The sequence below is a fragment of the Anomaloglossus baeobatrachus genome, chromosome 5 (assembly GCF_048569485.1).
Source record: "Anomaloglossus baeobatrachus isolate aAnoBae1 chromosome 5, aAnoBae1.hap1, whole genome shotgun sequence".
In the NCBI taxonomy this organism is placed as follows: domain Eukaryota; kingdom Metazoa; phylum Chordata; class Amphibia; order Anura; family Aromobatidae; genus Anomaloglossus; species Anomaloglossus baeobatrachus.
The window spans coordinates 591,551,744-591,623,832 of record NC_134357.1 but is presented as its reverse complement, the minus strand read 5'-3'; the positions used below and the strand labels follow the sequence as shown (position 1 = coordinate 591,623,832).

Genomic DNA, 72,089 nt, shown 5'->3' with positions numbered 1-72,089 from the left:
TACTGCCCCTATATAGAAGAATATAACTACTATAATACTGCCCCTATGTACAGGAATATAACTACTATAATACTGCTCCTATATACAAGAATATAACTACTATAATACTGCTCCTATATACAAGAATATAACTACTATAATACTGCCCCTATGTACAAGAATATAACTACTATAATACTGCCCCTATGTACAAGTATATAACTACTATAATACTGCCCCTATGTACAAGAATATAACTACTATAATACTGCCCCTATATATAAGAATATAACTACTATAATACTGCTCCTATATACAAGAATATAACTACTATAATACTGCCCCTATATATAAGACTATAACTACTATAATACTGCTCCTATATACAAGAATATAACTACTATAATACTGCCCCTATTTACAGGAATATAACTACTATAATACTGCCCCTATATACAGGAATATAACTACTATAATACATCTGGACAGGGCTATAACCATATATATATATGCCTATGTTGAAGTTGTGGGTTTGGATGATAGTTGATGTCGGTTTTCTGTGTACGGAGAGCTCTACGCTTGGGTAACGGTTTTTGTGTATCGTGACTAGAATTTCGTTTACGGAGTATTTTATTTATGCTTATTACGTACTGTAGTTATGTGTTTCCACTTTTACATCGGCCTCTGATAGTCAACTGTGTCCAGTCCTACAAAAGACAATCTGTAGACGTAGGGGTATGAAGAGATCCCCTTGACGAATCATGATGGGGTCTGGACACATAGCTATCCATCTAGAGCCATCTTACTTATAGGCTTATCATCATTACGCCACAAGAGGTCATTGAAAACCACGGCTCGCCTCTTCTTTTGGCTTTTGGAGGAAGCTAGGACATGCTCAAATGAATTATTAATTTGGTGTCACTGACACCAAGGGTTTGACTGGTATTAATGACTCTGTAAGGTCATAGGAACAGCTGTGATATCCAAGTGTGGTCTTCAACAATGAGAAAAGTGGTGGAATCTTGTCCACGGCAAGGTTCTTCAGTGGGACCTCTCCGATTCTCAGATATTTTTGGTTCATATACTTCCTCAGAATGTGATCTTTCCATAGGAAAATGCATTTATGATTCGTCCTTCATGTCCTCAAGGAGGTGGCCCAAATAAGGGTTGCTGCCATCTTAGGTGCTGTAGGAGGCCCAGAATCTCGATCACGTAGAACACACACATGGACACGACACTCGCCAACGGAAAATAAACATTCAATATTTAGCCTTTATTTTTCACTTAGAGACAACCAGAGAATATTCTACTTTATCTCCTGAGATCATCCCAGACAGTGGTGGTTGTCCTAACACAAATCACGGCCCAGACATTGACCTGGCCGGTGAGGAGCGCGTTGGGTGGTAATCCTCTCTAAGCTCTTATCTCTCGAGGCTGGGGTGGGAGGTCGGCGTGTCCCTTCTTGTCTACACATCCTACTCTTTACTGGCAGAGACCGTTGTTTTGTCTGTAAGGCTTCTCGGAGAATGATTACTCCTAACCACAGAGATATCTGAATACTTAAAATTTAGTGAATGGAAATATAAAACTCAAAAACTCAACATGAGGCTCCTGGGCCCCAGTGGAAAATTTTGATTGAGTCCTCCACCTGCTATGGGTCTCCTTATGTAGAACAAGGAGCTTTTGACCACCTTAGGCCTCCATGGCTAAGATGTGACTGCCCCTCCGATAACTATACCTGATGGTGGTAAGAGAAGATGACTACATCCTGCGTCTTTCTGTTCTTAGTTCAAACCTGACCACAAGATGAAATCTCACTCCCAAAACCTTCCTTCACCAGTCACCCTGTCCTGGGCCAGCAAATATACCATGACTGAATCGAACATTCATGAATCCTCGATGATGGACGTTAGATTACGTAGATATATGGGAATTGTTGTCTTCTCCAGAGAAATGGAAGTGAGTCTTCTTCTCAGCACCACCCCTTACAGGAGACATGTCCTTGAGCCATGATATTGCCATTTTACACCAGTTCCAGCTTCTCAAACGTGCTATGAAGATGTGATGGTATCGGCAATGGCCTTTAAAATGGCAGGCTTTGGCCTTGTTGATATTGTGGGATAGGCAACCTCCCTGTAATGGTTCCACTGGTGAATTTCCACCATTACTTATGATGTTTGGGGAAAGTAAGTACTGCACAGTTTTTTGTACCAGCCCGAACTGAGGGACAATCATGAACTGAACGAGGACAAGTCCTTTAAGTTTGTCCCCTCATAGAGAGTCCTTCATCACTTTTCTTGTAAAGTTGTTCACGATAATCCTGCCATGTCTGTGTCTCTTAGTTGGCCATCATCAAGTTAGGAGCTAAGTTCTGACCTTCTTGGCTATGGTTTTTTGTCTTTCTTGCCTATGTGGCGCCCCAGGACCTGGTCGCCACAACAGCATTGCCCTCCCAAAGGGTTAATGCTGAGCCCCGAGGTAATTGGGAGATCTATTGGCCAGTAAGTTAACACCCAACACAGTTCTCCCTCCGGCCAGCAGAGGGAGCTCTGAACCTGGAACTTCAGGGAGCATTCCTTAAGTCTAGCTGGAGGGAGGAAGTGTAGGCAGTCTGTAGGGATAAGTGGAAGGAAGCAGACGCAGAGTGTGCTGTCCTGTAGAACTGGGGCCTAGAGCTGGGATAGCTTGGCCCAGTGAAGCAGGAGTAGCTGAGAGGCAGCGGAGAGACTCGGACATCGGAGTCTGTGGTTGCCAGGGTATAAAATCCGTCCCTGGTAGCCGAATCCGGAGGGCAGGAGAGCTGCAAGCCCCTGGCCCAGAAGCAACCTGAAGGAACAGCTGCAATCCAAGGGCCCGGTGTGGACTCCAGCAGAGAAGCCCCAGAGAGGGCCTGCGCAGTCTACCCCACAGAAAAAGGGGCGAACCACCGGTCCCAGCAGCAAGAGGGCAATTGCTAACCCAAAGTGCAGTGTCCTAAACAGCAAAGAAAGATTAAGGAGTAGGCCTCATACTCAACTGGCCAAAGATCACCCCAGGCACTTCCAGGCCGGCCTGATCATCTTTACCATCTGTGACGGTCTCCCTGGACTAAACTTCTGCTGAGTAAAAGAGGAGAAGGTAAAGAGACTACTGTTTGTGCCTGTTTCTTTCATTGCTCGTCGGCCCTGCACCGTGCTAGTCACACAACACCATAGACTTCCACAAGCACCAACTGTGTCCCGGGGCACCGCTCCACCTGTGGGGAGCAGTACCACCATCGCTGCCACTTCATCACCCCGGAGGCCTCACACAGCAGCGGCGGCTTAATAGCCGCATACCACAGGTGGCGTCACGAACACAAACTTAAAGTCATCAGCCACATATTCTACTGACACCCACCAGGGCCACGGAGCCGGGCCCAGCCACCACTGACTACCACCGGACTAGTCCGGCCCGGCACCGGGTGTCCCATAGCCCTGGGGTGGGCGAGTCAACTTTTGGCGTCACGAACAGGATTTCGTGCCCGGTCCCACCGGGTACTGTGCGCCTGCAGAAACTGTGCCTAAAAGACTGTGTTACTGGTTGTAAATTGCCGCCGCCATTAGCCGCGCCGAGCGCAGGAAGAAAGGGGGCGTGCCTGACAAAGAGCGCGAAGAGAGCGCGCCATCAGAGCAGAGCGCTGTTAACCCCGCGCGACCCAGAAGAAAATTTGAAAAGTGAACGGAGCCTGGTAAGGTTCACTAAGGGGGAGGAAGATGTCCGACTCAGAGGGAGAGCAGGTGGCTGCCGTCGCCCAAGGCGCCGCAGCACCGGCCGAAGCAATCCCAGTCGCCGTCGCCCCAGCCCCCACTGTAGCGCCGGTAATGCCGATCACCATGCCATACATACCGGGAGCAGAATGGCTGTCGCAGTACTCCGGGGAGTCCCATACCTTGAGCGACTTCAGAGAAAGCCTGCACAGCTTATTCCGGGTGTATCCGCTGACTGAGAGCCAGAAGGTGGGCATATTAATGGGACAGCTAGCCGGCGCAGCCCAGCGTGAAGCGAAGTCCTGGCCTGATACAGATAAAGGGACAGCAGCCCAGATACTGGCCAAGCTAAAGAGTACTTTTGACACCCGCACCGCAGCAGAGATAAAGATGAGATTCTTTGGGTGCAAGCAGCGGGCCACAGACAGCATAAGGGACTATGCCTTAAACTTGCAGGAGGCCCTGAAAGCAGTTAAACAGGTGGACCCAGAGAGTGTACGTGAAGAACACAAACTCCTAACTGAGCAGTTCATAGAGGGGCTCCTGTCAGATGCCCACAGGACCCAGCTGCGTATCATGGTCCTGCAGAACCCTGCTCTGGACTTTGCAAAGTTTAAGGACCAGGCCATCCGGGTACTGAGAGAATCTACACCGAATGACCCAGTACCCCTCCGGCCTCTTGCTATCACGTACCCCAGGGTGGTGCCTGCAACACGAGCCACTGCAGGGGCTGAGGCGCAGTCCCTGGATAAGGATCCCACTGCAGAGCTCAGACAGCAGGTCCAGGAGCTGACCAGGACTGTAGCTGCCCTTGCCAAGACCGTGCAGTCTCTACAAGTGACCCCATCACCTGCAAGAATCGAGTTGGCCTCCAGCCCAGATGACGTCCCATGCATGCGACAGAGGAGGATTCCGCCGACCCGAGGCAGAGACACAGACCGGTATGATTCAACAGGACAACCGATCTGCCGCCGCTGCAGTCAGGCGGGCCACATCGCACGACACTGTCCTTTAAATGGGCTGAGCCTGGGGCCAGGAGCCAACCCCCAGGTGTAAGGAAGCCCGGCTCAAACCCCAGCCGCAGCAAGTATGTGGGAGGACGACCGGTCCTTCCCATTGTGCTGGATGGGATCCCTTTGAATGCCCTCCTGGATACGGGGTCCCAGGTAACAACCATCCCCCACAAACTGTACAAAAGATATTGGGCTGATTCAGACATTGACCATGGCCCAGATGATGATTTAACAATTGTGGCCAGTAATGGTCAGCCCTTACCTCAAATTGGGTACAAAGAAGTAACCATTAAAGTGGGGCGGGTGGAATTGCCATGTCAGGGGATGATAATTGTAGATATTGATCGCAAAGAATCTGACCCACTGCTAACCATTGGTACAAATGTGATAGAAAATTGTATTGCCGAAGTGATAATTTTGTTGCAGCAGGCGTCTGAAACTGCCAGCTCCGGGCAGCAGCGTGCCCTACAGAGGGAGATCCGAGCCCTGATGAGGAGGCAGCAGGTAGAGCTGGCCGGAGGAGACATTGGCAGTGTGAGGGTAAGTGACCCCCTCCCCATTGCAATACCCCCAAGAAGTGAAATGTTGATATGGTGTCGGGCAGCAATAGGCCTCAAGGGTCAGGATTACCATGCCTTGGTAGAACCGGTGTATTCAGACAGTAGGCCTGGAGTCCTGGTAGCCAGAGGGGTAGCGGACGTCCGCAAGGGGAGAGTGCCCGTCCGTGTCTTGAATTGTGGGGAGGAGGAGGCCAAATTGCCCCGGTACGCCACTGTAGCAAAACTGTACACTGTCAGCAACAATACCATCAAAGCAGTGGAACCCTTGATCCCGTCCGACCAGGCGGAAGACAATGGCTCCAAGGGGCAGCTGGAAGACTGGTGCCAAAAATTACATGTAGGCACCGACTCCACCCCCTCGCACCAAAAGCATGGGGTTTACCGGGTGGTACAGGAGTACGAGCGGGTCTTCAGCAAACACCCCCTAGATTTTGGGCAGGTGAAAGGGGTTAAACATCAAATCCCCACGGGTGATCATCATCCCATTAAAGAGAGATACCGCCCTGTACCCCCCGCACAGTATCAGCGTGCCAAGGAAATGTTACGAGAAATGAAGGAGGCTGGGGTTATCAGAGATAGTTGTAGCCCCTGGGCAGCTCCACTAGTGCTTGTAAAGAAAAAAGATGGTACAATGAGAATGTGTGTAGATTACAGGCAAATTAACCGCATTACACATAAAGATGCTTATCCACTGCCCAGAATAGAGGAGTCACTAACAGCCTTAAAGTCAGCTAACTATTTCTCCACCTTGGATCTCACCAGTGGGTATTGGCAGGTTCCCGTGGCAGAGGCGGACAAGGAGAAGACTGCATTCACGACACCAATGGGCCTCTGTGAGTTCAATTGTATGCCATTCGGGCTCTGCAACGCCCCAGGGACATTCCAAAGGTTGATGGAGTGCTGCTTGGGCCACCACAACTTTGAAACCGTGCTGTTGTACCTGGATGACGTCATAGTCTACTCCAAGACTTATGAGGACCACCTGAAGCACTTAGCAGAAGTGTTTGAGTCCTTGTCGAAATATGGCCTGAAGATCAAGCCGTCCAAATGTCACCTCTTGAAGCCGAAGGTACAGTACCTGGGTCATGTGGTCAGCGCAGAAGGTGTGGCACCTGATCCGGAGAAAGTCACTGTAATCAAGGACTGGCCAAGACCCACCACAGTGAAGGAGGTGCGGCAGTTCCTTGGACTGGTGGGCTACTACCGAAGGTTCATTGATGGTTTCACCAAGATAGCAGCGCCCCTTCAAGATCTCCTGGTGGGCCAGCCAAAGCAGGCTAAGAAGCAGAGCCCTCCATTTGAATGGAGCAGCCAACTAGAAACATCCTTTGTCCGGCTGAAAGGGGCTCTCACGGGAGAAGAAATTCTGGCCTACCCTGACTACAGCCAACCGTTTGTACTGTATACAGACGCCAGCAACGTGGGACTGGGAGCAGTTCTGTCCCAGGTACAGGGAGGCAGAGAGAGGGTGATAGCGTACGCCAGTAGGAAGCTTCGGCCCACAGAAAGGAATCCAGAAAACTACAGTTCCTTCAAGCTGGAGTTCCTCGCTATTGTTTGGGCAGTGACTGAACGCTTCAAGCACTATCTGGCATCGGCCAAGTTCACCATCTTCACGGACAACAATCCGTTGACACACCTGGCAACAGCCAAGTTAGGTGCGATGGAACAGCGATGGGTGGCCCGGCTGTCTAACTTTGACTTTACCATCAAGTATCGGGCTGGCAAGAAGAATAACAATGCTGATGCGCTGTCCAGAATGCCTCACTTACCCAAGTCTGGAGAAGACCTGGATGAACTCGAAGAGATAGAGTTACCGGCTTTCCATCACCAAGGTGTTTCCCAGTGTGAGCATGCTGTGGGAGTGAAGCGCTCAAGCCAGCACGAGGTCTCAGTCAACCCATTACTCCACCATAATTGGGAAGAGACACAGAACGGTGACCCGGCCGTGCGATTGGTCAAAGAGAAGCTAGCGCAAGCTGAGACCCATCTTGGCCCAGACGCTCCAGAGGAAGCCCAGCAGCTGTGGAAGGAGAGGGGACGACTGTTCACCTACCAAGGCAAGCTCTGCAAGAGATATGTCAACTGGTGAACAAATGAACTTGTCTGGCAGATAGTGGTTCCGCAGAGGGATGCTCCAATGGTCCTAGCAGCGTATCATGATAACGCAGGACACTTCGGGTGGAAGAAGTTGGAGGCCCTACTCCGTGATCGGTTCTATTGGGTGCACATGAGAAAGATGATCGAGAAGTGGTGCCGAGACTGTGGCCCGTGTAACCTGAGGCGGAAGGATGATGCCAGCCAAAGGTCTCCCCTACAGCCAATTGTCACGAAGCAGCCCCTGGAGTTGGTGGCCCTGGACCACGTGAAGTTAACACCAAGCCGGTCAGGCTATGTGTACGCCCTCACCATTGTGGACCATTACTCTCGTTTCCTGGTAGTAGTGCCCGTGAAGGACCAGACAGCCAGAACAGCAGCTAGAGCGTTCCAGGCATCCTTTTGTCGACCTCACGGTTATCCGGAAAGGGTACTGACTGATCAAGGTCCTGCATTCGAGGCCGAAGTGTTCCAAGAGTTCTGTAACATGTACGGCTGTAAGAAAATCCGAACCACACCGTACCACCCCCAAACCAATGGACTGTGCGAGAAAATGAACCATGTGGTTATTGATATGCTGAAGACCCTACCGCTGGAAGAAAGGAACCAATGGCCAGAGAAGTTGCCAGATCTGGTAGACCTGTACAACCATATCCCAGTAAATTCGACCAACTGCAGCCCCGCTTACCTGATGCGAGCCAGACCTGGCAAGTTGCCTGTAGACTTTGAGATGGGGACTGTGTCGCCTGAGGCGGTTCAAGAAATAGAGGATTGGGATACAGAACGGCAGCAGCGGTACCGTAAGGTCCAGGAGTGCGTAGAGAGGAGCCTGTCTCAAGCAAGAACGAGACAAGAGCAGCATTACAATCAAACAGCCCCAGCAACTCCCTTAGCACCTGGAGAACAAGTCCTTAAGAAGAAGCGGAGGACGCATAAATTGGATGATCAGTGGGAAAACGAGCCCTACACCATTATCCCCTCCAACTTTGACAATAGTAAGGTATGCCTCATAAGCAAGGATGAAGGCAAGACCTATCAAGCAATTTCTCGAGACCGCCTGAAAGCGTGCCCTGAACGGTGCAGAATCCAAAGAGAAATGGAAGGAGTACAAGGAAGTCCCCAAAGTCAAGAGAAAGAAGGGGAGATGATTCAAACCATCCTTGGAAAATTCCCCAAAACTTGGACCCGAATAAACAATGCCATAGTGGTACCAGTTTTGACGTTTCCGCAGTTGGTCGAGCCAGAAACAGAAAAGGTTCCGGATCCACCTAAAGAACCGTCCGCTCCAACACGAGATGACACGCCAGCAGTGGAACAGGAGGATCAACCCCCTGTCAGTGGTGAACCTGTCATACCCTTGGCGACTCTTAGACCACATAGGCAACCATCACGCTTACCTATCGGGGTTAGGCCCACCTGTAGTGCTGAGGTAGAAGACGCACCACGTAGTCAGGGGCAAACACCAGAGCTACGCAGGTCCCAACGCAGCACTCGGGGACAACCCCCTCCAAGGTATAGAGAGTCAACTGTATAAGGGAAAAAGAAGGAGTATTTATTAGAATGTACATAGTTATGCAAAATGTCTGTAAGGTTGTGTACAAAATGTTTTTCTTTTTCTTTGATTGCGAAAATGGACAATTGGGCCACTGGACTATGGGTGGCCAACACCTAAATTGTTCATAGTTAGCACCAGTGTGCTCAACACCCCGGAAGAAAAACCCGTCCGGCGTGCATAGAATGGGGTCATCAATGCTCTGACGCACGCCCAGAGCCTACGTTGGGGGTTTGATCGCGGCGGGTCCCCCATGGAGCAGTGTAATGGACACCCGGCAGGGAGCCACACTGGACTCTCATAGTAATGTTTAAGTTTGTAACGTTAAAGTATTTGCGCCTCCCATAATGGGATGAAATGTTCTAACATGTCATGTTTGTTTCTACAGTCCGGGAGTACTGAATTTAACTAAGGGGGAGTGTGGCGCCCCAGGACCTGGTCGCCACAACAGCATTGCCCTCCCAAAGGGTTAATGCTGAGCCTGGAGGTAATTGGGAGATCTATTGTCCAGTAAGTTTAACACCCAACGCAGTTCTCCCTCCGGCCAGCAGGGGGAGCTCTAAACCTGGAACTTCAGGGAGCATTCCTTAAGTCTAGCTGGAGGGAGGAAGTGTAGGCAGTCTGTAGGGATAAGTGGAAGGAAGCAGACGCAGAGTGAGCTGTCCTGTAGAACTGGGGCCTGGAGCTGGAGTAGCTTGGCCCAGTGAAGCAGGAGTAGCTGAGAGGCAGCGGAGAGACTCGGACATCGGAGTCTGTGGTTGCCAGGGTATAAAATCCGTCCCTGGTAGCCGAATCCGGAGAGCAGGAGAGCTGCAAGCCCCTGGCCCAGAAGCAACCTGAAGGAACAGCTGCAATCCAAGGGCCCATGAGAAACACTCATGATGTGGTCGTTCAAGTAAAGGATGCATGGGGGTGGTTTCCGCCATGTAGACCCTCTTACCAGCACGTAGAGCGTCCGATGATGACTACGAATGTAGGTGACCCTTGCAGTACACATTGTGGATCCTCTGCCTTCTGTCGGGATGGGTTGACCTTGGTGGTGGCCCATGTGTGTCTTCTCCTCCGTCAGCCTTACGACGTGAGCTGAATCTGCAGTTTTCCTTCTAGAATATCCTAATGACGTGTCTGAGGATCCCATAAACAACATTGGCGTCCAGACCGCCTGGCAAGTCTATGGACTGTTTACCATTCTAGGGTGGGGGGCAAAAGTCCATGTCCTAAACGACTTGGCATGACAAGAAAGGAATCCATAAGTGAAGGCAATGAGCGGAACAGATGTTTAACCCCTAAGCGTGGCTACAACGGCGATTTACAGAAAGCACCGTCAGCAGACGCGGGGGAGGGGTGGCGCTCCCATACTGTATCCAGATACCGCCGCCTATAAGGCTGAAATACCGGTTCTATCTTTATCGTTGACGCTGTTTCGTAACGTAATTACGCTCTTAAGCTTCCCCTCCGTATACACATCGGCTTCTCAAAAAGTAAAATATTGGGAAAACTATACCACAAGGGTTTTTGCCCCTCGTTCAGGAACTTTGCTGTCATCTTGGTTTACATTAGTGCCCCCCACCTGGGATGGCTCTTCATTCAGACACCGAACCCTCACATGGGCAGCAGATGGCGCTCAAGTCATAATATTAAAAGTGTGATGGAGTGCGGCCCGGTCTGTGTCCTGGAAACTTCATGTTTCTACCATCGTCCATAGTTCTGAGTGAAATCCAGATTATTTTATACTGAGATGGGTCTTGGACAGATTGATCACCTACAAGCCACTGAAAACAGGTTAAAAACGTGTGTCGGGGGGTGTCACTTAAAGAGATGTGATATCACAGCCAATCAGAGGGCAGCTTACATTCCTTAATTTGCTCAGGTAAAATGAAAGCTGAGCTCCAATTGGTTGCTGTGGTAAAATGAAAGCTGAGCTCTTGATTGGTTGCTGTGGTAAAATGAAATATGAGCTCTGATTGGTTGCTGTGGTAAAATAAAAGCTGAGCTCTGATTGGTTGCTGTGGTAAAATGAAAGCTGAGCTCTGATTGGTTGCTGTGGTAAAATGAAAGCTGAGCTCCTGATTGATTGCTTTGGTAAAAAAAAAGCTGAGCTCCGATTGGTTGCTCTGTTAAAATGAAAGCTGCTCTGATTGGTTTCTGTGGTAAAATGAAAGCTGAGCTCTGACTGATTGTTGTGCTAAAATGAAAGCTGCTCTGATTGGTTGCTGTGGTAAAATGAAAGCTGAGCTCCGATTGGTTGCTGTGGTTACATAAAAGCAGAGCTACGATTGGTTGCTCTGTTAAAATGAGACCTGTTCTGACTGGTTTCTGTGCTAAAATGAAAGCTGCTCTGATTGGTTGCTGTGGTAAAATGAAAGCTGAGCTCTGATTGGTTGCTGTGGTTAAATGAAACCTAAACTCTGATTGGTTGCTGAGGTAAAATGAAAGCAAAGCTCTGATTGGTTGTTGTGGTCAAATGAATGCTGAGCTCTGATTGGTTGCTGAGGTAAAATGAAAGCTGAGCTCTGATTGGTTGTTGTGGTCAAATGAATGCTGAGCTCTGATTGGTTGCTGAGGTAAAATGAAAGCTGCTATGTAATTTGTTGCTATGGCCAACAAAGACAGTTTTTCATTCTTCAACATATGCATAATACAGGATAGGCCCTAAATACCGGCCGCCATGTCTCCCCTGAGTGGTTTGTACAGGATGTGGTTACATCAGGACTGCCTTACAATTCTCTTTGTTGTTCCTAGCGACCAATCAGAACTCAGCTTCCATTGCCCATAGCAACCAATGAGAGCACAGATTTCCTTCTACCCAATAAGAGCCCTGCTTTCACTTTACCTCAGCAGTGTCAGAGATGACGGTCGTCTCCTTCCTGTCAGTGATGAGAGGCCAGAGGAAATGGCTGAGAGGATGATCCCAGCAGACAGCATGGCACCGGTCAGAAGCGTGTAAAGACGGCAGCCATGTTTACTGTTACCATACATGTCTGGGGAAGTGCGGCTCTATATAATGGCGCACTTCCGGCCTCATCTGTCGGCTGCATATTTCCTGAGGAATCAGATAATTCGGCAGACATTGGCCACCAGGTGTTCAGACTAAATTCACCTTACAAATACTACTTTGCTGTCCGCACACTCAGTTCTGCTATGCCAAGGCGTTGGACAACACCGCTCTACTATTCCAGATGTCATCTGCACACTGGGCTCTGCTGTTCCTATGTGCCTGACTCCAAGCCATGGCGCTACTGTTCCAAGATGGTGTCCGCACACTCAGCTCTGCTATATCAAGGTACACAGCTCTACTGTTCCAAGATGGTGTCCGCACACTCAGCTCTGCTATATCAAGGTACACAGCTCTACTGTTCCAAGATGGTGTCCGCACACCCACCTCTGCTATATCAAGGTACACAGCTCTACTGTTCCAAGATGGTGTCCGCACACCCACCTCTGCTATATCAAGGTACACAGCTCTACTGTTCCAAGATGGTATCCAAACACCCACCTTTGCTATATCAATGTACACAGCTCTACTGTTCCAAGATGGTGTCCGCACACCCACCTCTGCTATATCAAGGTACACAGCTCTACTGTTCCAAGATGGTGTCCGCACACCCACCTCTGCTATATCAAGGTACACAGCTCTACTGTTCCAAGATGGTATCCAAACACCCACCTCTGCTATATCAATGTACACAGCTCCATTGTTCCAAGATGGTATCCAAACACCCACCTTTGCTATATCAATGTACACAGCTCTACTGTTCCAAGATGGTGTCCGCACACCCACCTCTGCTATATCAAGGTACACAGCTCTACTGTTCCAAGATGGTGTCCGTGTGACGCCCTGGGCAAGCCAGGGGTCACAGGTCACAGCACCACACGCACCCCACATTCCCTGCAGGTACACCGAAGTCAAAACTAAAATCCTTATTGCCTTCCTCCAGGGGCTGGTGTCCACACCAGGGGGTGGGCCAGGCGGTTGGCTCCACCCGCCGAGGAGTTCACAGCCCTGGAGGCGGGTAAACCAGGCAGTTAGCTCAGGGAGAGCTTGAGTGTGGAGCTAAGATAGAGTTGGAGTTTGAAGGAGAAGGAGGAAAGTGAGAGTAGTGACAGAGAAAGTGACAGCAAGAAGCCTGAAGTTGGTCCGGGTGTGTGCCCCGGACTGAGACAGCAAGGTTGGCAGACGGCGGTGACCGTCTGCAGGAGAGGCTGCTCGGAGGTTGCCGAAAGGACCGTGGACGGGTGGTGACCCGGCGGTACCGGAGCGGTTTACAAAGAACAGTCAGCACCAGGGCAGGGGCCTTTCGGATCCCGGCAAGGCTAGGAGTCGCCATAATTTGCCAAATCCGTCAGTGAAGGGGACGACTGTCTCCCAACAACCAAGTCCCGATTGAAGGCAACAGTCCGACCGTTAAGGGGAGACATCGCCACCACCAAGGCACCAGTTTCCCAGGGCCAGCGCCTGCGGGCAAGAGTGGGGCTCCTCCGGCTCATATCCAGGTCGGGGAGCGGGTTACCGGTGGGAATCCATCGCTACCAACAGACTACACATAGGTGCAGGGAAGAGACCGTCACCGTCAACTGCAGGGAACAACAGCACCGCAACCGTCTGAGGGACCCGTCCAACCAGCCGTTTGTTTACCGAGAACTGTGTCGTGTTTACTGGCTAAGTGAGTACCTCTGTGCCGTGCGGCACCGCGCTGCCCCTGCGCCCCTGCACCTCCACAGGCCCCATAATCTGCCTGTCCACCATCCCAACCCCATCACTGGGCCCCGGGACCACCAATCCCCTACCCACGGAGGGGCAAATCAACAACTGGCTGCTCCATACCATCACTCCCGGGATCCCCAGCCAGAGCAGCGGTGGTGTCCACATAATCACCACAACCGTGGGTGGCGTCACGGACAATAAACAATCCCCACAACCAAACCCCTTTCACTCACGGGCGAGGAGCGCCGTTAGAGTCCCCGGGATCCGGCCCATCGCTCGAGCCACCGAGCAGTAGCAGGCCGCGGCAGCAGCGGCAGCCGGACCCGAGCAGTGGGAGAGCGCGGCGTCCCCTCCTCCGCCCGCGACATCCGCACACCCACCTCTGCTATATCAAGGTACACAGCTCTACTGTTCCAAGATGGTGTCCGCACACCCACCTCTGCTATATCAAGGTACAGAGCTCTACTGTTCCAAGATGGTGTCCGCACACTTGGCTCTGCTATTCCAAAGTGTCTATCTACCAACATGGGTTTGCTATTCCAAGGTTATAACTGCACATTCAGCTCTTCTATTTCAAGGTACCTATACATACATATACATACACTCTGCCTGCACATCTGGCTCTAATGTACCAAGCTGCTTGACTACATACACAGCATTGCTGCTCCTAAGTGCACATGTTCTATTGTATTATGGTGCCTGTCTGCGTATCCATCTCTGCTGTTCCACGTGCTGTCCAGTATATCCAGCTCCACTGTTCCACACTACTATACGTGTCGACCTGCGAATCCGTCTCTGCTGTTCCACGTGCCATCCTGCTCCGAGCTGTCTTCCAGACCTACGGTTTACAAAATTCCCCACACCAGGTGAGCCATAACAATGCCTCCCTATGTGCCCCCAAACATTAATAGCATCCAGTTTTGGGTCCCACAAACAATAGTCGCATGAACCTTTGTGTCCCCCATACAGAAACAGCATCCTTCTATGTCCTCATATGATAATAATATCCACTTTGTGCCCCCAAACCATAGTAATGACCCTTTTGTGGTCACCATATAGTAGAAATTACCATTTTTATGGTCCAATGTAGCATTAAGATTCAACTTTGGCCCACATGGAATAGGAATCTCCAACTCTCGTGCTCCTACAAAATAGTAATGACCCCTATTGTGCCTCCATACAATAGTAATGTCCCCTTTTGTGCCCCATACAATAGTAATGAGCTCATTTTGTGCCCCCTCAGTAGTAGTGGCCCCTTTTTCTTCCACCACATAGTGATTGTAGTAATATTGCTCTCACACTGTATTCTCCTTCATTCCAATAATTAGTGTGTTCTTTAACCCAATACCAAAAAAAAAATCATAATCTCACTGCGGCGACCCCCGTCTCCCACAATTGGGGCCTTCAGTAGACCTGGTGCTTCTGTAGTTAGTGGTGGTGAAGGGAGCCATCAGCTCTCTGCTCCACCAAAGTGTTCTACTGGATCAATATCTAAAATGTGATCCTGCTACATCAGTACAAATCAGAACGATTTAACGAGGGGGCATCACGGGAGACATATCTAGGTTGTATATGGTAGCGCTCCCTTCCCCCAGGCTCAGATATTACAAGCAGTCGTGAAGGAGACACACAGCACACAGGAGATGTGAGATTGAGGGGTGAGTGGAGTAGACGACCAGAACCAGTGCCAGGGTTGAGATAGTTTTCTCCTGCTCTCCACTTGATGGTGATAGATTGAGTGTATATTCAATGGGTTCTTGTTGATGCCAAGATGAGTCAGTACCAGGGTCACAGCCTTTAGTAACTAGTGATTCACTGCTGTCTATGGAAACTGGGCCAGAAATTGTGCCATACATAATGTCAAGACGTGGTCAGTGACCTCCGAGGCCTGGGCGCGACTGGAGGCATTAAGAAGAGCACCAGAGAGGGAAGCGATGGCGGGAATATTGATAAAAAGATAAATAACGCTCACCCGCTGCTATCTAGCCTTTTTTCAATCCTCTTCTTTCTGCCGTTGAGCACCGTAACACCGACCTCTTCACCATAGGCCAAGCCTTCCAGCCCGCATATAGACCTCAGAGGTTATCGACGCCATGACATGTGCCAAAACTTTATGACGCCCAGTGAGCTCCGAGGCCTGGACCAGGCTGGAAATACTAACCTATTGTGAGGAGGTCATAGATGCGACCTATGGCACCATTAAAAAGAGGACGGATGGCGGGCAGTGAGCAGCATGGAGGCTGGAGAGGTGACGGGCTATAGCAGAAAGAAGAGCATCGGATTGCGGACAGCGAGCAGCAGGGAGGCCGGAGAGGTGACGGGCTACAGCAGAAAGAAGAGGAGCGGATGGCGGGCAGTGAATAGCGGGTAGGCCTGAGAGGTAACAGGCTACAGCAGAAAGAAGAGGAGGTCAGAGATGCAACGTACGGTGGGGAGTGAGCAGCTGGGAGACCGGAGAGGTGACAGGCTACAACAGAAAGAAGAGGAGCGGATAGCGGCAGCGAGCAGCTGGGAGGCCGGAGAGGTGACGGGCTACAGCAGAAAGAAGAGGATCGGATGGCGGACAGCGAGCAGCTGGGAGGCTGGAGAGGTGACGAGCTACAACAGATAGAAGAGGAGCGGATGACAGGCAGGGAGAAGCAGGGAGGCCGGAGAGGTGACGGGCTACAACAGATAGAAGAGGAGCGGATGGCGGGCAGGGAGAAGCAGGGAGGCTGGAGAGGTGACGGGCTACAACAGATAGAAGAGGAGCGGATGGCGGGCAGGGAGAAGCAGGGAGGCCGGAGAGGTGACGAGCTACAGCAGAAAGAAGAGGAGCGGATGGCGGACAGGGAGAAGCAGGAAGGCTGGAGAGGTGACGGGCTACAGCAGAAAGAAGAGGAGCAGATGGCGGGCAGGGAGAAGCAGGGAGGCTGGAGAGGTGACGAGCTACAACAGATAGAAGAGGAGCAGATGGCGGGCAGGGAGAAGCAGGGAGGCTGGAGAGGTAACAGGCTACAGCACAAAGAAGAGGAGCGGATGGCGGGCAGGGAGAAGCAGGGAGGCCGGAGAGGTGACGAGCTACAGCAGAAAGAAGAGGAGCGGATGGCGGGCAGGGAGAAGCAGGAAGGCCGGAGAGGTGATGGGCTACAGCAGAAAGAAGAGGAGCAGATGGCGGGCAGTGAGCAGCATGGAGGCCGGAGAGGTGACGGGCTATAGCAGAAAAAAGAGGAGTGAATGGCGGGCAGGGAGAAGCAGTGAGGCCGGAGAGGTGACGGCCTCAGCAGAAAAAAGAGGAGCGGATGGCGGGCAGGGAGAAGCAGGGAGGCCAGAGAGGTGACGGGCTACAGCAGAAAGAAGAGGAGCGGATGGCGGGCAGGGAGAAGCAGGGAGGCCAGAGAGGTGACGGGCTACAGCAGAAAGAAGAGGAGCAGATGGCGGGCAGGGAGAAGCAGGGAGGCTAGAGAGGTAACAGGCTACAGCACAAAGAAGAGGAGCGGATGGCGGGCAGGGAGAAGCAGGGAGGCCGGAGAGGTGACGAGCTACAACAGATAGAAGAGGAGCAGATGGCGGGCAGGGAGAAGCAGGGAGGCCGGAGAGGTGACGAGCTACAACAGATAGAAGAGGAGCGGATGGCGGGCAGGGAGAAGCAGGGAGGCCAGAGAGGTAACAGGCTACAGCACAAAGAAGAGGAGCGGATGGCGGGCAGGGAGAAGTAGGGAGGCCGGAGAGGTGACGAGCTACAACAGATAGAAGGGAGCAGATGGCGGGCAGGGAGAAGCAGGGAGGCCGGAGAGGTGACGAGCTACAGCAGAAAGAAGAGGAGCGGATGGCGGACAGGGAGAAGCAGGAAGGCTGGAGAGGTGACGGGCTACAGCAGAAAGAAGAGGAGCAGATGGCGGGCAGGGAGAAGCAGGGAGGCTGGAGAGGTGACGAGCTACAACAGATAGAAGAGGAGCAGATGGCGGGCAGGGAGAAGCAGGGAGGCTGGAGAGGTAACAGGCTACAGCACAAAGAAGAGGAGCGGATGGCGGGCAGGGAGAAGCAGGGAGGCCGGAGAGGTGACGAGCTACAGCAGAAAGAAGAGGAGCGGATGGCGGGCAGGGAGAAGCAGGAAGGCCGGAGAGGTGATGGGCTACAGCAGAAAGAAGAGGAGCAGATGGCGGGCAGTGAGCAGCATGGAGGCCGGAGAGGTGACGGGCTATAGCAGAAAAAAGAGGAGTGAATGGCGGGCAGGGAGAAGCAGTGAGGCCGGAGAGGTGACGGCCTCAGCAGAAAAAAGAGGAGCGGATGGCGGGCAGGGAGAAGCAGGGAAGCCAGAGAGGTGACGGGCTACAGCAGAAAGAAGAGGAGCGGATGGCGGGCAGGGAGAAGCAGGGAGGCCAGAGAGGTGACGGGCTACAGCAGAAAGAAGAGGAGCAGATGGCGGGCAGGGAGAAGAAGGGAGGCCAGAGAGGTAACAGGCTACAGCACAAAGAAGAGGAGCGGATGGCGGGCAGGGAGAAGCAGGGAGGCCGGAGAGGTGACGAGCTACAACAGATAGAAGAGGAGCAGATGGCGGGCAGGGAGAAGCAGGGAGGCCGGAGAGGTGACGAGCTACAACAGATAGAAGAGGAGCGGATGGCGGGCAGGGAGAAGCAGGGAGGCCAGAGAGGTAACAGGCTACAGCACAAAGAAGAGGAGCGGATGGCGGGCAGGGAAAAGTAGGGAGGCCGGAGAGGTGACGAGCTACAACAGATAGAAGGGAGCAGATGGCGGGCAGGGAGAAGCAGGGAGGCCGGAGAGGTGACGAGCTACAACAGATAGAAGAGGAGCGGATGGCGGGCAGGGAGAAGCAGGGAGGCCAGAGAGGTAACAGGCTACAGCACAAAGAAGAGGAGCGGATGGCGGGCAGGGAGAAGTAGGGAGGCCGGAGAGGTGACGAGCTACAACAGATAGAAGAGGAGCAGATGGCGGGCAGGGAGAAGCAGGGAGGCTGGAGAGGTAACAGGCTACAGCACAAAGAAGAGGAGCGGATGGCGGGCAGGGAGAAGCAGGGAGGCCGGAGAGGTGACGAGCTACAGCAGAAAGAAGAGGAGCGGATGGCGGGCAGGGAGAAGCAGGGAGGCCGGAGAGGTGACGAGCTACAACAGATAGAAGAGGAGCAGATGGCGGGCAGGGAGAAGCAGGGAGGCCGGAGAGGTAACAGGCTACAGCAGAAAGAAGAGGAGGTCAGAGATGCAACGTACGGTGGGCAGTGAGCAGCAGGGAGACCGGAGAAGTGACAGGCTACAACAGAAAGAAGAGAAGAGGATGGCGGGCAGCGAGCAGCTGGGAGGCCGGAGAGGTAACGGGCTACAGCAGAAAGAAGAGGAGCGGATGGCGGGCAGGGAGAAGCAGGGAGGCCAGAGAGGTAACAGGCTACAGCACAAAGAAGAGGAGCGGATGGCGGGCAGGGAGAAGTAGGGAGGCCGGAGAGGTGACGAGCTACAACAGATAGAAGAGGAGCAGATGGCGGGCAGGGAGAAGCAGGGAGGCTGGAGAGGTAACAGGCTACAGCACAAAGAAGAGGAGCGGATGGCGGGCAGGGAGAAGCAGGGAGGCCGGAGAGGTGACGAGCTACAGCAGAAAGAAGAGGAGCGGATGGCGGGCAGGGAGAAGCAGGGAGGCCGGAGAGGTGACGAGCTACAACAGATAGAAGAGGAGCAGATGGCGGGCAGGGAGAAGCAGGGAGGCCGGAGAGGTAACAGGCTACAGCAGAAAGAAGAGGAGGTCAGAGATGCAACGTACGGTGGGCAGTGAGCAGCAGGGAGACCGGAGAAGTGACAGGCTACAACAGAAAGAAGAGAAGAGGATGGCGGGCAGCGAGCAGCTGGGAGGCCGGAGAGGTAACGGGCTACAGCAGAAAGAAGAGGATCGGATAGTGGACAGCGGGCAGCTGGGAGGCTGGAGAGGTAACGGGCTACAGCAGAAAGAAGAGGATGGTGGGCAGGGAGAAGCAGGGAGGCCGGAGAGGTTAGTGACCAGGTGAATATTAGGGTGTTACATCTTACATACAAATTTGGGTTGTAAACAAGTCTACAGAGCCTCGTAACCCGGGGACGGTCTGTCTTTAATACTTGCATACAATGTCTACATTAATGCTGACATATAGTATCCCAATAATACTGCAATATATTACCCACACAATACAAACATTCAATGCCCAAATAATTTCTCTGTACTATCCCCCATACAGTATCTAAAAAAATCTAATAATGTAATGTCCAACTAATACTGCCATACATTGCCCAAGGATTAATACTGCACAATACATAATAAATACTCCCATACTATGTCCATGGCTCAGACATTTTTGTGATGTTCCTGAGATAATTCCCTCGTATAACGCTGCCAGCACTAAGGGATAAAATGGGAATGCTAGGTCATTACCACCGTCCAGGACGATGCCTGTACCCCTATACACGTGCGTGTGTGTGTGTGTGTGTGTGCGTGTGTGTGTGTGTGTGGTCTCCTGTGTGATACGTGTAACGTCCCATAATATGACACATAATAAAGTAGGAAAAAGAAAACACAAAACGACTGTTATAAAAGCTGCAATCTGCACAACACCCTTCACTGCTTAAACAAAACACAGAAAGCTGAAGAAGTGCAGGCGGCGGGCATTACATACAGCAGAGTGCTGCCACCCGGTGACAGTTATGTGAGCACCTTTATATACTGTATACACAAAGATGTCCAGCATCTACAACCCGTCTGCCCAAGACAGCGAAACTACTACTAATGACCACATTCACAATAATAAACTGCTCCTATACCACTGCCCCTATGTACAAGAATATAACTACTATAATACTGCCCCCTATGTACAAGAATATAACTACTATAATACTGCCCCCTATATACAAGAATATAACTACTATAATACTGCCCCTATATACACGAATATAACTACTATAATACTGCTCCTATATACAAGAATATAACTACTATAATACTGCCCCTATATACAAGAATATAACTACTATAATACTGCCCCTATGTACAAGAATATAACTACTATAATACTGCCCCCTATGTACAAGAATATAACTACTATAATACTGCCCCTATGTACAAGAATATAACTACTATAATACTGCCCTCTATATACAAGAATATAACTACTATAATACTGCCCCTATGTACAAGAATATAACTACTATAATACTGCCCCCTATGTACAAGAATATAACTACTATAATACTGCTCCTATGTACAAGAATATAACTACTATAATACTGCCCCCTATGTACAAGAATATAACTACTATAATACTGCCCCCTATATACAAGAATATAACTATTATAATACTGCCCCCTATATACAAGAATATAACTACTATAATACTGCTTCTATATACAAGAATATAAAGAATATAACTACTATAATACTGCCCCTATGTACAAGAATATAACTACTATAATACTGCTCCTATGTACAAGAATATAACTACTATAATACTGCTCCTATGTACAAGAATATAACTACTATAATACTGCCCCCTATGTACAAGAATATAACTACTATAATACTGCCCCCTATATACAAGAATATAACTATTATAATACTGCCCCCTATATACAAGAATATAACTACTATAATACTGCTTCTATATACAAGAATATAAAGAATATAACTACTATAATACTGCCCCTATGTACAAGAATATAACTACTATAATACTGCTCCTATGTACAAGAATATAACTACTATAATACTGCCTCTATGTACAAGAATATAACTACTATAATACTGCCCCCTATATACAAGAATATAACTACTATAATACTGCTCCTATATACAAGAATATAACTACTATAATACTGCCCCTATGTACAAGAATATAACTACTATAATACTGCCCCTATGTACAAGAATATAACTACTATAATACTGCCCCCTATGTACAAGAATATAACTACTATAATACTGCCCCTATGTACAAGAATATAACTACTATAATACTGCTTCTATGTACAAGAATATAACTACTATAATACTGCCCCTATATACAAGAATATAACTACTATAATACTGCCCTCTATGTACAAGAATATAACTACTATAATACGGCCCCTATGTACAAGAATATAACTACTATAATACTGCCCTCTATGTACAAGAATATAACTACTATAATACTGCCCCTATATACAAGAATATAACTACTATAATACTGCCCCTATATACAAGAATATAACTACTATAATACTGCCCTCTATGTACAAGAATATAACTACTATAATACTGCCCCTATATACAAGAATATAACTACTATAATACTGCCCTCTATGTACAAGAATATAACTACTATAATACTGCCCTCTATGTACAAGAATATAACTACTATAATACTGCCCCTATATACAAGAATATAACTACTATAATACTGCCCTCTATGTACAAGAATATAACTACTATAATACTGCCCCTATATACAAGAATATAACTACTATAATACTGCCCTCTATGTACAAGAATATAACTACTATAATACTGCCCCTATATACAAGAATATAACTACTATAATACTGCCCTCTATGTACAAGAATATAACTACTATAATACTACCCCTATGTACAAGAATATAACTACTATAATACTGCACTATATACAAGAATATAACTACTATAATACTGCCCCTATGTACAAGAATATAACTACTATAATACTGCTTCTATGTACAAGAATATAACTACTATAATACTGCCCCTATATACAAGAATATAACTACTATAATACTGCCCTCTATGTACAAGAATATAACTACTATAATACGGCCCCTATGTACAAGAATATAACTACTATAATACTGCCACTATATACAAGAATATAACTACTATAATACTGCCCCCTATATACAAGAATATAACTACTATAATACTGCCCCTATATACAAGAATATAACTACTATAATACTGCTCCTATGTACAAGAATATAACTACTATAATACTGCCCCTATGCACAAGAATATAACTACTATAATACTGCCCCTATGTACAAGAATATAACTACTATAATACTGCACTATATACAAGAATATAACTACTATAATACTGCCCCTATATACAAGAATATAACTGCTATAATACTGCGCCCTATGTACAGGAATATAACTACTATAATACTGCCCCCTATATACAAGAATATAACTACTATAATACTGCCCCTATGTACAAGAATATAACTACTATAATACTGCCCCCTATGTTCAAGAATATAACTACTATAATACTGCCCCTATGTACAGGAATAAAACTACTATAATACTGCTCCTATGTACAAGAATATATCTACTATAATACTGCTCAGATGTACAAGAATATAACTACTATAATACTGCCCCTATGTACAAGAATATATCTACTATAATACTGCTCAGATGTACAAGAATATATCTACTATAATAGTGCCCCTATGTACAAGAATATATCTATTATAATACTGCCTTTATGTACAAGCATACTGTATAACTACTATAATACAAGAATAGAACTGCTGTAATGCTGCCTGCTATGTAACATTATACGCAGAAGTATTGTGTATAGATAATATACAGTGATCACCAGTGACATTATACACAGGAGCTCTGTATATAGTATATAGTGTAAAGGTAATACAGTTGATTACGGATTACATTCTACACTGGAGCTCTGTGTTTAGTATATAGTATATTGTGTATACATAATACAGTGATATAATACACAGCAGCTCTGTAGATAATTCATAGTGTATGGTTTAAGTGGTCATCATAGTAGATAGGACTGTGTGGGAACATCACAATATATTTTGGCTATGGCGGTCCATCATACTATACGGGGCCTGTGAGGGAACATTATACTATATGGGGCCTGTGAGGGAACATTATACGACATAGGGCTGTGGGGGACCATCATGCTATATGGGTGCTGTGGGGGAACTTCATATTATATGGGTCTGTGTGGGAACATCATAATATATATGTGCTCTGGGGAAACATCATTCTAAATAGGGGCTGTGGGGGAAAATAATACTATATAGTATCTGTGGGGCAACGTTATACTATATGCAGAAACATCATACTATATGGGGGCTATGGGAGCCCATCATACTATATGGGGGTCTGTGGGGGGATCATCATGGTGGCACGGTGGCTCAGTGGTTAGTGTGACGCCCTGGACTAGCCAGGTAGTCACCGGTAGGCCCTTGCACAAACACCCGTCCCCTAACAAGGTAAAAGCAGCCAACCTAAAATCCCAGAGTCTCCCCTCTCAGGTCTTGACGTTCACACCAGGGGGCGGAGCCAGGCAGTTGGCCACGCCCACCGATGAGTTCGGATAGCCTGAGGCGGAAAAAACACAAAAAGTTCAGTCTTGGAGGTAAAGTGTAAACGTCTGTCAGGGATCTGGGTTGTAGCCCGGATACCCTGTGACCAGGAGGCAGATGGTGGTTGTCGCCTGCAGGAGCTGGGAAGATGGCTGCTGGAACCGTAAGGGACCGGGACAGGGTAGTGGCCCTCCGGTACCGAACCGGGGAACCAACTGGAAACCGGAGCACCAGAAAGGGTACTCATACCCAGAACGAGGTCCAGAAGCCACTGGACCACATCGAATTTACTAATTGAGGTCTGGACCTTAGGTCCTTTCCTGTCCCAAGACCCGAAAGACGGCAACAGCCAACCGAGGGGGATAGAAAGCCACCGCACACAGGCAGACAGATCCCACGGGCCAGCGCACATAGAGGCGGGGAGCGGAGTACCGTTGCTGAAGCATAGGCAGTCAAGTTCTATAAAAAGAGGTGCAGGAGAAAGGCGGGAACCACCGAACCGGGTGGGAGACCAAGCGCAGCCGGCTGCGGGCACCGACCACCATCCTTTTGGTTTACCAGAGACTCCGGTGTACCTGTCATAGTGAGTACAACAGTGCCCTCGGGCCACGCACCGCACCAACACACCCGCACCTCCCAACCACCGGGCCCCGGGACCATCACCCCCTGCCCACGGAGGGTTAACACCAGGCTGCACAACACCGTCCCCGGGAGCCTAGTTAACGGCAGCGGTGGTGTCCACACTCACCACAACCCGTGGGTGGCGTCACAAACTTACCGCCCTAAAATACCACGGCCTCGGCCGTGAACCTCCCCACCGAAATCCCCTCACGTAGCACCACTCTCCTTTTAGAGCGACGTTGCTCCCTGGGTCCGGAGGCGCTCGAGCCACCCACCAAACGAGCCCGGATCCGAGCGGCTCGGCTGCGGCCGAGTGCGGGGTGGTGCAGTTAGCACTGCAGCCTTGCAGCGCTGGGTTCAAATCCCACCATGGACAACATCTGCAAGGAGTTTGTATATTCTCCCCATGTTTGCGTGGGTTTCCTCCCACACTCTAAAAATATACTGATAGGGACCTTAGATTGTGAGCCCCAATGGGGACAGTGTTGCCAATGTATGTAAAGCGCTGTGGAATTAATGGCGCTACATAAATTAATAAATATTATTATTATTATACTGAATTGTGGCTGTGGGGGATCATCATGCTATATGAAGAAGGACTGTCGTGGGACCATCATATTGTACAGGGATCATCATACGGTATTGGGGTCTGTGGGTGGACCATCATATTATATGAAGGAGGACTGTGACGCCCTGGACTTTGCCAGGTAGTCACAGACACAACACCACACACACCCCTTCCCCGGACAGATGACAACAGTCACACAGAAACCTTTGTTGTCACCCTCCAGGGTCTGATGTCCACACCAGGTGGAGCGGAGCCAGGCGGTTGACTCCGCCCACCGAGGAGTTCACAGGCCTGGAGGCGGGAAAACAGAGCAGTTCAGTTCAGTCAGTGAGTGGAGAGAGTTGAGGAGGAGAGAGACACACACCGGCGGACCTGAGTCCAGGCCCGCCAGTGGAACTGCAAGTGTCTGGGTTGGAGCCCAGACACCTCCAGCAAGGTCGGCAGATGGTGGTGGCCGTCTGCAGGAGTTGGTGTACGGTCGGTGGAACCGTAGGACCGGGGTCGGGCGGTGGCCCGCCGGTACCGAACCGGGGAGCCGATTGGAGCCAAGCACCAGGCAGGGTACTCAGACCCTGACTAGGCTAGAAGCCGCCCTAATAGTCAAATTTGCTGATTGCGGTCTGGACCTCAGGGATTCATTCCCACCCAAGTCCCGATTGACGGCAACAGCCCAACCAGCCAGGATAAGTGCCATCGTCAAAGGCAAGAGAGCCAAAGGACCAGCGCCTGCGGGCAAATGGGCTCCCCCGACACACGCTGGGGAGCGGACTACCAGTGTCCAGGCACAGGAGTCAAAAGCTACATAACATAGGTGCAGGGAAACGACAGCCATCATCAACCTGTCCAGGGAGAACACCGCAGCCGGCTGTGGGCCCCGTCCATCCTGTCGTTTGGTTTGCCAGAAAAGTTATCTTGTGTCAGAGTGAGTACACCAGTGCCGTCAGGCACCGCACCGCGCTGCACCGCAACACTGCGCCCTGCACCCCGGCCCTCACCTTCCCGCGGGCCCCCGGGACCATCACCCCTGCCCACGGAGGGGTTAACACCAAGCTGCATAACACCGTCCCCGGGAGGCCTAGTCAACGGCAGCGGTGGTGTCCACCATACAATCACCACAACCCATGGGTGGCGTCACGAACTTTATCAGTTCCACCAAACAATCACCCAAACCCCTGTGTGCACCGCCACTACTCCTTTCAGAGCGACGTGACCCCCGGGTCCGTGAGAGGCTCGAGCCACCACCCGCAGTACACAAGCACGGATCCAAGCGGCTCGGCGGCCGCAGCCGAGGCCGCGGGGTGGTACAGGACTGTATTGTGACCATCTTTCTATGTGGAGGGCTGTGGTGGGACCATCATACTGTTTTGTGGTTGTTGGTGACCATCATACTATGTTGGGGCTGTGGGCGAGCATCCTACTGTGCGGGGGACTATCATATTGTATTGGAGATGTGGGGGATCATCTTATTATATGGAGGGCTGTGGAGGGAATATGATATTGTTTGGGGGGGACCAACATACTGTATTGGGACTGTATGAAGCCATCACATGATGTGGGGGACCATCATACTATATGGGGTGCTTTGGTGAGGCCATCATACTGAGTGGGGTGCCATCTTGCTGTATTGATGACTGTGGTGAAACTATCATACTGTGTAGGAGACCATTGATAATATAAAAAAAAGTCCATCTCACCCTGGAGACCGATCTAGTTGTCGGCAATTGGAAGCTGCCGCTTTAGTGCCATGCACAGGGGAACTAAAATAATGATCCAGCTTCCATGGACCATCATAGTATAATGGAGCTGTGGAGAACTATCATAATATATGGAGGAGGACTGTGGTGGAACCATCATACAGTGTTGTGGGACCATCATATATGTGGGTCTATGGGGGAATCATCATACTGTATTGGGGCTGTGGGGACGATTATACTATGTGAGGGAACCATCGTACTGTGTGGTAGATACTGGTGGCCATAATACTATATTGAGGCGGTTGTGGGGGACCACCATACTGTATTGGGGCAGTCGTGCAGGACAATCCTTCTGTGCAAGGGAACTATACTGTGTGAGGGACACTGGTGACCATCATATTGCATTGGGGCGGTTGTGGGGGACCATAATACTGCATTGAGGTAGTTGTGAGGGACCATCATACTGTGTGAGGGACACTGATGACCATCATACTGTATTGGGCTGTGGGGGATGATCATAAAATATGGAGGAGGGCTGTGGTAGGACCACCATACTCTGTGAGGGTACCATCGTACTGTGTGGAAGACACTGGTGACCATAATTCTATATTGAGGCGGTTGTGGGGGACCATCATACCATAATGGGGCACTCGTGGGGGACCATCCTTCTGTGCGAGGGAACTATTATACTGTGTGAGGGACACTGGTGACCATCATACTGTATTGGAGCGGTTGTGGGGGTCCATCATACTGTGCAAGGGAACTATTATACTGTGTGAGGGACACTGGTGACCATCATACTGTATTGGAGCGGTTGTGGGGGTCCATCATACTGTATTGGGGCAGTTGTGGCAGACCATCATACTGAGCAAGGGAACTATTATACTGTGTGAGGGACACTGGTGACAATTTTACTGTATTGGGGCTTTGGGAGATGATCATAATATCTGGATGAGGGCTGTGGCAGGACCATCATACGGTGTTGTGGGGCCAGCATATATGGGGGTCTGTGGAGGGATTATACTGTATTCGGGATGTGGGGACCATGATACTGTGCGAGAGTATCCTCATACTGTGTGGAAGACACTGGTGACCATCATACTGTATTGGGGCGGTTGTGGAGGACAATCATGCTGTGCGAGGGAACCATCATGTTGTGTCAGGGACACTGGTTACCATCATACTGTATTGGGGGGGTGGCAGACCATAAAACTGTGTGGGGAGCTGTGGTATCCATCATACGGTGTGGGAGGCAGTGGGATTTGTGGGATCACCTTTAAAAATAAATATAATAGAACCAGATAATATGTTCATCATGTGGATGCAAAACATGGACAATAAAGAAAAAAGACAGAAGGGATCAACAAGCCGCGACTTGCCTAATTTGGACACATCAAACGAAGAGGGCGATCACCTGAGAAGGACATCATGGTCGCAAAATAATAAGGAACTACACAAAGAGGAATACCAGCAACCTGATGTCACGATACTATCATGATAACGGCGGAGAAGACCCTGGTGGACCTTTCTACTGTAGGCTGTGCAAAATTGATCTTCCTACAGAGCGTTCACCCATCAAGAGAAAAAAAATGATGGTTTTGTGCTGCGAGAAACGAAATTAAAATCTTTGAACAATAATATTAAGGGGTAGTTTTTCCTCACAACAATATATTTCCATGCCGGATTTGAGTCTTTCTCAAGTTTCAAAATCAACACTGTGTAAGTGCAGTTGGTTTTTACACTTGAGAAAGACGCTAGTCCAGTGTGGAAACCTGTTGCACCCAGGAGCTCTACAGATAGTATATAGGTAATACAGTAATCACTAGTGACATTATGCACAGGAGCTCTGTAGGTAGTATATAGCACAAGTGTAATTGTACAGGGTATAAACTGATTACCATTGACCAGGGGCATAACTAAAGTGAAGGGGTTGCACTTGCACGAAGGCCCTGAATGTTAGGGGGGCCCAACATTCTATGATAACCATTATAATACTGATCTTATGTACCAGAATATAACTGCTAGAACACTGCTCCTGTGGATAATATAGAAGTGAATGAGAATTTCTTCTTTCCAGCAGAGTCAATGTAGTGCCCCTGACTACATCAGGGTGCTACAGGGAACTGCATCCTGTCCCCCAGGGTGCAGGGCCTACCCCCCGTGGTTCCAGGTTCCAATCAACAGTGTCACTAACACCCGCATTACAAATCCCAACCACACTTCACACCAGAACTGTACAGACACACCAGTAGGAGGTCAGGTTGGAGCTCACCTAGGGGTCAGGCAGACTGGTGGGAGGGACTGAGGCAGAACAGTGTTAGCCCTCAAAGAGTGAGGAGCTAGGGAGTTGGAGCTCCCAGGGAGGCGACAGGTTGGGTCGCAGACTGTGGTCGTTGACCACTGGAGTTGGAGACCCGGTCGCAGGGTTTTGGAGGAGGTGTAACAGACTTAGTTTTGGAGAACGGTCGGCACCAGAAGTCCAGTAACCGGACGGGTACCGAGCACGGCGGGGTACAGGACCCTAGATCAGGGAGTAGCTTCACGCAACCTGATAATTCACCTGTGGAGGATTGTCTTTTTATGAACTTTCCCCAAGAGCTCAGAGATTGAAGGCGTCAGCACAACGCTGGGGATAGGGTTTTCCAAACTACCACAACCCACTGAAATCCCAAGTGCCAGCCATCAAGAGCACAGCTGCCATACACACGGGTAGCGGAGCCCTGAAAGCTTCAAGCCGAGGGGCCACAACGGTCAATCAATTTATGCACAGAGGCAGGGCTCCGGACTTACGAAGTGACACTGGTGGGAGCGGGACCTGGACGGGCTCCCCCCGTAGAGACTGTGGTGCGTAGAGACTTTGCTTTACCATCTGTGTGAGTGTCTGCTTATTTCACCTGATTCAGCACCACGACTACCGCAGTGAGTAACCTGACCCTGCATCCTACTTCCCAAGGCCAAGCCACCCATTCACCAAATCCCCACTATCCGGGGCCTTCCCTACCTGCGGAGGGACTGACATCTGGCTGCCCCACACCATCTGCCCCAGTACTCCCATCGGCAGCACTCCCCTTTACCGCAACCCGCAGGTGGCATCACGAACATTCATCCCCTGTAAATACCTCCTTTTATATTCGAGTGGCCGCAAGCCCCTGGGTCTGGAGACCCTCGAGCCACAGCAACCCCGGATCCGAGCAGTTCTGCTGCAGCAGGGGCGGCACATCAAGGCACATAGACGTAACGGACATGGCTGAGATAGTGAGAGATTCAGTGAAGGGTTAATGAGTATGGGTTGGGTTTACCTGGAAAGGTGGAGGGCGGAGCAGCAAGGGTCATATAAAGAAAGGGTCCCATGTAGAGGGGTTTCTCTTTGTTGCTGGACTTCAGGACTGGACTGAGTGAATTTTGAAGGCACAACTCCTGTGAAAGCTGAATAACAGTTGCTGCATTTCCATGGCTGGGGAACAAACTCCACCAGGATGCTGGAAGGAAAAAAAATTCCTGGTTTTGGGCTGTGAGAAAATAAATTAATCTAATAATATTAAGGGGCATTTTTTATTCACAACTTGTTTCCACGCCAGATTGGAGTATTTCTCAAGTTTCAAAATCTACACTGTGTAAATACAGTTGGTTTTTACACTTGACAAAGATGCTAGTCTAGCGTGGAAACATGTTGCACACAGGAGCTCTACAGATAGTGTATAGGTAATAGTGATCACTAGTCACATTATGCACAGGAGCTCTGTAGGTGGTATACACTGTAAGTGAAATTGTACAGTTTGGGGGGCAGGAAAAATTCTATGCTAACTACTATAATACTGCTCCTATGTACAAGAATATAACTACTATAATACTGCTCCTAAGTACAAGAATATACAGTTAGGTCCAGAAATATTTGGACAGTGACACAGTTTTGTTATTTTAGCTGTTTACAATAACATGTTCAGAAATACAATTATATATATAATATGGGCTGAAAGTGCACACTCCCAGCTGCAATATGAGAGTTTTCACATCCAAATTGGAGAAAGGGTTTAGGAATCATAGCTCTGTAATGCATAGCCTCCTCTTTTTAAAGGGACCAAAAGTAATTGGACAAGGGACTCTAAGGGCTGCAATTAACTCTGAAGGCGTCTCCATCGTTAACCTGTAATCAATGAAGTAGTTAAAAGGTCTGGGGTTGATTACAGGTGTGTGGTTTTGCATTTGGAAGCTGTTGCTGTGACCAGACAACATGTGGTCTAAGGAACTCTCAATTGAGGTGAAGCAGAACATCCTGAGGCTGAAAAAAAAGAAAAAATCCATCAGAGAGATAGCAGACATGCTTGGAGTAGCAAAATCAACAGTCGGGTACATTCTGAGAAACAAGGAATTGACTGGTGAGCTTGGGAACTCAAAAAGGCCTGGGCGTCCACGGATGACAACAGTGGTGGATGATCGCCACATACTTTCTTTGGTGAAGAAGAACCCGTTCACAACATCAACTGAAGTCCAGAACACTCTCAGTGAAGTAGGTGTATCTGTCTCTAAGTCAACAGTAAAGAGAAGACTCCATGAAAGTAAATACAAAGGGTTCACATCTAGATGCAAACCATTCATCAATTCCAAAAATAGACAGGCCAGAGTTACATTTGCTGAAAAACACCTCATGAAGCCAGCTCAGTTCTGGAAAAGTATTCTATGGACAGATGAGACCAAGATCAACCTGTACCAGAATGATGGGAAGAAAAAAGTTTGGAGAAGAAAGGGAACGGCACATGATCCAAGGCACACCACATCCTCTGTAAAACATGGTGGAGGCAACGTGATGGCATGGGCATGCATGGCTTTCAATGGCACTGGGTCACTTGTGTTTATTGATGACATAACAGCAGACAAGAGTAGCCGGATGAATTCTGAAGTGTACCGGGATATACTTTCAGCCCAGATTCAGCCAAATGCCGCAAAGTTAATCGGACGGCGCTTCATAGTACAGATGGACAATGACCCCAAGCATACAGCCAAAGCTACCCAGGAGTTCATGAGTGCAAAAAAGTGGAACATTCTGCAATGGCCAAGTCAATCACCAGATCTTAACCCAATTGAGCACGCATTTCACTTGCTCAAATCCAGACTTAAGACGGAAAGACCCACAAACAAGCAAGACCTGAAGGCTGCGGCTGTAAAGGCCTGGCAAAGCATTAAGAAGGAGGAAACCCAGCGTTTGGTGATGCCCATGGGTTCCAGACTTAAGGCAGTGATTGCCTCCAAAGGATTCGCAACAAAATATTGAAAATAAAAATATTTTGTTTGGGTTTGGTTTATTTGTCCAATTACTTTTGACCTCCTAAAATGTGGAGTGTTTGTAAAGAAATGTGACAATTCCTACAATTTCTATCAGATATTTTTGTTCAAACCTTCAAATTAAACGTTACAATCTGCACTTGAATTCTGTTGTAGAGGTTTCATTTCACATCCAATGTGGCGGCATGCAGAGCCCAACTCGCCAAAATTGTGTCACTGTCCAAATATTTCTGGACCTAACTGTAACTGCTATAATATCGCTCTTGTGGACGATATGGAAGTGAATGAGAATTTCTTCTTCCCTGTCAGGTTGTTACTTTGCAGAGCAGTTTCCACATTTGTGACTCACATGTATAATTAGGATGTTGCAGATGACGAGTCGCAGGCTTCGGACGCTCTCGCTCTTCTGGGTACGTAGATTTTCCTCGCACTCTGCCAGGTGATGCCAGGCTGCAGTCATTTGTTATGTCATGATGTGTACACACAGTCACACAATATAATCACACTGATAATAGCCATGCCCGGCCGTCCGCAAAAATGGAAGGGCCTGTTTTCGTTGTTAGTAACAATCGCGCCAGGTTTTTTTTCTTCTCTTTAATACGTCAATGCGGTATATAAATTCCCAGAAAAATATTTAAAAAATGTTTACAGTATTTATTGGAGGTTTTATATGTTTTACTTACGCTTAAGATTCCATGTAAGATCAACATACACTCAGGGTGTTCTGGTTCGAAAAAGTTGTCCCCACGCGGATTTTCGGCCAATGATTTCGTCCCTTTTTTTACCAATAATTTAACATAGACATAAAATGTGTGAGAAAAGCCTTAAATTCTGTTTTTGACTTGTTTTAATTAGTCAGAAGGAAAGTCTAAAACTTATCCTTCATTCACATTTTTCCTTTTTTTTTTCCAAATCATGCTCACCAAAAATAAAAATAGTCAAATCATTTTTTTTTCTTTAATTATTAATTTTATTCCAAAACAAAATTGCAGATTTATTTTTTTTTTTTGCACAAAAAGGGCATAATATATTTTACAAAATATTTGGAAAAATAAACAAAGATTTTTTTAATATTTTATTAGAAAGTTACATAAAATATTTTTTTTCTTTACAAAATAAAGTATGAATTAGGAAGATTCATATGAAAACGTTTCCTGAAGGTGACAGATATGATAATGTTAAGGCAACGATGGTTCACCTCATAAGGGTCTTGTAACACAAACGTAAATATTACGTTAGAAGGTTGAATAATTTTTTACATTAAAAATAATATAGAACTTAAATAAAAAACTGCAAAATTGATTAAAATTTATACATAGGATTTTTTTAAATATTTTTTAAGCTAATGTGTAAAAACATTTAAGATCAAATCATAATTAATTAATTTTTTTTAATGCGGAAAAAAATAAATAATTAAGGGTCGTAATTCCAGAAAAACTGGACAATGGGCAGAAATTAGTAAAAAAAAAAAAATAATTAAGGATCGTCTGAAAAACTGGACAATGGGCAGAAATTAGTAAAAAAAAAAAAAATAATTAATTAAGGATCGTCCGAAAAACTGGACAATGGGCAGAAACTAGTAAAAAAATAATAATTAATTAATTAGGGTCGTAAGCCTCAAAAAACTGGAGAATAGGCAGAAGTTAGTAAAAAATAATAATAATTAATGAATTAATTAATGAATAATTAATACAAAGGACCGGCACTCCAAATCTTCTGAAATATTTTTGTAGTTTATTCCATCATAATATACAGGCGTAATTATAGTTATATTATGATGGAATAAACTACAAAAATATTTCAGAAGATTTGGAGTGCCGGTCCTTTGTATTAATTATACTGTGGATGCCTTCCTTGGACACGTGCACCTTGAAGGATTGTGTGCCGCCTGGAACTTCTGTTTCTGAATTAATTAATGGTCATAATCAGAAATTAGTTAAAAAAACAAAAACAAATAATAATAATAAAAAAATAATTAATTAATTAAGGGTCGTAATCCCTGAAAAACTGGACAATGGTTAGAATTGAGTAAAACAAAACAAAAAAAATAATTAAGGGTCATAATCCCCAAAAAATTGGACAATTGTCAGAAATTAGTAAAAAATAATAATAATTAATAAAAGGTCATAATCCCCGTAAAGCGTGGACAATGATCAGAAATTAGTAAATAATAATAAGAATTAATTCATTAAGAGTTGTAATCACTGAAAAACATGAACAATGGGCAAAAATTTGTTAAAAAAAAAAATAATTAATTAGGGTCATAATCCCTGAAAAAATGGACAATGGGCAGAAATTAGTAAAAAAAAATAAAAAACAATTAATTGTTGTAATCCCCAAAAAAACTGGACAATAGACAGAAATTAGTAAAACAAATAAAAAAAAATATTAAATTAATTGTTGTAATCCCCGAAAAACTGGACAATGGGCACAAATTAGTAAAACAAAATAACTAATTAATTGTCGTAATCCACGAAAAACTGGACAATGGGCAGAAATTAGTCAAAACAAATAAAAAATAATAGTTTAATTAATTCATTAATTAATTAAGGGTCATAATCCCTGAAAAACTGGACAATGATTAGAAATGAGTAAAACAAAACAAAAAAAATAATTAAGGGTCATAATCCCCAAAAAATTGGACAATTGTCAGAAATTAGTAAAAAATAATAATAATAATTAATAAAAGGTCATAATCACCGTAAAGCGTGGACAATGATCAGTAATTAGTAAATAATAAGAATTAATTCATTAAGAGTTGTAATCACCGAAAAATCTGAACAATGGGCAAAAATTTGTTAAAAAAAAATAAAAATAAAATAATTAATTAGGGTCATAATCCCTGAAAAAATGGACAATGGGCAGAAATTAGTAAAAAAAATAAATAATTAATTTTAATCCCCCAAAAAACTGGACAATAGACAGAAATTAGTAAAAAAAAATAAAAAAAATATTAATTAATTAATTGTCGTAATCCCCGAAAAACTGGACAATGGGCAGAAATTAGTCAAAAAAATAAACAATAATAGTTTAATTAATTCATTAATTAATTAAGGGTCATAATCCCTGAAAAAATGGACAATGGGCAGAAATTAGTAAAAAAAAATAAAAAATAATAGTTTAATTAATTCATTAATTAATTAAGGGTCATAATCCCTGAAAAAATGGACAATGGGCAGAAATTATTAAAAAAAATAAAAAATTAATTAATTGTTGTACTCCCCAAAAAACTAGACAATAGACAGAAATTAGTAAAAAAAATAAAAAATAATAGTTTAATTAATTCATTAATTAATTAAGGGTCATAATCCCTGAAAAAAATGGACAATGGGCAGAAATTATTAAAAAAAATAAAAAATTAATTAATTGTTGTACTCCCCAAAAAACTAGACAATAGACAGAAATTAGTAAAAAAAAAAAATAAAAAAAAATTATTAATTAATTAATTGTCGTAATCCCCCAAAAACTGGATAATGGGCAGAAATTAGTAAAAAAAAATATTGTTAATATTTTAATAAATATTGCAGCTTTCACAACATGGGTTTATATAAAACCTGTGGTTCATCTTTAAAAAAAAATATAAAAAACGTAAAACATTTATAAAATAAATTAAAAATAGGGACATTTTTGGGACGTCTTCATCCTAAATCAAATCACACGTAAAAAACGAAATCCGGTGGGAAGCCCTAAAATCTGAATTTTGCCTAAAACCTCTCTTCCAAGAAGGACTTGGTCCCCTAAATGATAACATAACGCTCCTAGCATATATTCCAGTAACACCGATAGCTAGAATTTTTCTTTTTTTTTGTCCCCTTGGTGATTAAGATGATTTTTTTGGATTGACAATTACTGGATATGAATGGGTTTGTAACAAGTGATTTAGTCTATAGATAAGCATTGAACAAATTGCATATTGTAAGACACAGCAAACACATTAAATAAAAAATACAATTTTACATACATAGTGCTGGTGTAAAAAAATTGGAATTACATTTTTTTAATTAAAACCAAATTTGTGGTAATATTTAAGGACAGGATTAATAATTCAAATTTTTATTTTGAAATATTTTTATTCTAAAACTTGATTCAATTAAGAACTAAAGAACTAAAAAAAAAGTTGACAACCACAAGGATAGATACAAATTATGGCCGGCAAAATATGATTTTTTTATATATATATTTTTTTTTCTTTAGTAGAATAATAATAATATTCCTGATTTTCAATTGTATTAGAAAATACTTTGAATTCTTCAATTTGATCGATAGTTAAACACATTGGACTTACTTCGAACCAGCCGATATTGGCAAGCTTTGCCAACAGTCTCATATGAATGGGAGCCTACCGACTTCCCCCTATTATGTGATGTCGGAGGAGATAAGGATCTGGTTTGCTCAATTTTAGAATGTCGATCCTTTTGTTTTCCAACAGCTGCTCATTTGGCAGTGGGAGCGCTCCTGCATATAGTTGAGCTGGAGAGCTCGGCTGAATTGTCATTCAGGTGATGGCTATAATTTGTAGGGCCCCTTACTCTCCAGAATCCATGGCATAATAAACACGGGGTAAAAAAACAAAAAAGAAACCTCAGCTTATCTGTCCCTACCACATCAGCTCACCATCCGGTGCCTGGCACCTCCTGTCCAAGACCTCGGCATTGAGCAAGGATTTTAGAAGAAAATGCAAAAGCAGGGCTTCTTGAAAAAGACACTAGTTAAAGGTGTTGAACACTGGAGCTCTATAGATAGTACAGTATATATTGTCAGTGTACAAGTAATGCAGTGATCACTAGAGATGAGCGAACCTTTTGAAGTTCAGTTCTGATGGTACAGTCGAACTTTAGATAAGGTTTGATTTGTGGCCCAGACTTGACCCAAACCTCAATGGGAGTCCGTAATTGGGCAGTTTGTGTCTCCACCGACATACAGCTATCCATAAGAAGGACACTTCCAGGGGAGCATGGGCAGGGTTTTTCAAAAATTGTTTTTGGTATGTGTGCACACCACATCAGATTATGCTGATTTACCCCTGATGCGAGCCATTCAAACACTGCATTTGGCTTGCATAGAGCTGAACATCAATCATATCCAAGCACAGTGCTGTTCACTTGAGTGGTTTGCACAGGTAACCCACTCAAAACTTCGAACCCGAACTTTGTTTTTTTAGAAGTTGGTTGTCTGAACCTGAACCTCGAACCTCAGGTTTGCTCATCTCTAGTCCCTACCACCATAGTTCACCATCTGGTTCCTGGCACCTCCTTTCCGAGACCTTGGCGTTGAGTGCGAATTTTGGAAGAAGATGCAAAAGCAGGTCTTCTTGAAAAAGTCACTAATCCGGCATAGAAATGTGTTGTACACAAGAGCTCTATAGATAGTATATATTGTAAGTGTACAGGTAATGCAATGATTACTAGTGACATTATGCACAGGAGCTCTGCAGGTAGTAGTTGTACACAGGAGCTCTATGGATAGTATATATTGTAAGTGTACAGGTAATGCAATGATTACTAGTGACATTATGCACAGGAGCTCTGCAGGTAGTAGTTGTACACAGGAGCTCTATGGATAGTATATATTGTAAGTGTAAAGGTAATGGAGTGATCACTAGTGACATTATGCACAGGAACTCTGCAGGTAGTAATTGTACACAGGAGCTCTATAGATAGTATATATTGTAAGTATACAAGTAATGCAGTGATCACTAGTGACATTATGCACAGGAGTTCTGTAGGTAGTATATAGTGCAAGTGTACAGGTAATACAGCGTTCATTGGTAGACAGTATATAGTGTATATAAAAAAATAGCGTTCTGAAGAATTATGTAACGAATGTTACCAAAAATATATAATCTGGATTTGGAGGATTAAAATAGACCGAAAAATCAGCCAAAATCTAAATCTACTAGATAAAAATAGTAAAAAAAAAAAAAGTGAATTTTAATATTTAGACTTCAATTTGGAAAGAAATGATAAAAAAAATACTATGGTTTCTGGAAAATAATTTAAGGCCCATGAATTGAAATTAAATAGATAAGATCTGGCGCCGACACATTTTAGAAAAATAGTTGTCTGGTTTAATTCATTTGTTCAGAATCAATTTAGAAAATGGGATTTGCCTCTGTAAAGTGCAACTTCTCGATCAGTATGGAATGGCTTTTTAAGTAACTCTTTAAAAATAATAATGTTTGACACGATCAGTGTTCATCCTCTATAGTATCAGTGCTAAGTGAAGGTTTTTGTACAATAATCGAAAACGGTGTGTCCAAATTCAGCTACTTCTACCTATGTACAGCATGCAGCCACGTTTTTTTTCCTTTAAATCAGTGAAAATCACAACTTATATGGTATAAACTCGTTTTCCTGTAAGTTAAAAAAAAAATACAAAAACAGTCTCCTATATACAGTGGAACATGTTACAAGAATGTGCAGATTTTTTTACGTAAATTATACATTTTTGTTTGTTCTCTTTGCTCCTTTACAATATTGAAAAATCGGTCTGAACCATCAAGAAAAAAAAATTAGTGTGTTTTTAATTCTTTTTTTTTGTGTTAATCTTCCAGTAGCAAAATACGCGAGTTACAACAGCCTTTGAATTGTAACGGGGATGGTGTCTTTACTGTACCAGTCTTTGTGGGGTACTTTTTTGTTTTCTTGTATTTTATACAGTCCAGAAAACAAACCTTATGTACATAAACCATACCTTGCCGTGTATAGATACCTAAATATTTGTTAAACTTTACATGTACAGTTAGAGAATTTATTGGAAGTATTCTGTCTTTCGACCTTAATACATTACCAAAGTTAAATATTTTGAATGTTTATAGACATTTTGGAAAATTTTTCACGATACTGCTAATATTTCTATTCCATGGTATCACCATAATCCACGTTTTCGACCCTTACAATAGTGGTCCTCTCGAAACTGAAACAATAATGAGTGGATTGTTTGGTGGTCATGTAATATGGACCCTTGGCTACTTTATAAACTGAGTATAACCCTGGATTGGCCAAAGACACCAGATGTTAGTCGATGAATCCTACCAACCTTGGAATGATCGGCTAGAGATCTTACATCTATAGATGCTCCCTAGTAGATAGCCGATGTTTTTAGATGCATGAACTGCAGGTGGACCACAGTTGGTCCTCTCGAAACTGAAACAATTAGTGGATTGTTTAGTGGTCAGAAAAAATGGACCCATGGCTACTTAAAAAACTGGGTATAACCCTGGATTGGCCAAAGACACCAGATTTGTCGATGAATCCTACCAACCTTGAAATTATCGGCTAGAGATCTTAGATCTATAGACAATCCTCGAGAAACCGTCAATGTTTTTTAGATGCATGAACTGCAGGTGGACAACAATTGGTGCTCTTGAAACTGAAACAATATGAGTGGATTGTTTGGTGGTCATGAAGTATGGACCCATGGCTACTTTAAAAACTGGGTAGAACCCTGGATTGGCCAAAGACACCAGTTGATGAATCCTACCAACCTTGGAATGATCGGCTAGAGATCTTACATCTATAGACGCTCCCCGGTAGACCGCCGATGTTTAGATGCATGAACTGCAGGAGGACCATAGTTGTGTCAACATATGTCAAATATAACAGGTAGTGGTTCCAATTTCCTAAATATATACCGTATACAACCTGTGAGTTCCGTGGGTCTACCAGTTCTTTAAATTTTTGGTGGCAAGTTTTATCTTTCCCGAAGAAGTGTAGTACCACTTTTTACCACTGTAGTTCTTAAAGACGATAATGAAACAGTGCCCCCAACATAAATACAATTAAAAATGCAGTAAAACCTTAACATTTGAAAATTTCTCAAAGCTCAGTAACAGAAAAAAAAAGTTCTGGTACTTAACCACAGTCCAGAGAAGAAGTGGTACAACCCTTTATAATGTACACTGTCCAACAATGTCTGGAGACTAGCAATTCTTTCGAGTCTATGAAGCTTTCTCTTGGATACCTTGAACAGCATTGGGTGGGACTGAAGCTTTGGTGACTCGACCTTGGATTTTTGTCACCTGTTGTAGTCCTCAGATACAGTGAACTCTATAGTTACATACAGTGGGCTGAAGTTTGTCTTTGTTTGTCCAAGGCTAAACCAGAAAGAAGAAAGAGTTGTCTACTCCACTAAATTGAAGGAATTTCGTGGATGATTTGTAAAACCTGGAGGATAATTTTAGTTATTTATGGCAAAACGTAAAGCTCCATGTACTGAATATCCCCAAATTTTAAGGTCACTTCTTGAGAGTTTGCATTGTTTTATCAGACTGGACTTTACCATTGTTCTAAGTGCAGGTCCATTGCATTGTTTAAGTTGAGATCTGTTACATCAAGGAAATCAGTGTTGAAGATACTGGGACCAGTAGTGGTGAGCGACCCCAAACCTGTGGCTGAACTTGGTGGCGTTAAGTCCAACCATTCCATGGTCTCCCAAGGCGATTCAGTAAAACTCAGATGCTGAAGGCCATTGCTGTCTACAGATGATGGGGACAATTGGGTCTCCATGGGAGATAAAGAAGTTTCTAACATTTCCTCAGAACTTTTTCCAGGGAACCCATCAATCCCACGCTCAAAGTGCGGATCGTCATTTCCAATTTTAAGCAGTGGTATTTCATTAGGTCTTCCCATGGGGCTATGAGTGCTGAGTAAGACTTCAAGATGGCTGTCATTGTTCGAACAGTTTTCGTATGGAAGATGGGAGTTTGAGGTGGTTACGCTTGGGTTTCCAGTTGACACACTCAACTGATTGAGCTTTTGCCCACATGACCTTTCATCTTTGGCATTTGCTGGCATTTCTGTAGGAATATAAGAAACAAAAACACACTTAAAAACTTATGATCTTTAATAATATGCCGTGAGAGCCTTCATCAACAAAGAACTTTCATCTTGGGCAATATAAGGCACCCAAAAGCAAGATGTACGACATGTATTCCTCAGACTATTTTCGAATATTGACCATTCAACTTTAGATATGGTCATCCCAACTCAATGATGACCAGTTCAGGTTATACTGAACCATCAGGATGGAGATCTTGGTGCTAAAAGCCTCTACAAATATGGGAAGTCACTTAAAAATGTGTTTTAGTTCAGGTCTTACCTCCACTTTCGATCAAGACATCAAGAAGTTCGTCCATCTGTTGACTTCTTGTTATTTGCTGGTAAAAGAAAACATCGAGATGAGGAACAAGAATGATGAAATCCTACATAAAGGTTTCAGATATTCCATTGTCCACAAACAGGTCTTTGGCATCAAAGCCCAAAGTATAGGCAAGGTAAAAAACAAACAACCCCCCCAAAAAAACACAACCATGACACGTGGCATAAAAAGTACTACTGAGAATGAGCATTCTTGATGAACAGGTCATACTGTGGAAATGGTAATTTGGCTCAAGGTAAAAAAAAAATTCAATAATTGTGAATTTTATCATATTTTCTTAACTGTTAAATTGAAAAGACTCAAGCCAGACCATTATAGTTCCATAGGGAACTATCGAGAGATGACATCATTGGATTCCATGGTGACATTTTTGGACCAGTTGAATGGGTTTCCATGCCAAAAAAAATTTGACAAATGGATATCGTATATTATTATACTTAGTACAAATCTAAATATCCAACTTTTTCTGGAGGGAGGGGGTAAGGGAGGATCGGAAACGGTAAAAAAAATGTATGAAAAACTGGCCATTTAGCTTCTTATTACCTGTCTGACTGCATCCTCGTAGGAGGGAAGCTGCTTGGAAACTGACGAGGTTGCATTAGTGAAATTCGTGCCGGGGGTGGGAATCTTTTGACCTGCCTGGGGAGATGGCTGTAAAGCATTTATCTGCAAGTAAATAGATTATATAAAATGAGACATGGACCAAAAATCCCATTCCCAGCTAGAATAGAAAGTTCTCTGAAGCTACATGGATGTCAATGTTTCCATCCAATCCCATGCTAATGTAAAAAACTATCTATAATCTATCCATGCTGGGTGGAAGACACCACAACAGCCTGCTCGGATATCTGGATGAAGACCTCGGCCATGCAATCCTAGGATACCAATGATCAGAAGCTACCCAGGTTCATTTTTGGAAAGTTGGACATTTTATAACCAAATTTAAGTGAAAAAAAGGTCCAAGCCCTTGAATGATCACCATGGCAACATCCATCCGTCAAAGAACGCTCAACAGTTTTTGAAAAGTTATAGAATTTCTGATTACGAGGACAGTTATTATATTATGCCAGTATATAAATATTGAGTCTACATCATGCCAAGTACTTACCTTTCCTAACACTGAAGAACCTTTTGGTGGGACTCGATCTTTGATACTCTGCTTGTTTTCCGATTGATCAATGTAGGGCGGCTGTAGAGTGTTCTGGTTTGGAGAGTAGCAGACAGAAGTTGAAGTATTCTGCAATTGAAAGGGCAAAATATTTATGATAATTTGATACCCGACACAATTACGGAAAAAAGTGATACTTAGGAGAATGTTTCTTAGTAGTTGTATACCTGTTTTGTGTTAATCCGGTGGTTGACTTGTGGTGAAACACTACGGGTGTCTCCTTGTGAGCTCGGAGACACAGATAACAGGTAGTGATTATTAGGAGATGGGGGTAAACTAATGTGCTGTGGACTAGTTGTAGTTCCAATGGGAGAGTGTTGTGGAGAACACTGAGGACTTAGGAAAGTGGAAGACATGATGGAATTTGGGTTGGAAGCTTCCATACAATGGTTGTTCATCAGGCAAGGCATTGGTTGTGTTGTACATGATCCATGTTTTTCAGACACAATGTTTGCTTGGGGTTTTATGGACATTTGATTAGATGAAAAAGGACAGCTGGACACTTTTTCTTGCTTGATATGTACTCCAAAAAAGTGTTGAGATAGAAGCGACTTGTCAAGAGGTCCACAATTCCCTTTTCGCTTTTGCAGCTGCAATCTAAGTTCCTCAACTTGTCTTTGCTCTTGCTGAAGCTTCCAGGTCAACTCATTGATGACCTTCTGCTTCTCAACCAACATTTTATCTTTTTCAGCATCCATGCCTTCCAGTTCTACTTGGTAGCTACCACTGTTGATGCTGCTCATTAGACTTTCCTCAGCACTTAGGTGGATAGGTGAAGGGTGGAGACCAAACTGAGGAGAAGACATTGGTCCATCACTGAAGGTATCAGGTAAAGAACCATTGACAGAGAGGTCTGAAGAGGCTGGGGATATAGGAGGAGTGGAACTTGTGCTACCAAACTGATAAAATCCATTAGAAATTACTCCGCCAGATGGGTGCGATTGGAAGTTTGAGTTATTCGGAGTAACTGGAAAAGTTACAGTTGTGATTTCACTAAATGTTGGGACTGTATTGCTGCTGCACTCCTGAAAAGGCCGTAGTCGTTCCATCAGTGAGGTCTTTGTACCAGATACAGGCAAACCACGTATTCTTAGCTGTTGCCTCAACTCTGACACCTTCAAAATAAGAAGCCATTCTACATTAGAAATGGTGCAATAGAAACTTACGTTTATGAAACATTTGATGTACCATGCAGTGCTGAAATAACGTCAGAAGGTGTCTACAAAGTCAACCCATGCAGTTGCACAAAAGTAAAAAAATATAGGCCCCCAAATAGTCAACCAATTGTTCAGCAACCTAGAACTTACTTTCAAATCATCCAGATTAGAGGGCAGTAGACCTGGTTTCATAGAAGACATATTTCCTTGTCCAGAGAACGTGGTCTTCACTGGAGAAAGTGAAGGACTAGTAACCATAGTCGTGTTGGAGTTTCGAGTGATATGGTCATTTGGCTGCCTTAAAAACACAAAAGTATAAAAAAAAAAGATAAAAATTTTAGCTTTGTTGACAAGTCAACACTTTAATGGACTTTAATATTTTTAAGTAGGCAAAGTAGGTCCTTCAGTCCTTCTAAAACCATAATTCTAAGCAACACAAGCTATGAAATGCCCTAGGAGTGGACTATAAAGACCACTAAGATTCTAGACCACCAAGTACTAGTACTGGTAAATATATTTGGTCTATAACTATTCATGTACAGGTTTATGGTGAGGTGGAGACCATACATACTTGAGATGTGAGTGGTGCATGCCTTGGTAGTTGAAATGTTGTTGCTGTTGTTGGCTTAATATCTGCAGTTGAAGGAAGAGTTGCTGCTGTTGTAGGAGCCTCGCGTAAGCAGAGTCCATGGGTGGAGGAGACTTCTCAGCCTTTTGGTCTGGAGGAATGTATTGGTGATATTTTAGCTTTTTCACTTTGGGCTTGATATCTTTGGGTTTCTTGTGCCGGTTTTTGGAATCTGTAGTAGACTTGGTCTATTGGATCCAAACAAGAACAAAATTTAGTGTTGTAAAACTATCAGCTCATTTTTGTGCCTTAGTAACTTAATTCTTTACTCAGATCCGATTTGGTAACTATATGGTGTGCCAAGGTTGTATTCAAGTAAATTTCAACTGGGTCTTATGAACCTGTACAAGACGTTTTATCAAGAGAAGCCACATTGTTAACAAACAGGTAGGCAATTGACCCAAGGGTCTTCAAAGGAGCCTATCTTTTCTGGATGCCAACACTTTAACAAGTACTTTTCCTCTCAAAAATTTGGGAGCAAAATGACGGGTGCGTCTTATAATCCGAATACTGCTTACTGGGGATGGTTGAGAGGGGTCGCAAGAGCAATGCCGCTGGCACTGAGCTGTGCTGGGGCTGCGGTCCGGAGCTCTTTGCTGTGCTAGGGCTGCGGGTGCTTTTTCATTTGCTGGAGCAGTGGGCTATGTGCTGGAGCTGCGTGCGCCATTCTGAAAATGTCAGTGGTGTGGACTTCAAAATAATGGCGCCCGGAGTCGGCGTGTGCACAGATGGAGCTCTTGGCTCAAGATCTCATCTGCGCACGCGCCACCTCAAGGCATCATTTTCCTTCAGTGCACTGTTGGGAGAGCAATGGGCCGGAGGCGACGCATGCGCAGATGAGATATTGAGCTGAGAGCTCCATCTGCACATGCGCCGACTCCGGGCGCCATTACTTCAATTCCGCACTGCTGACATTTTCAGGATGGCGCCCGCAGCCCCAGCACAGCACAGTGCCCTCGGCCTTCAGCCCCAGCACAACACAGCTCCAGCACATCGCCAACAGCTCCAACACAATGCCTGCAGCTCCAGTACATCGCTCGCAGCCCCAGCACAACCCCCGCAGTATCGCTCTACTGCACCACCGCCCCTGCATCCTGTGACCCCGTTCCACTATCAATGGTGCCTGCTCCCGGTATGACACCACCGGATTGTTAGATGGACCCCCTTTTTTCCTCTAAATGTGGGGTGCATCTTATAAACCCAAAAATACGGTAGTTGCCACCACCAGTGGTCAAACTGCTATAGAGACCAATATTACTATGGCAGATTTTAGCAATCCATGAGATTCTACCATAAGCTTATTTGTAGATGTTAAAAAAAGATTTTTAATATTATTTTTCAAGAAATCTCCAATAAATTTGGCAATTTTTGTAGGGAAATTCTTGACTAATTTACCTTTACTGCTGCAGAATTAGGGGCGGCATGTCCCATTGTAGACAACTGATTCTCTGGGTGCAGGGAACAGGGATGACTCTGGTGTGCGCCGTCGTCCTGCGAGTCATTTTCATTTTCTTGGGTATGATTCTGGAGAAAGTGGAGAAAAGGTTTCGATTGTTAGATTTCTTCCCTCTCTCTCTCGGAGACGCCAGACGTTCCAGAGCTTTCAGACACCGCACCAGGATTAAAGACGGAAAGTCTAAGATGACAGTCGGTCAAATAGGCTAGAGATTTACGAAGGTAGAATTTATCGGGAACGGTTAGGAATAGTGTTCTTTGTTTTAAAGAGGAAAAATAAAAAAAAAAATATTTTTTTTAAATACTTTAAATTTACTATATAATATAAATTAAATAAAAGTCATCATCCATTGCCCAAAATTATTTTTTTGTAAATGAGATGTTTTATATTATTTAAATTAATTATATTTAGATTATTTTTAATTGTTTTTATTATTAGAAAATTTTAAAATAAAATTTAAATTTATTTTATAATTAAAAAAAACCCCTTTTTTATATAATTTAAAAAAAAAACAAAAAAAAAAAAGCTTTTAATACCGAAGCAGATATTCATTATGACACACTGTAAAAATGTAAGTGTCGGCCTGAACTGAAATGACACATCCATTCTCCGGCTCTATAAAGCCATAATTGAGTAATCTCGGAGAGTTGTTAAAATATGAGTCGGATACCAGAACGACAGAGGCGACAATTCTTTAATCCATTCAGTGTCTGGAAAATGACGCAAGTATTAAGAATTGAAGTTTAGGCAGACCCAAGGAGCAAGCGGTCTGTAAGCCGAAACTTGGCAGGAACCGAACACTAAATCTCCGGGGAACATTCAATTTAGATCAGGATATCTGGAAATATCGTCTCGCTACAGTCACCGACAGGATATTTCTTAGGGAAATTTATAACCAAAATCCCCCAAAGGGTACAGCAAAAAAAAAATAATAAAAAAAATTATATATATATTAATGGGCCAGTTATAAGATTTAGCATTTTCTTAATTTTTGGGGGAAGTTTAAAATTCCTTTTAAATTATTTTTGGCTTCTAATTTTCAATAAATAAAATTAATGAAGAACTCCAATAATTTTAAATAAAATAGATTAAAATATTAAAACCTACGAAATGATAAAGTGGGTTAAATTTATTTAAATGCATATTATAATATAATAAAAAATAAATACATATAGTACATGAATTAATAATGAAATTTAATTTTAGAACATTTTTAACTTGAAAACAAAAAAAATATTTTTTCTTTAAAACAAAAAAAGTCTTAAATTCAGTTTGTTTAAAAAATATCATATAATATAAAATATTAAAAAAATAAATTTAGAACATTGTAATAATCAAAATTTATACACCAAAAATTAAAATTTCCTCTAGAATATGTTCTTTTTAAAACAGGTCTTAAATTCAGTTTAGTAAAAAAAATCATATAATATAAAATATATAAAAAATATAATACAAAATTTAATTTTAGAACATTTTTAACTTATTCCTAGAAAATCAAACTTTAAAACTTTAAAAACCCCAAAAATTTTTTTTATTGTAGAATATTGTTTTTATTTAAAGCAAAAAGTCTTAAGTTCAGTTTGTTAAAAAAATATAATATATATATATATATATATATATATATATATATATATATATATATATATATATATATATATATATATATATATATATATATATATATATAAATAAGAAATTTAATTTTAAAACATTTTTAACTTATTCCTAGAAACTCAAATTTAAAAACAAAAAAAATATTTTTCCTCTACAATATTTTTTCTTTAAAACAAGAAATCTTAAATTCAGTATCATATAATATCGAATATAGAATAAAAAATTCTATAAAATAACATTTATTTGAGGACTCATTTTTTTTTCCTTAACCAACTTTATCACACTTCATACACCATGTAGGTCATACTATATATTTTTTTCGCCTAAAAGCCTTGATGGCTTTGACTGTGAACATGATGCCCTCACTACAGCCAACCAGCCTCTGAGACCAATCATATTTTATTAGTGATCTGTAATTAGACGTAGCATGCAGACAATACCTTGGCCGTCTGCCCTCAGAACTTGGAAAATTGAGTGTCGTTATGCCAAGTACACAGTGTAACAAAGACCGAGGAATGAGGAGTAAGAAATCCTATGCCAAGGTTCTGTCGTATCTTGGGTTAACAATCCCTCAGTATAACCCAATGCAGAACATTGCTATCTTCTAAAGAATGATTACACGATGGAGAGTTTACCAGCACTGCGAAATGTCAGGTGGACAATCTAAACAATATTAGGTATAGACTTCAAGGTTATGTATTTTACGACTCAACTGACATGATAAATGAATAGGTTCCACCACAACGTAGGTCAACTCTCCCATTATTCTCTGGTAATGAAACTCCCCAACTAGAGTTTCTCTGAACAATCCCAACAATCAATAAGTATATTGGCCAAGAACCTCAATAAAAAAGTCAACTAGAACAGTCCTTGACTAGGAACACGCTAAGAGTCAATGCTTTGGCCAACAATACCAAGAGGGAACATTTACTGAAGACATATGGTTTACAAATGTATGGGTCAACTATATTAGATGTTGTGTGAAAGGACCATATACAGGTTGCAGTCAGTGTTTAGGCCAACAACCTCAAGAATATTATAGACTATTATCTTGTGAAAATGGTGAATGTTGTCCTACAAGAATGAGTCTACCTGAAAGGTATGAAATCAACAATGGTCATTGGCTTCCAAGACCATATGCAACTTTAAGTCATTGTTTATGTAAATAAACATATTAGATTGTTCATGGGGTTATTGATTTTTCTATGGGAGCCAGTGAGGTCTCCATCAATGGAAATTTTCAAGCGGAAGCTGGATTAACATAAAGCTGGGATGATTTAGGAAAACCTGCACTTGCAGGGGGTTGGACCTGATGGCCCTTGAGGTCCCTTCCAACTCTCCCAATTCTATATCCTTTGAAGCTATCATATCCTACAAGAATGAGTCATTTGTAGACAATACCAACACTCCCAAAAACATAGACTGCAAGTCCATTAAAAATCGTCTATGACGTCTATGGTGGAATCAGGTCTGAGTCAACTACGTATATTAGATGTTGGCTAGAAAGAACACAGTCAATAATTTACTTAAGCTGTCAATGATGTCTTTGGCCACCAGTAGATGTCCACGAGATATGCTTATCGTACATAATCCTTACCTGTACTGAACCAGAGTCTGGAGAACTATTGTCATCCATATTTTTGGTCTCTCGCGGAGATGAAGATGAAATTCCCTGAGAGTCATTGCTTCTCTCTTGATCAGGGGCCTCGTCATTGCTGCTGTCTTCTTCAAAAGCAAAGGCGTCCACGGGCTTGGAGTAATTTGATGAATTGCCTGTAAAACGACGAATAAAATAATCAGAGTTAACCTTTTTCAAGTGCTTAACCCCCCAGTGGTGTGGTAGAAGAAACACTAAACGTTATCATTATGGAGTCACGGAACTAAATGTAGACAAGGGATAAGAAACCTCTGGCCTTAATCACTTCCCTCCCGAGACCTGATAACGGGGGATACAAAACAGAGCTCCTAATCTACAAGCAGGTGCAACCGACCCAGATAAACTTCTTGTAAGTGACACATGATGCTCAGGCTACCATATGACAAATTGCTGGGAGTTATTTCTGTCTGAATTGTGGCAGGGTCCTCCACCGCCCGTTGCATGACATGGACTGTGACAAAAACCTTGGTCGATATCATAAAAAAAGCACAATTCATGATGATAAATTCAAAACTTGTCTCACTAAACTAGTGTAGGAGTCTAGAAAATCTCAAAATTTGGATAAAAAACATTACTCATCACTTACTATTCCTAAAAAATCCTTTAATAACTGGATTTCATTCCATGAATCTTTCAATGTATTTATTTATTGGTAGTCTTCTATCTGCATATACATTCTTGGACGATGGGCTTCAAAAAGTTACATCAAATGTTATCACGACCAAGTAAATTAACTCCTTTATGATAAGATATCTCCCAATTAGAAACTATATACACGAAATCATGAATCCCAATGCAACCACCAAATCTCCTTTATTGTAACCAGTTTTGAAGAAGACCGAAGATGCCGTTGGCCAATAGTTTGAGAGTCGTGAACAGATATTAGCTGATATGGACGGTGTCTAGTGATCTGCATGTAATAGGAGGGTGATGGGTATAGACTCTACTCACTACCTTTACTTTATATGATATGGTCAGAATAGCAGTCTGGGAAGGGTTCCGAATGTCAATATACCAAAGCATACCCAACCTAGGCTTGCCCTCTCCAGGAACGTAAAATCAATTGTTGAGACTTTTCCCAGTACATTATACAAAGCACGAGAACAGATTTGTTCGTCTGTCAGTGTAGACCACCATGACAGGTAGTAATGGGACCCAAGGCCTTAATAATCCTGCTGCTCTCCGTCAATGGCTAGCTATGAGTGTTGACAGGAAGCTGGTAAGGCAAATAGAGCTATGATATCAGCCTTCAGCTATGTGCCAACCAAGAATGCAGACAAAGCTGCCCTCAGTTTGGAAATTATTAAGGTTTTGGCTTCTTCCACTTCACTCACGTCGGAGAGATTACGTAAATAACTCGACTGCACTTTGCAGTGTCTAAACATTTTATCTACTAGAGGTTAAAGCCAGATGATCCTACTTTATAGGTTTGGACCAGTGAAGATATAATACCACCGGGACGGTTGTAAATCACTATTCCAAAAGAAACTCTGTTAACAGTCCAAACATCTTGATCGCTGGGACTAAACGTCATGAAGAAATCTACGACTTATTGCCAAACATCTCTACAACTCAACACTATAACAGTTCTGGGGAACAGGGTACATTCAGACTTCAAAATAGTTTTCATGAGGCTTTATGATGGCACCTAGACCAAAACTCCTTAAGGATGTTCAAGATATTTCTTAAAAAGCCCATTGGTGTGGTAATGTCTAGAGGCAGTCACTGACCACTGGACTCTACAGTACAGGGCATTTGCCACCTGGGCCGGTCCCCTAGCTTCTGTTCAGGGCCTCCAGAGGACCGCGTTGTGGGGTATCTGTAGCTAGATCTTTTAGAGAAATACTAGTCTAGAAGGTTGAGAGTTAACTCATACCAAGATAAAAAGGAGAACCTGTTTACCTTTAATGGCCTCTTTCACAGTAGATTCAAAAGGAATTATATTCTTTTCCACAAGTTCTAAAGGGCCTGGTCTGAGGGAAATCCTTTCATTGAGGTCATCTGCAAGTCGAGCCCTTTTCAGTTTCATCTGGGCTGCCTGAGACGAACCTTCAACAGATGATTCTAGAAGACCAAATTTAGCAAAGCTCAATATTGTATCATTTTTATATGCAATATACCCCAAAATAATATTGGGAAAAAGCCGATTGCCCTGTCCAACCTCATTATTTAAGGATTTAGTATCCATGGGTGGAATAGATTGACTATACCACAATGAAGCCAGAATGGACTTCAAGCTTACCTTGTAAAATGTGCATGTCAATAGGATCGGACCTTTCTGGCCGGCTTCTGACCTTGTGCTTCAAATATTCTTCACTCTAAAGAAAGTCAAAAAGTAAGTTACGAGAATATAATAATACATAGAAGCCCCTAACGTCAAACCAACATGGATATTCCCCATATCAAATAAGATTAATATTGAAGGGGTTTCTACATTTTAAGTTGCCTTTTGTCCCAGGTTGTCCTGCTGCTTGATCCACCAGTCATCATCGGTAAACTGTGCAAGTCTTTTGTTTTCCAGAGAAATGAGGTATTCCACTATTCCTACGGCAGCTGGGTCCTCCAGAAGAGAAACTTCTTGAAGCCTTTGAAAATGAGACTTCCTATATTAACTCAATGTCGAAACAGGTTATTTGAACATTGGGTTCCTACATTTAAGGATGCCTTTTGTTCCAAGGTTGTCCTCCTGCTTGATCCACTAGTCATCATCGGTAAACTGGGCAAGTCTTTTGTTTTCCTGAAGTGCCAACACAGGACAAATGAGGTATTCCATAATTCCTACAGTAGTTGGGTCCTCCAGAAGAGAAACCTTCTTGAAGCTTCTATCTGCTCCGGATTGGAAAAATGAGACCCCTATATTAACTCAAAGTTGTAATAGGGTATTTGGACATAGGGTTTCTAAACGGGAAGCTAATATTCAAGAATAACAAGAAGTCTGTATTGGACAGGTAGAACGGCTTACAATTCCACATCGTAGATGTCACTCTATTGATCTCGGATTACATCAGCGCTCTCGTATTTTTTCCTTTTGATTGAAAAAACAGCAGATCGGCTCAGAATAAAGACTTCTTTCTCTCTGGAATGGACCATTTAACCTCCCATCTACCCTACTCTCAGACATACGAGTCCTCCCTTTATGAATATAGAAACAGATTCTTACAGGATACATTTAAGGTCATAATATCTTGACGGCCACTTTCGTACTTCGGAGACTTTCCAGAAGATCTAGCCTGGCCTCCCTATGACAACTGTCGCCGATCCTCATTTCTGGCAGCTCAGAGTCATCATTTTCTAAGGGAGGGTTTACAGCGTACATCAGATTTCACCATATTTCCCAATGTATGTCTCTGATGTGTACCACTGTTGCCCATGGGATGCCATAAAGGCACTGTCTTAGCTTCCGTAAGGTGAATAAGAGTCCTTCAATCCTCAAAGTACTAATTTTGAAGAAGGCTAATGCAAGATCCTTCCCCCCACATCCTTACAAGACACAGAAGAGCATTGAGTATTAAGATCCAGTTACATCACATCTGATTTATGAAGTAAGGTTTTGCTACCTTGGCTCTTTCCAAGTTTTTCCTTTGCTCCTGGAATGCAGCTGGACTTTTGAGGGCTACAACACAAACAAACAGAAAATGAAAACGATTAGTATAAACCTGAATATTTATGTTTGTACATCTGTGCTACTGAAGTAGTCATTGGCTCAGAATTAGAGGCCTACATGGTGGACCATCTGTGATGCCTGAAGGCTGTCGACTATGCTGACTGTGGAGACCCGTATGTCTGAAGCGGTGCCCTCCCCTCTTCCCCCCAGTCCCCAAATGAAAACACAGACGGCCTAGATGGGGTGAAAACAGGTCGGTCACAGTTTATTAAGTTCATAGGTAGAGAAGGGGCCTTCCATGTCATTAACGAGCTCGTCGCCGCAACCTTGTCTGCGACCGACCGGCGTGCAGCCAACGAGCTGTTACGACCTTGGCCCCCTCTCCGCCATTTTCCGCTGTGACGTAATTTCAAATACAAGGGTTGCATCTATATTCAGTTACACACAATTATTCTGGTAAGAAAACAATAAAACTAATAAGATGGTGCTGAGCATCTAAGGGAGGGAGGGTGGGACAAAAGCTTCTAGGGGGGCAGCCAGAGGGAAAGAGGAAGTCACTGACCCCGGGCACTGAATTTAACCCTTGTAGGTGTGGCTGGACCCCCCTTTCCCTTGTCATCCCGTTGGTCAGCTGGGCATCCCAATTAGTGGCTCACCTAGGGAATGGTGGAAAGAGGGGATATGGGCACGACCCTTGCTTCCTTTAGGATTGGTCAGGTGGGCTCCACAGTCAGAGGCACGTTCCTTAAGCAGTATCGTGCCTGCCAGACTGTGGAGACCCGTATGTCTGAAGCGGTGCCCTCCCCTCTTCCCCCCAGTCCCCAAATGAAAACACAGACGGCCTAGATGGGGTGAAAACAGGTCGGTCACAGTTTATTAAGTTCATAGGTAGAGAAGGGGCCTTCCATGTCATTAACGAGCTCGTCGCCGCAACCTTGTCTGCGACCGACCGGCGTGCAGCCAACGAGCTGTTACGACCTTGGCCCCCTCTCCGCCATTTTCCGCCACGGAGGATCATGTGTACCGCCTACACAAGACTCCGACCCCACCCATCACCTTCAGGGCCTGATCCACTCCGTCCTGTATCCCGGACAACAAAATGTCTTGACCAATGTCCGTAAGGTGCACTCCGTCTGCCCTCAACAGTGCAGAGTTATCGCCTTCCAACTGGTGGTGACGCACCACGAAACCGCATCTTTCTCTCATGAATTTTGCCATTCTCGCATTGATCTTTCTCCTTGACCGCTCTATGCCATTTGCATTTTTTGCTCCGTGCCATACCGCTCGTGGTACTATCTCTGACCACACCCATACTATATCCGGGAAGAGGTAGGTCAAACGTTCGATGTCCGTCTTCATCACTGTTAGTAGTTCGACCATACTGCGTTTCACCAAATCATTGCCACCAGCATGGATCACCACTACCAACGGCCCCGTGGCCGCCCTGGAGATGTCCACCATCTCCGGGAAAACTTGTTGCCATCTTAGCCCTCTGATGCCTCTCCAATTGACCTCAACGTTTCTGAAGCCAAGGTTCTTTCCTCCTGGTCGAATCATGGCTCTTTTTTCTGCCCAGTAAGTATAAAGAGTGACCAACTACCCAGACTGCCGGTCTGCAGTCGCCTGTAATAGATAAACGTGTTATTTCAGCAAATCCGGTCTTATATATCTGGCAAAGCAAGCGGACTTCCATCGACCCATTCTCTGCACTTCAGCCTCCGTTACTCCTGCCCTAGCTGCCTCAGTGGCTGCCCCGATTCGGAAGGAATGGGTCCCGTATTCCTTCGGATTCTCCCCAGCTTTCGCTAAGCACTGCTTAAACATTGCTTGGAATTGATACTTGGTAAGCGGGGACCCGTCCGTATGGGAAAGAAAAAATCTGCTTGCGTGTCTGATCAGCGCGTAGTGTTTGACTGTTTTTAGTGGGCACACTGGGCCATCTGCTGAGTTAACCAGGACCCACGTGCCCCTCCCGGTGGGGTCGCATTTGGATTTACGCACGCGAATGCGCAGGGCGTTGCTGCATATGACTACATCCTCGTTGAGTAACCCGCCTTCAGATGCTGTTTTTGAGCGTGGTAACAATTCACCAATGCGCAGCGCGCCGAAAAAAACGATAGCGAAGGCTGCTGATATGAGGGACGCCTCATATGGAGACTTGCATATTGAGGGGGATATTGCAATCATGTCGTGTAGTAATTTCAATGACATGGGGCGACAACATTCCTGACTCGGTTGAAGCCTTTTCCAGCCTTTAATGGCTTGCTTAATGACAAAGAACTTCGTCACATCCACCCACCCTGCTAATTGAAAAAAGAAGGCTATCCCCGATAAATGCCGTTGTGCCGACGTGCCCGACGCCCCTTGTTCTTTGAGCCGAAGCAAAAATTCCGTCGTCACTTCGCTTCTTGCGCGGTCGCAGTTATGCACGGGCCTACCCTGGATTAGTGAACACCACTCCTCCCAAGCCTTACCATAGACCTGCTAGGTAGCCGGTGTAACGGAGGCACGGATTAGAGGCATTAGTGATTGGCTACAGTGTCCCATAGCGATGGAGGACACGGGATACCCTCTGGATGCGCCATTGGGAGATGGTCTGTGAAGGCCTGCCAATCGGAACATAAAAGAGAGTTAACAAGGTTATCGTCTATGTCTGCCGTTATTTGAGCTCGGCACCAGATGTTGTGTCTCAGGCATAGAAGGGCGAGCCTGCGTAGCAGAGCCAGTAAGGGCAGCGACGCAGACGACATGTGATTTAAGCTCTTCACCGTTATCTGATTTTTTGTTGGAAATCGAATGTTTGAGTTTTCCAGCTGATGACCCCATAACTCCACGGACAATACTATTGTGAATATTTCTAGCAGGGCTGGATCACTCCCCCAGCTTGATGTGGCCCACAGATCCGGCCAGCTGCCGGTACACCACTGGTTCTTGTAGATTGCCGCAAAGCTCTTTTTATTACGTCCTCCTACAGTGAGCCCTAGGTCTGTGCTTGACGTCTCTTTAGCCATGACGCAGGTATGGCCATTGAAGGATTGCAGGAAAGTCTTCCAGACTAGTAAGTCTGCCTTCAGCGAGCGAGTGAGCCTGATTCTATGGCCTGGTTGGGAGATGCCCTTTGTTGCTAGTGATAATCTCCGAAAGAAGGCCCTGCCGACCGGCATTACGCGGCTGGCGAATGTCAGCAGACCCAGCAAGGACTGCATCTGTTGGAGGGTAACCTTGTTCGCCTCGCAGAAACCCTCCAGCATATGCAGTGTTTTCTGAATTTTCTCTGCTGGCAGGCGAAAAACCATTGCGTTAGTGTCTATCTCGATGCCGAGGAAAGGTAAGACGTTACAGGGGCCGACTGTTTTTTCGGGTGATAGCGGGACACCGAAGCGCTGAGCTATAAATTTAAATTTTGTGAGGAGGAGGGAGCAGAGTTTAGAGTTTACGGGGCCGACGAATAAAAAATCGTCGAGGTAATGGATTAGGGAATTGCTGCCTGTTTCGTAACGAACTACCCAGTCCAGGAACGAACTGAACAACTCAAAGTAGTGACATGAGATGGAACATCCCATTGGCAGACGCATATCGTAATAATAGTGTTCGTTCACCTTGCAGCCTAGCAGGTGGAAGCAGTCGGGATGCACGGGTAATAGGCGGAATGCTGCCTCTATGTCAGATTTTGCTAGCAGGGCACCGGGCCCCGCTGCGCGGACCAATTCTACTGCTTTGTCAAAGGACGCGTATGTTACCGATGCTTCTTCTGGGGGGATTCCGTTGTTAACTGATGCGCCTTTTGGGTGGGACAGATGATGAGATGATGGATTAGACGATACTTCCCGGGTTCCTTTTTTGGGATAATGCCTAGCGGGGATATCCTGATATTTTGGAAAGGGATTGATTCAAAGGGGCCCGCCATTCGGCCTAGGTTTACTTCATTTTGAATTTTTTGTTTTAAGATGTCGGGGAATTCGCGAGCGGATTTTAGGTTATGTGCCAGGGTTGGTGTTCTATTAGGTTTGAAGGGGATAATAAAACCGTGTGTAAAGCCGGAGTGCAATTGCCTTGCAGCTTCTTTATTAGGGTAGAGGTTTAACCAGGGGACCATTGCGGTTACGCTCACCGGGGTTCTGCCTTGTAGGCACCCTGATTGCTGGACGGGTACACCTTGCTGCTGGGTGTCCTGCCAGCAGGGCCCGTTTTTTCGCACGACCACTGAGTGTTGGGCTGCGGGGTAGCTAGTGGTCGTAGATGAAAAGGGGGGCTGCTTCTGTGACAGCATCAGTCGTAACCATACGTCTGTCGCTTTAAGTCCCCAGCCTAGGCTGGGTTGCAGGGCCAGCCGCCTGCGGAACTCCTCGTCATACTGCCGCCAGGCTGACCTGCCATGGGCCTTGTATGAGTTATATATCAGATCCTGATATATATAGAGCTCGGAGCAGCGTTCCGGATGCTTCTGGCCCATAATACAGCCTAAGACTGCGAAAGCCTGTAGCCAATTATTCATCGTTTGCGCTATTTTCGGTCTATTTCTGTCGTATGAACGGTCGTTTGTTCTCCTTTCTTTATCTATAGTCAGTTGGTCGGGGGATAATAAGGACCATATGTCAATATAGTCATTGTTCCAGATTTTGTCTCTTGTCTCCTGATCTATGTGCGCACCTAGGGGGCTAATTCCGCAGAAGAACGCGTCCTTGTGAAGGCTCGCTAGCTGAGGTGTCGCTTTATCTTCTGGTGTAGCGCGAGAGCGCGTCAGCTGTTGAATTAATGCCTTAATGGTTGACGCTAGCTCGTTCCCCACTGCGTTATGCCCGATATCATGTACAGTGTCGTGTGCATTGGCTTCGGAGAACTCACCGCTGTGTGATGCAGGAAGAGCGACTCCAGGTGATGGAGGGACCCCGGCTCCCACTCTATTGACGGACGGAGGAGCGACTCCAGGTGATGGAGGGACCCCGGCTCCCGCTGGGATGATGGCTAGAGGAGCGACTCCATGTGATGGAGGGACTCCGGCTCCCGCTGGGATGATGGCTGGAGGAGCGACTCCAGGTGATGGAGGGACTCCGGCTACCGCTGGGATGATGGCTGGAGGAGCGACACCGGGTGGTGGAGGGACTCCGGCTCCCGCTGGGATGATGGCTGGAGGAGCGACTCCGGGTGCTGGAGGGACTCCTGCTTGGATGATGGTCTGGTAAATTTCGCCGGGCGCCCTGGGAGATGACCGGTCTCCCTGGCTGACAGCCATGGATGCGGCTCGTGACCGCTGGCGTCGGTCGAGAGGCCGGGCTAGTCTGTTGGGACTCTCGGATTTGTCGGACCATTGTGATGATGATGATGGGGAACGCCATCTAGAGGACCGCGATCTGTGGCGGCTCCTATGGGAGCTGCGTCTCCGATGGTAATGTGGGGATCGCCTTCTAGAGGGATGTGGGGAATGGCGTCGGGACTCGTCGGAGGAGGTTGGGGAGGACCTGCCGCGCCTATGCCTGCGCCTGCTGTGGCTATGGGTGTGCTGGGGGGCGACCGAGGGGACATTATAACGTGTACTAATCATTTCGCAGGGCGGGTTATGTGCAGTAACTAAGTGGTTTCCGCTGGTTAATATTGGGGTGTGCACTGAATGTGGAGAGTTAGTGGGGATTACGTGGTTACTGGTGTGCTGAGCATTGCTGGGGGGCAGGAGTGGGAGTATAGGGGGCATTGTATGTCTGGTGAGGGCTGTGTGAGGGGGGCTGTTAGTGGGGATGCTGTGTGTGTGTCAGTGGTGGTTACTGGTGTGCTGAGCATTGCTGGGGGGCAGGAGTGGGAGTATAGGGGGCATTGTATGTCTGGTAAGGGCTGTGTGAGGGGGGGCTGTGGTGTGTGTGTCTGTGGTGCTTGGTGCACTGTGTGTAACGTTATAGCCCTGCTGCAGGGAGCGCTGATCGGTCAGGAGAGACCGCGCAGAGGAACCCGCAGCTGTGGACATTACACTGGTGATCTCCGCTTCCTGTGTAGGCATCACACTGGAGCCTGCTGGAGGGGCGGAGCCTGTAGGAGGGGAGGTGCTCGCCTGCTGGCATTGTAACAGGGGAGTGGGCGGTGCCCGGGAATGACGCTGCATGGTGGGCGGAGCCAGGACGCTCGGCCTGGAAGAGGAGGCGGTGACTTGTCTCCTGGCTCTGGATCTCTGGAGGGGGCGGGGCGCTTGCACGTGGGGCACAGCTTGTGCTGTCCGGCGCCGGTGATGCAGGGGTTCACCGGTGACCCGGAGGCGCTGTGGGGGGCGAGAGCAGCGCTGGGAGCGTCTGTCTCCCTGGACCGGCAGCTCCCCCGGCTTGGTTTGGGCTGAGAGCTGCGTGTGCAGGGGGCTGGTGACCGGCTGGAAGGACACAGGATATGTGGCTGGGATCCCGGGTGGAGCTAGTGCTGGAGTGTGGGGCTGCGGGGGAGGCTAGCGAGCACTCGGGCTGATCTATGGGGAGGTCTGGAGGGGCTGCTGTGGGGGTGAGTGAGGCTGAGGCCTGGGCATACTGATCTATGGGGAGGTCTGGAGGGGCTGCGGTGGACGGAGTCCCAGGGATGGATAGTATTCCCTGAGAAGCCGGAGAGGGCGCAGGGAGGGGAGCGCTGAGGACAGAAATAAGGGCTTGTAGCCAGTGCTCACCTTCCTGTGCCGCTCTCTGCCGCAGGGCCTCCATCAGGGGGTCAGCCGTGACAATAGCCTCCATGGGGTCTTCAGGAACAAAAGCTTCTAGGGGGGCAGCCAGAGGGAAAGAGGAAGTCACTGACCCCGGGCACTGAATTTAACCCTTGTAGGTGTGGCTGGACCCCCCTTTCCCTTGTCATCCCGTTGGTCAGCTGGGCATCCCAATTAGTGGCTCACCTAGGGAATGGTGGAAAGAGGGGATATGGGCACGACCCTTGCTTCCTTTAGGATTGGTCAGGTGGGCTCCACAGTCAGAGGCACGTTCCTTAAGCAGTATCGTGCCTGCCAGTATTAGCATATACTATTCATGATATAACAAAGTTGTGTAGAAAGTAAAACTCCCTTTTAGTTTGCCTCCTGGAGCTTTAAGTTGTCTTCCTTTCCTGGTGACCACAAGGAAGTTCTACTATAGAATATCCAAAAAAATAAGTCCAGTCTGGATATATCGCCATCAGGAGTAGGTAGCGTTCTTTCCATACACCCCAAACGTAACATTTATGGCAAGATTGATGTTCCCGCTCGTTTAGAGTCACTTCCACGTAACCCCCTTTCTAGTAAAAATGCCTTTTTGTCTTTGCTATGAGTACAAAAACAATGAACAGACACAAGGAGAGCTTTAATCATGCCAAACAACCCACCTCTGCATACATATGAAATGATTACCCATGTGCTTTCGAAACTCAAGGAGAAGTCCCATAGATGTAATCTTTCAAAAGGTGCCAGCCCTGAAGGAGTCATCTTGCTAACCTTCCAACCCTCCTTCCATTAATTTTCGGAATTTGGTTTGAATTTACTCATCCATTAGATCATTTTCTAGCAACGTGCGATTGGAATAATTTTGGTGAACATCAAACCATTGGGTTCCAAATGAAATGTCCTCCAAAGTTTCATAACAGCAGATGCAAATTCAAACCAGATATCGCACCCAAAATTTGGCAACAAAAACTACTGGATAATACCTACATTTGGGCACTAGAGGTTGTTGGACAATAACTAAAGTTACGCACCAGAGGTTGGTGGACGATACCTAAAGTTAGGCATTGGAAATTGGTGGACTATATGTAGCGTTAGGCACTAAAGGTTTTTGTTCTATAGCTAAAATTATGAATCAGAAGTTGGTGAAGTATACCTAAAATTAGATATTGGTGGACTATATGTAAAGTTAAACACCAGAGGTTAGTGGACTTTATCTAAAGAGAAGCACCAAAGGTTGATTCACTATTCCTAAAATTAGACATCAGAGGTTGGTGGACTATACCAAAAATTAGACACCGAAGGTTGGTGGACCATATGGAAAATTTAGCTAGAAGTTGGAGGATGATACCTAAAGTTAGACAAAGGAGGTTGGTGGACTATATGTAAGGTTTAGCACTAGAAGTTGCAGGACTATACCTAAAGTTAGACAAAGGAGGTTGGTGGACTATATGTAAGGTTTAGCACTAGAAGTTGGAGGACTATACCTAAAGTTAGACAACGGATGTTGGTGGACTATATGTAAGGTTTAGCACTAGAACTTGGAATACTATACCTAAAGTTAGACACTAGAGGTTGGTGGACTATATCTAACATTAGGCACTGGGAGTTGGTGAACTAAGCCTAAAGTTAGAGATTGGATATATAGGTGTAAATGACCAACGAGCTCTTCAAATATTTTCTGACTGTCCTCGTTCTTTTATAACACAATATTTGTCTTCTTCTTGAGGGCGTCATGTCCAACAAGATGGTGGAGCCCCAGTATACTTACGAGGCATGATGCCATGATCCACTAGATGTTGTCTGTTTCTTCTCTGCTGAAGTCGCAACTGTAAAACTGTTAGAAGAAGAACGTCAAGAATGAAGACTTCCTTGGTTATGACCAAGTCCACATGTCTCCAATGAGAACTCATGCACTTTCTCTTTCAGCTTCAATGCCTCTCATTGACATAGTAGGGTTAGATGTAACATAACTATTGGTTAACGGAGTTAATGATTGGGGTCACACCTCATGCAGAACAAGGATCACACCAAGGCAGGGAACATTGGTGGTTGGAGTAGACATGTGAATGCGAAATGTATCTTCTTACCACATGGAGCCAATTTGTCATAATCCCAAAAATTTGGTATCAGTGAGAAACTAAATCAGAACATCCAACATCACGGAAAGCGTTCCTGATAATCTAGGCAAATTTTGAGGAGAATGAGGTTCCTTTTTGGATTCAAGATCTCTGAATTGTGCTGACCATTGATAGGACTTGTTGAGGGTCCCAAATCACAGGCCCTACTTGAAGGCTATTTTATGACAAGTCTTCAAGGATGAATTAAAGTTCTTTTGAATTCTCAATTTTGTTGGACAATCCATGGCACACCAATGCTATAAATCCAGTTACGATGAGAATAACGAGTGTCCGGGCCCATGATACAGAAGTCACAGGGCAGGTAGGCACGTGCGAAGTAGATGCTTCAAATTTAAGGCTTAATGTTGCCTTCTGTGTCTAGGAAGGAAAATGTTCTTCGTATCTAACAAGGAACAGATGAACGTAAAGTGGTGACAGCTGCGGGAACTGTACACGGAACGTAGCAGAAGTCATACATTATAAATAAATGGTTTAGTAGCAATGGAGAACATGAGGCTCTACGGGGGGTGTGCGGAAAACATGAATGGAGGAAGAGAACGTTCTCCTCCAGTAACTGGGCCTAAGAACTGAGTCAGCTGGGCATGGTGGACCAGCCATGTCTGCCGGCAGTGTCACAACTTATTGTCCATGCTACATTATCAAAGGGCAGTTGACTGCTGCTGACCTGGACCAGATGTGACCATGAACTTATTTCAGAGATGTTGATCAAGGGCATTATTGTATTTGTCCTACAGACGAAGTTGATTTCCGCTACTTCCTATGGACGTATGGTGACCACCTGCCTTAGTGAGCAGCAGAGATGTCCGCACAGATAACATAGGGTTAAACGACTCAAAAATCTTTAAAAACAACATCAAGTTCTGGAGAATTTGTGTCTAGACCTCACAAGCACGATGTCGAAGGAAGGAATAATGGTAAACACGAGACGTAGAGCTCATGGACAGATATTCTAGACTGCAACACAACAGCTCACGAAGATTAGAGGATGCTCAGGTCATACCAGAAGAGAGGGTATAAATATACAGCAGAAGATGCCCAGGTTATACCGGTTGCACATATATAATTATACAGGAGATGCCCGGGTTATACCGGCTGTACATATATAATTATATACAGGAGATGTCCAGGTTATACCGGCTGTACATATATAATTATATACAGGAGATGCCCAAGTTATACCAGCTGTACATATATAATTATATACAGGAGATACCCAGGTTATACCGGCTGTACATATATAATTATATACAGGAGATACCCAGGTTATACCGGCTGTACATATATAATTATATACAGGAGATGGCCAGGTTATACCGGCTGTACATATATAATTATATACAGGAGATACCCAGGTTATACCGGCTGTACATATATAATTATATACAGGAGATGCCCAGGTTATACCGGCTGTACATATATAATTATATACAGGAGATGTCCAGGTTATACCAGCTGTACATATATAATTATATACAGGAGATGCCAGGTTATACCGGCTGTACATATATAATTATATACAGGACATACCCAGGTTATACCAGCTGTACATATATAATTATATACAGGAGATGCCAGGTTATACCAGCTGTACATATATAATTATATACAGGAGATGCCAGGTTATACCGGCTGTACATATATAATTATATACAGGAGAGGCCCAGGTTATACCGGCTGTACATATATAATTATATACAGGAGATGCCCAGGTTATACCAGCTGTACATATATAATTATATACAGGAGATGCCAGGTTATACCGGCTGTACATATATAATTATATACAGGAGAGGCCCAGGTTATACCGGCTGTACATATATAATTATATACAGGAGATGCCCGGGTTATACCGGCTGTACATATATAATTATATACAGGAGATACCCGGGTTATACCAGCTGTACATATATAATTATATACAGGAGATGTCCAGGTTATACCGGCTGTACATATATAATTATATACAGGAGATGCCCAGGTTATACCGGCTGTACATATATAATTATATACAGGAGATGTCCAGGTTATACCGGCTGTACATATATAATTATATACAGGAGATGCCCAGGTTATACCGGCTGTACATATATAATTATATACAGGAGATGCCCAGGTTATACCGGCTGTACATATATAATTATATACAGGGGATGCCCAGGTTATACCGGCTGTACATATATAATTATATACAGGAGATGCCCAGGTTATACCAGCTATACATATATAATTATATACAGGAGATGCCCAGGTTATACCAGCTGTACATATATAATTATATACAGGAGATGCCCAGGTTATACCGGCTGTACATATATAATTATATACAGGAGATGCCCGGGTTATACCAGCTGTACATATATAATTATATACAGGTGATGCCAGGTTATACCGGCTGTACATATATAATTATATACAGGAGATGCCCAGGTTATACCGGCTGTACATATATAATTATATACAGGAGATGCCCAGGTTATACCAGCTGTACATATATAATTATATACAGGAGATGCCCAGGTTATACCAGCTGTACATATATAATTATATACAGGAGATGCCCAGGTTATACCGGCTGTACATATATAATTATATACAGGAGATGCCCAGGTTATACCAGCTGTACATATATAATTATATACAGGAGATGCCCAGGTTATACCGGCTGTACATATATAATTATATACAGGAGATGCCCAGGTTATACCGGCTGTACATATATAATTATATACAGGAGATGCCCAGGTTATACCGGCTGTACATATATAATTATATACAGGAGATACCCAGGTTATACCGGCTGTACATATATAATTATATACAGGAGATGTCCAGGTTATACCAGCTGTACATATATAATTATATACAGGAGATGTCCAGGTTATACCGGCTGTACATATATAATTATATACAGGAGATGCCCAGGTTATACCAGCTGTACATATATAATTATATACAGGAGATGCCCAGGTTATACCAGCTGTACATATATAATTATATACAGGAGATGCCCAGGTTATACCGGCTGTACATATATAATTATATACAGGAGATGCCCAGGTTATACCGGCTGTACATATATAATTATATACAGGAGATGTCCAGGTTATACCGGCTGTACATATATAATTATATACAGGAGATGTCCAGGTTATACCAGCTGTACATATATAATTATATACAGGAGATGTCCAGGTTATACCAGCTGTACATATATAATTATATACAGGAGATGCCCAGGTTATACCGGCTGTACATATATAATTATATACAGGAGATGTCCAGGTTATACCGGCTGTACATATATAATTATATACAGGAGATGTCCAGGTTATACCGGCTGTACATATATAATTATATACAGGAGATGTCCAGGTTATACCGGCTGTACATATATAATTATATACAGGAGATGCCAGGTTATACCAGCTGTACATATATAATTATATACAGGAGATGTCCAGGTTATACCGGCTGTACATATATAATTATATCCACAATGAAGAGATGAAAGGTCGCACTCCAAAGGTCGAATAAAATATTTTTCTTTTTATTCCACGATCACATCAGGGGTACAGGTAGTGAGGGAGGATGAGGGTGTGCCACGTCGGACGACGGCAGCCGTTTCGCAAGTAACCTTGCTTCTACGGGTCCAGTGCATGCAAAGGTGCTGCATCCACCCTTAAATAACAGGTGAATTGGGTGCAGCATCCTTGCGTGAATGAAGTGCAAATTAAAAACATATACCAGCTGCACATATATCAAATTCACATAGAAACTTATTACATATCAATTCCAAAATGGATTATAAATAATCGTAACATACATGGGTATAGTTAGAGTAAAAAATTAAATATAGTGTTTATTATAGTTTAACCAAAGACATCTCAAAAAACACTATAAAAAACAGGCTTATAGGAGAAAACCAGCATTATAGGAACACTGACAAATCATTTTTGTCGTTCAGGCCAAGGGGACCGAGAGCATTTAAGTCTATAATCAATCTTGATTCCTTTCTAAGTAAAGAACGGTGCATATCACCTCCAGTGGGACAGGGATTAATTTTTATTACGCCTGCAAATTTTAAAAGGCGTGGATTACCACTATGATGTTCCTGCATATGGGCAATTAAACGTGGAGAACCTATCCCGGAGGTTATAGACTTAAAATGCTCCCTAAATCGAACATATAAAGGCCGAATTGTTTTACCTATATAATATTTTTGACAGGGGCAAAAAATAACATATACCAGGTAATTAGACTTACATGTGATAAGATCTTTTATTTTGAATAGCTCAGTACCAATTTTTAAAGTATCTCCTGTACAATGATATTCACAAAAGGGGCAGCCGCCGCACCTATGGTTTCCTTTGATTTTATTTCGGTCTAACCACGTACCTAGTTTGGGTGTAGTAATACGATTATTTATCAAAACATCTCCTATGTTTTTGCATCGCCTATATGAAATCAAAGGACCCTCGTTTGTCATTTCACAGAGATCCTTGTCTTTATTAATTAAATGCCAGTGTTTTTTGATGCTTGATTTTATTGCATCATACATAGAATTAAATTTAAAATTAAAAACGCATCTATTTGAACTTTCGATTTTTATTTTTTTCGAAATGGCATTTATATTTTTATTCTTATTTCCACTTTTATTTTTGTATTCTTTATTTTTATTTTTATCATTTGGATCATAATTTAAGGATTTTTCGAAGGCAGAATTGATAACTGATATGGGATATCCTCGTTCTAATAGACGTTTTTTCAAATCTGATGCTTGATGCAGAAAGGTTTCAGAATTATTGTGTACTCTTTTTAGCCGCAAAAATTGTCCATATGGAAGGGCTCTCTTTGTATGGGAGGGGTGCGCACTATTAAAATGAAGCAGAGTGTTTGGAAGGGCTCTCTTTGTATGGGAGGGGTGCGCACTATTAAAATGAAGCAGAGTGTTTGGAAGGGCTCTCTTTGTATGGGAGGGGTGCGCACTATTAAAATGAAGCAGAGTGTTTGGAAGGGCTCTCTTTGTATGGGAGGGGTGCGCACTATTAAAATGAAGCAGAGTGTTTGGAAGGGCTCTCTTTGTATGGGAGGGGTGCGCACTATTAAAATGAAGCAGAGTGTTTGGAAGGGCTCTCTTTGTATGGGAGGGGTGCGCACTATTAAAATGAAGCAGAGTGTTTGGAAGGGCTCTCTTTGTATGGGAGGGGTGCGCACTATTAAAATGAAGCAGAGTGTTAAGGGCTCTCTTTGTATGGGAGGGGTGCGCACTATTAAAATGAAGCAGAGTGTTAAGGGCTCTCTTTGTATGGGAGGGGTGCGCACTATTAAATTAAAAATCGAAAGTTCAAATAGATGCGTTTTTAATTTTAAATTTAATTCTATGTATGATGCAATAAAATCAAGCATCAAAAAACACTGGCATTTAATTAATAAAGACAAGGATCTCTGTGAAATGACAAACGAGGGTCCTTTGATTTCATATAGGCGATGCAAAAACATAGGAGATGTTTTGATAAATAATCGTATTACTACACCCAATCTAGGTACGTGGTTAGACCGAAATAAAATCAAAGGAAACCATAGGTGCGGCGGCTGCCCCTTTTGTGAATATCATTGTACAGGAGATACTTTAAAAATTGGTACTGAGCTATTCAAAATAAAAGATCTTATCACATGTAGGTCTAATTATCTGGTATATGTTATTTTTTGCCCCTGTCAAAAATATTATATAGGTAAAACAATTCGGCCTTTATATGTTCGATTTAGGGAGCATTTTAAGTCTATAACCTCCGGGATAGGTTCTCCACGTTTAATTGCCCATATGCAGGAACATCATAGTGGTAATCCACGCCTTTTAAAATTTGCAGGCGTAATAAAAATTAATCCCTGTCCCACTGGAGGTGATATGCACCGTTCTTTACTTAGAAAGGAATCAAGATTGATTATAGACTTAAATGCTCTCGGTCCCCTTGGCCTGAACGACAAAAATGATTTGTCAGTGTTCCTATAATGCTGGTTTTCTCCTATAAGCCTGTTTTTTATAGTGTTTTTTGAGATGTCTTTGGTTAAACTATAATAAACACTATATTTAATTTTTTACTCTAACTATACCCATGTATGTTACGATTATTTATAATCCATTTTGGAATTGATATGTAATAAGTTTCTATGTGAATTTGATATATGTGCAGCTGGTATATGTTTTTAATTTGCACTTCATTCACGCAAGGATTCTGCACCCAATTCACCTGTTATTTAAGGGTGGATGCAGCACCTTTGCATGCACTGGACCCGTAGAAGCAAGGTTACTTGCGAAACGGCTGCCGTCGTCCGACGTGGCACACCCTCATCCTCCCTCACTACCTGTACCCCTGATGTGATCGTGGAATAAAAAGAAAAATATTTTATTCGACCTTTGGAGTGCGACCTTTCATCTCTTCATTGTGGATCTTGTATCGCCTTTGCTTTGGGACACGCACCCAGGTCTCCACCTGCCTGAAAGCACAGCCTTGTCAGCCATATAGGGATCAGCGGTGCCCGGTATCCTCCACTCAGCTTTATATATAATTATATACAGGAGATGCCCAGGTTATACCGGCTGTACATATATAATTATATACAGGAGATGCCCAGGTTATACCGGCTGTACATATATAATTATATACAGGAGATGCCCAGGTTATACCAGCTGTACATATATAATTATATACAGGAGATGTCCAGGTTATACCAGCTGTACATATATAATTATATACAGGAGATGTCCAGGTTATACCGGCTGCACATATATAATTATATACAGGAGATACCCAGGTTATACCGGCTGTACATATATAATTATATACAGGAGATGCCCAGGTTATACCGGCTGTACATATATAATTATATACAGGAGATGCCCAGGTTATACCGGCTGTACATATATAATTATATACAAGAGATGCCCAGGTTATACCGGCTGTACATATATAATTATATACAGGAGATACCCAGGTTATACCGGCTGTACATATATAATTATATACAGGAGATACCCAGGTTATACCGGCTGTACATATATAATTATATACAGGAGATGCCCAGGTTATACCAGCTATAGATATATAATTGTATACAGGAGATGCCCAGGTTATACCGGCTGTACATATTGTGAGGTAGCACGGTCGGCTGCGCAGCAGAAGACACGGGATCCAGGCATCAAGGTTCACAGCACACGGTTTTAATGTCCAAACAAAAAGTCCATAACAAAATACATGTGCCTCTCCAGCAGAGGGCTCAGGAAGTTCTGGTCACTTCCCCCACACCCGGCACACCTGCCCTTGTTCCTGATTCTATTTAACCCTTCATTCAGCCTGTAGGGAAACAGCATTAACCCTATAGTGGATTTACTTTCTATCATGGAGTGAGCACAACCGGGGCGAGACATACCGGCCGTCATAGATAACCCCGGTCACAGTCTCACATACCCCCCCCCTCAGTTCAAGCGTGCGGGGTTGAACTCCCGCCATCAAACACGGGCCGCGGGACAAGGCATCGGCGTTGCCCTGCAACCTACCGGCCCGGTGTTCAACCGTAAACCGGAAGTTTTGCAGAGAAAGGAACCACCGGGTAACCCGGGCATTCCGTTCCTTGGCGGACCTCATCCAGACCAGTGGAGAGTGATCCGTCACCAAGCGAAACTGCCGTCCCAGCAGGTAATAGCGTAGGGACTCCAAGGCCCACTTGATCGCCAGGCACTCCTTCTCCACTACGCTATAATTCCGCTCGGGAGGGGTGAGCTTCCTACTTAAGAAGGTGACGGGGTGTTCCTCCCCCTGAACCACCTGAGACAGCACTGCCCCCAGGCCGATCTCCGAGGCGTCAGTCTGTACTATGAACTCCTTCCGGAAATCAGGGTTGACCAGAACGGGCTGTCCGCACAGGACCTCCTTCAGGGCCCGGAAGGAGTCCTCGGCCTGCGGAGCCCAGCGCACCATGACGGACTTCTTGCCTTTGAGAAGGTCCGTCAAGGGGGCTGATAGTCCCGCAAAATCCTTTACAAACCTCCTGTAGTACCCCACGATACCCAGGAAGGCCCTAACCTGCTTCGTGGTCAGGGGTCTAGGCCAGTTCTGGATCGCCTCAACCTTGTTAATTTGGGGCTTAATCACTCCTTGGCCTATCACGTAGCCCAAGTAGCGGGCTTCCGTGAGTCCCAATGCACATTTCTTGGGATTGGCTGTCAATCCGGCTGTTCGAAGCGCGTCCACCACCGCTTGTACCTGTTCCAAGTGGGTCTGCCAATCGGAGCTGTAAATAATGATGTCATCCAGGTACGCTGATGCATACGCCTGGTGGGGTTCCAACACTAAGTCCATCAACCTCTGGAACGTGGCCGGAGCGCCATGTAACCCAAAAGGCAAGACAACATAGTGGAAGAGACCCTCAGGCGTAACAAAAGCGGTTTTCTCCTTGGCGGACTCCGTTAGTGGCACCTGCCAGTACCCTTTGGTCAGGTCGAGCGTGGTAAAATATCGCGCCTGTCCCAGCCTATCAATCAGCTCATCCACCCGGGGCATGGGGTAGAGATCGAACTTGGATATTTCGTTCAATCTCCTAAAGTCATTGCAGAACCTTAAGGAGCCATCGGGTTTTGGTATTAGGACAATCGGACTAGCCCATTCACTCCGGGATTTTTCGATGACCCCCAGGCGTAACATTGTCTTTACTTCCTCCGATATGGCTTGTCGTCGAGCCTCCGGTACCCGGTATGACTTCAGGCGTACCTTCAGGTGGGGCTCGGTGACAATATCATGTCGTATCAGACTGGTCCTACCGGGCAGCTCGGAGAAGACATCGGGGTTCTGCTGAACCAACCGTCTGGCCTCTCGCCTCTGTTGCTTGGTGAGGGCTTTTCCAATCCTTACTTCCGGTTCGTCCTCTCCGGAGGTCGCTGGAGCCGGATGTGAACGACCCGAAGAGGAGGGAGGTGGGGAAAAAACAGCCATCAGGCTTTCCCGTTCCTGCCAAGGTTTTAATAGGTTGACATGGTATATTTGTTCAGGTTTCCGCCTACCGGGCTGCAATACTTTATAGTTAACCACCCCTACTCTTTCCTTTATCTCGTAGGGGCCTTGCCACTGAGCCAGGAATTTACTCTCCGCCGTGGGGATCAATACCAACACCCGATCCCCGGGTTTAAAGGTCCGCACGGTGGCTTGTCTATTGTAGCGGCCGCTTTGTGCGGCCTGAGCCTCCTGTAAATGCTCCTTCACAATTGGCATGACCGCGCTTATGCGGTTCTGCATACCCAAAATGTGTTCAATCACACTTTTATGGGGGGTGGGCTCTTGTTCCCATGTTTCCTTTGCCAGGTCCAACAATCCCCGGGGATGTCGCCCGTATAACAATTCAAAAGGCGAAAACCCCGTGGATGCCTGTGGCACCTCTCGTATGGCAAACATCAGATAGGGAAGCATCATATCCCAGTCTTTCCCGTCTTTTGAAATCACCCTTCTTAGCATGGTTTTCAGGGTTTTATTGAAACGCTCGACTAAACCGTCCGTTTGAGGATGATACACAGACGTACGCAACTGCTTGATCTGGAGTAGCCGGCATAGCTCTTTGGTCACTTTAGACATGAATGGGGTCCCCTGATCCGTAAGGATCTCCTTGGGCAATCCCACCCGGCAGAACACAGCAAAACTCCCGAGCTATAAGCTTTGCTGCAGTATGTCTGAGAGGTATCGCCTCGGGATACCGGGTGGCATAGTCAACGATCACTAGGATGTGTTGGTGCCCTCGAGCGGACTTTACGAGGGGCCCCACCAGATCCATCCCTATCCGTTCAAAAGGGACTTCTATAATGGGTAACGGTACCAACGGACTGCGAAAATGGGTCAGGGGTGCAGTAAGCTGACACTCCGGGCAGGTTTCGCAGAACCGTTTTACCTCCCCAAAGACCCCGGGCCAATAGAACCTTTGCAATATTCGCTCCTGCGTTTTCTTGACCCCTAGGTGGCCACTCATCAGGTGTTTATGAGCCAAGTCGAGGACCCGCCGGCGATGCGGCTGGGGCACCACCAACTGTTCTACCCCTACGCCCCGTATTTCATCTACCCGGTAGAGTAAATCCTGCTTAAGAGCGAAATGGGGGTACCTTACCTGGGCACCGGGCAGCTGTGCCACCCCGTCAACTACTGTCACCCGACTCCGGGCATGTATTAACGTAGGGTCCTGGAGTTGGGCTGTCCCAAACGTATCCGGGGACGCCTCCAACTCTGGGATGGGCTCGACCGTCTCAGCCTCTCCTGCCAATACCTCTAGGGGCGACCTATCGGGTTCACACTCTGTCCCTATCATGGTGACCCCTACGGCAGGTGTCCCGGATTCAGGATTGTAGGGCTCAGGTCCCGGACCGACCAATATCTGAGGGGACTTAGGGGGTCCCCTCCATAAAGTCCAAAAATAGGGCAGATCCCTTCCTAGGATCACGTCATAAGGAAGAGTGTTAAGAAGTCCCACCTCATGTTGCACCTGACCGCAAGGTGCTGTGATGGTGACAATCCCCGTGGGATAGTCTCGGCGGTCCCCATGTATGCAAACCACCCCCACGGTGCGTCCTGTGGCCTTTACTTTAGCTCTCAAGGTGGATCGCACAAGGGTCACTAAGCTTCCGGAATCCAACAATCCTGTAACCGGACATCCATTCACCTGTATTTGGCACAAGTGGGGCTCCGTCTCTGGGGAGACCAGGTCAGCGGTACACACCACC

The 72,089-nt window shown here is 44.9% G+C and overlaps 1 protein-coding gene across 1 annotated transcript; it reads right to left on the bottom strand.

The window, feature by feature from the left end:
- Nucleotides 1–40,324: 40,324 nt before the first annotated feature.
- Nucleotides 40,325–61,114, bottom strand: MYOCD (myocardin). The gene is made up of 13 exons (XM_075347993.1): nt 60,967–61,114; nt 52,500–52,555; nt 51,185–51,260; nt 50,845–51,006; nt 48,883–49,058; nt 45,611–45,739; nt 44,159–44,403; nt 43,738–43,885; nt 42,598–43,545; nt 42,371–42,499; nt 41,806–41,928; nt 41,203–41,260; nt 40,325–40,900 (listed from the first exon to the last, which is right to left on the bottom strand). The coding sequence occupies exons 1-13, from the start codon at nt 61,106–61,108 to the stop codon at nt 40,380–40,382; spliced, it is 2,913 nt and encodes a 970-aa protein (XP_075204108.1). The 5' UTR covers nt 61,109–61,114; the 3' UTR covers nt 40,325–40,379.
- Nucleotides 61,115–72,089: the final 10,975 nt, after the last annotated feature.

Bases quoted from the DNA above. Each gene is read 5' to 3' on its own strand.
- MYOCD (XM_075347993.1), bottom strand. From the start codon at position 61,108: ATGAGTTCTCATTGGAGACATGTGGACTTGGTCATAACCAAGGAAGTC. The intron at 44,404-45,610 runs GTAAATTAGTCA...TGGATCCAATAG, and splicing joins CTAATTCTGCAGCAGTAAAG to ACCAAGTCTACTACAGATTC. The intron at 40,901-41,202 runs GTAAGACCTGAA...ATATTCCTACAG, and splicing joins TGTCTTGATCGAAAGTGGAG to AAATGCCAGCAAATGCCAAA.